Source organism: Oncorhynchus gorbuscha, linkage group LG03, assembly GCF_021184085.1.
Source record: "Oncorhynchus gorbuscha isolate QuinsamMale2020 ecotype Even-year linkage group LG03, OgorEven_v1.0, whole genome shotgun sequence".
Classification (NCBI taxonomy): Eukaryota; Metazoa; Chordata; class Actinopteri; order Salmoniformes; family Salmonidae; genus Oncorhynchus; species Oncorhynchus gorbuscha.
In genome coordinates, this window is record NC_060175.1 from 96935147 (window position 1) to 97006750 (window position 71604).

The window sequence follows — 71604 nt, forward strand, 5'->3', positions numbered from 1 at the left end:
CTGCACCCGCATGCCCGACTAGCATCACCACCCTGGATGGTTCCGACCTTGAATATGTGGACATCTATAAGTACCGAGGTGTCTGGCTAGACTGCAAACTCTCCTTCCAGACTCACATCAAACATCTCCAATCGAAAATCAAATCAAGAGTCGGCTTTCTATTCCGCAACAAAGCCTCCTTCACTCACGCCGCCAAGCTTACCCTAGTAAAACTGACTATCCTACCGATCCTCGACTTCGGCGATGTCATCTACAAAATGGCTTCCAACACTCTACTCAGCAAACTGGATGCAGTCTATCACAGTGCCATCCGTTTTGTCACTAAAGCACCTTATACCACCCACCACTGCGACTTGTATGCTCTAGTCGGCTGGCCCTCACTACATATTCGTCGCCAGACCCACTGGCTCCAGGTCATCTACAAGTCCATGCTAGGTAAAGCTCTGCCTTATCTCAGTTCACTGGTCACGATGGCAACACCCATCCGTAGCACGCGCTCCAGCAGGTGTATCTCACTGATCATCCCTAAAGCTAACACCTCATTTGGCCGCCTTTCGTTCCAGTACTCTGCTGCCTGTGACTGGAACGAACTGCAAAAATCGCTGAAGTTGGAGACTTTTATCTCCCTCACCAACTTCAAACATCAGCTATCTGAGCAGCTAACCGATCGCTGCAGCTGTACATAGTCTATTGGTAAATAGCCCACCCATTTTCACCTACCTCATTCCCATACTGTTTTTATACTGTTTTTTATTTATTTACTTTTCTGCTATTTTGCACACCAATATCTCTACCTGTACACGACTATCTGATCATTTATCACTCCAGTGTTAATCTGCAAAATTGTATTATTCGCCTACCTCCTCATGCCTTTTGCACACATTGTATATAGACTGCCCATTTTTTTCTACTGTGTTATTGACTTGTTAATTGTTTACTCCATGTGTAACTCTGTGTTGTCTGTTCACACTGCTATGCTTTATTTTGGCCAGGTCGCAGTTGCAAATGAGAACTTGTTCTCAACTAGCCTACCTGGTTAAATAAAGGTTAAAAAAAAAAATATATATATATATATATATATATTCACTGTAGTCATGTTCACCTCCATGCATGTTTTGTGTCATGTTTGTGTCCTGCTGCATTGTCTTCGGTCTCTGTATTGTCGTGGTGTCTTATTGTGATGCGTGTCTTTGTTTTGTTCCATCCCCACAGGAGGCTTTTTACCTCTTGGTAGGCCTTAATTGTAAATAAGAATTTGTTCTTAATGAACTTTCCTAGTTAAAGGTCATAGAAAATAAAATGGGGGGGGGGGGGGGATGAACACTACCTGGGTTTTGTTTTGAGATGGGCCTATATGGGGTTGTTGTTGAATAATTACCCGGTTCGTCACATGAATAGAAAGGCCTTGTCTGCACCATCATGACCGACGGGGAAGAGGCGCTTTAGCAGCCTGACCAGAAGGCAAGGTAACATGGATGGGTTCCAGCAGCTACCCTCCCTGAGCACCTAGAACAGGTAAATTGGGAGACTGGGGCGAACAGCACATTGCCCCTGTGTGGCCCAAACTCTCCACAGACCCTGGACACAGCAGCTGATATCATATGGACTGCACAGGAGGAAGAGGCAGTGGCCTCTGACTTTGGAGACCTGCTGGGGGTTGGGCGACCTCGACCTCTCCGCCCCACTGCCCTCCCCATCTCGAGGGTATCATGGAATGGGTCTGGCAGCCAACAGAATGAAAGAGGGGAAGAGGAGAGACTGGAGAAGGTGAAGACCAGCCACAGCAGACAAGACAGTCCAGCTGCTGCTACCAACTATACAGGTAAGAGTCAATTAAATATCTGTCATTGGTTATATTCAAAATAAGATGTTAAGCGGGAGGTGATATGCTTCACTGTAATATTTTGGATTTATATAGTGAATACAGTGTATTCTGAAAGTATTCAGACCCATTTACGTTTTCCACATTTTGTTAGGTTAGCTTTATTATAAACTGGATTAAATTTGTTTGTTTTTTGTCAGCAATCTACACACAGTGTGACGGTGTGAAATTTGTGCAAAGTTATAAAAAAATACATGGAAATTTTACATAAGTATTAAGACCCTTTACTCAGTACTTTGTTGAAGCACCTTTGGCAGCAATTACAGCATTGAGTCTTCTTGGGTATGACGCTACAAGCTTGGCACACCTGTATTTGGGGAGTTTCTCCCATTCTTCTCTGCAGATCATCTCAAGGTCTGTCAGGTTCAGTGGTGATTTGAGTAAATCTTGGTGGGGGATTTTTTTTTAATGCGGTATACATGCCTGCAAAGCCACTACACAATACACCATTAAACAATACATTAATTGCACTATAATGGTGACAAACGGTGCCCACAAACTGTTAGGGCCTTCATAAAGCTGTCCTAACAGCAGTCCCAACATCTTACCACTGCTATACCTGGCTATCAGCGGAGCCTTGTCTGTCAGCATAACAGTTCATTCAGCCTCATTTACTGCCTTAAAAAAACACATAGCTGATATGGCTGACTTCCTTAATTAAACAAATGTGGTTTCTACTGACAATTGAGATGTACAAACTATGGCATAAGGGGACGACAAGCGGATAAGGAAATCTGTAATTCTGATTAAGACATTGAGCGAGCTAGGACTGACTTAGTCAATATAATTACATGTTTAGCACTTTTGAAATGTACAGCGACAAAATTCAGAACATGGGCCGTTCTTATAGTGTACACCAAGTCAGAATCTTAGGATAAATAAAGGGGGCATGTAAGCAGACAGTGAGAGCTCTTACAATATTTGATGATTACATTTCTCTAAAACAGGCTATAGGCTACATGTGCACCACCAAAATAGAACAGTAGTTTAATTAAGGTGAAAATAGACTAATTTATTCGGGTGAGGCACATTAAATGCAGTTTGGGTCTTTGCGTGTCAAAGAGATGTCATAACACTTCGATGTGTTAAATAAGCTTTTAATTAGACATGTCAAATAACACTAATAGAATGTTGTGTGCACTGAATTTGCACTTCCAAGCCAAGCCCCACCACTACTATCAGTCGCACTGTCAAAGCTGTGCAAAAAGTCTGCAAACACTCACACGAACAATGTGTTTAAAATACCGCATTAGTGGAAATAGACCAAACTATTACTACACAACATACACTTAGTATTACTTTCCTAGCTATAGTATAGACATCTTTCTTGCATATGCTGTGGAAATTCTTACACAGGGACACTCAAAGTCAATCTTAAATGAATCATTGTTTATTGTCAGCGTGCTGGAGATGTTCCAACCAACTCAATGGATCATAGTACACATGTCAATCAGGAGCTCTCCCTGGGCAGACCCAGCAGTTGTCTTATATACAGTTAAGTTATACTTGCATGATTTAGCATAATGAATCATTACCGTTTTGTTTCATTCATGTGATTGACAAATACCTCAAGGCTTCTTTCTCTCTAAGCTGAGACCTTGAAACTGAGATTGTTTGTTTGTTCGTTCATTCTCAAAACAAGGTCTGGGCGTACTGCCAAACTGCATCTACTGAACACAGAAATGAGTTATAAGAAAAGCACAAACATAAAAATTCCCATTACCCATATGACATCATTTATGCAGCAGCATTGTTACAAGACATTTTTTTTTTACCTTTATTTAACTAGGCAAGTCAGTTAAGAACAAATTCTTATTTTCAATGACGGCCTGGCAGTGGGTTAACTGCCTGTTCAGGGGCAGAACGACAGCTTGGGGGTTTGAACTTGCAACCTTCCGGTTACTAGTCCAACGCTCTAACCACTAGGCTACCCTGCCGCCCCACTTAAAAAGGAAGGTGGAGTGGTGTTCCTGTGTGGGTTTCTAACACAGCCCATATATATATAAATATTTTTTTTAAATGTTGTTTTCAGTCTTTGATCTGCTGCAATGTTCAACATTTCATCCGGTTGTAGAGCACAAGTTGTTTTGATCAACTTGTGCGACTAAAACAACTGATTTCTGTTATTGATTAAACTTGTAGTTGAAACTTGGTATCACTTAACTTCATTCAAACTTTGAATTTGAAATGCCATTGCTATGGAATTTACTGCCTCCAAAATAACCGATTCCTCGACTCCCATTCTCCTATGATTCAGTATTTTTGCAACGAAGGAGACTGGGTGGTTGCCATGGTCACTTTAATTATGCCTATACTGTTCAGCAGCTGGAATCAGCAGGATAGGGAGCGGGGGCGTATTTATTAAGAGAGGTTTATCATGGATTTAAATATTACAGGGGCACCTATACATTTGGCAGCCAAGCATGAGTTATCAGTGTAGCCTTGTCTAGACATGACTTTGAAAACTATCTTGACGTCTTAAAAAATAAAATAAACTCCACTCCAGACTTCCGTTAATTGAATGAAAAATAATTACAGGGCAGTTTGTCAAAACTAAACCTTTGTGAATCGTCCACTGGAATAACAGACATGCTTATATAATAATTACATAAACATTTCAAGTAATACTATCCCCATCCAGAAAGGGCTGTGTAACACCGCAAAGAATGTGTTTATCAGCATAGTGCACCACACAACCCCATGTGATCTGTCAAGGCTGTGCACAGCGGAATTATGACTGAATAATTCTAGTTCCTACACACCACCTTCTATATTTATAAAAAATAGGCCTTGTTATAAGTTGATAAGCATCATGCTAATGCCAGTTCTCTCTAGAATGCAAAATGTCTTCTTAGTAGGACTCCGCATATTTTGAGTTGTTGTGTAAGCTATGCGCAGAGGTTTCAGCTTGTTTTGGGAGTCGAAGAAGATTCGACTCCAACCACAGGAGTCTGAGTCTACTCCAAAAATCATAGTCTTTCACCCCTAGCTTTAACTAGCTAAAGTGTTAAGTTCAATGATCGGTTAAAAAAAAGGTTTGAACCTCGGTCACACCACACCCAGACCCATATATTTAGTTACGCCAACTTTTAGAATTCTAGACATTCCCTGTTTACACGACATACATTATTTGTAAACTCAGGATCCCTTTATCTAATATTAGGTTTTGGTTGAAGATCTGATAACATTCAGTACCAAAAATAGGGAAATTAGGGAGGGGGCTATGTAAATGCATCATAATGCAGAAACTTCATTGGCCCAACTCTTTAAATATATGTCTCTGACCAAGAAGGAGACGCGTTCTGTCTCCTAGAGATGAAGGAACTTTGGAAGAACTTTGGTGTGGAAAGTGCAAATCAATCTCAGAACAACAGCAAAGGACCTTGTGAAGATGCTGGAGGAAACAGATACAAAAGTATCTATATTCACAGTAAAACGAGTCCTATATCATCATAACCTGAAAGGCCGCTCAGCAAGGAAGAAGCCACTGCTCCAAAACTGCCATAAAAAAGCCAGACTACGGTTTGCAACTGTAGTCTGGGTGCTGTGTACAAAGATTGTACTTTTTGGAGAAATGTCCTCTGGTCTGATGAAACAAAAAGAGAACTGTTTGGCCATCCCTATGTTTGGAGGAAAAAGGGGGAAGCTTGCAAGCCAAAGAACACCATCCCAAACGTGAAGCACGGGGGTGGCAGCATCATGTTGTGGGGGTGCTTTGCTGCAGGAGGGACTGGTGCATTTCACAAAATAGATGGCATCATGAGGCAGGACAATTATGTGGATACATTGAAGAAACATCTCAAGACATCAGTCAGGAAGTTAAAGCTTGGTTGCAAATGGGTCTTCCAAATGGACAATGACCCCAAGCATACTTCCAAAGTTGTGGCAAAATGGCTTAAGAACAATGTCAAGGTATTGGAGTGGCCATCACAAAGCCCTGATCTCAATCTTATAGAAAAATTGTGGGCAGAACTGAAAAAGTGCATGCGAGCAAGGAGGCCTACAAACCTGACTCTGTTACACCAGCTCTGTCAGGAGGAATGGGCCAAAATTCACCCAACTTATTGTGGGAAGCTTGTGGAACGCTACCCAAAATGTTTGACCCAAGTTAAACAATTTAAAGGCAATGCTACCGAATACTAATTGAGTGTATGTAAACTTCTGACCCACTGGAAATGTGATGAAATAAATCAATCATTCTCTCTACAATTATTCTGACATTTCACATTCTTAAAAATAAAGTGGTGATCCTAACTGACCTAAAACAGGGAATTTTTATTTGGATTAAATGTCAGGAATTGTGAAAAACTGAGTTTAAAAGTATTTGGCTAAGGTGTATGTAAACTTCTGACTTCAACTGTACATAAAGTGCATTCGGGAAAGCATTCAGACCACTTTACATTTCCACATTTTGTTACGACAGACTTATTCTAAAATGTATTAAATAGTATTTTTTCCTCATCAATCTACACACAATACCCCTTAATGACAAAGCAAAAACAGGTTTTGAGAAATGTTTACAAATGTGTTAAGAAACTAAAATATCATCAATAGTATTCTCTAATGGTACACGAACATATTTATTGAGCCTTTTTGGCTTTTGTTATGTTCTTTGTGTAACAGAGTCAAAGATTGTCCTGTAAGCTTTCCCAAAAGCTTGACATTTCTCTACTAGCGCAGCCGAATTGGATCCTTTTTGAAGGCGCAACTGCTTAGTATGTTGTCAAACAGGGTGGTCGCGTGTCGGCGAAGCGGAGGTCGCAATATCAACTACCATTTAGGATGTTGAGTGCGGAAGCAATACTGCTAAGCAGCACTTGAAACCTGTTACATTTGTTCCCAGCAGGAGCCTTCCTCCCAGGAGGCAGCGATGGGGCGACAGCAGAGTGTGGTGCCTCCTCTTTCTCCCCTTGCCCTCCAGACAGACCAGGACAAACTTCAACCTGAGTAAAGATGTGACCTGTGGCATCTGCATGAAGACGGTGTACGAGAAGACCAGCGCTGGGGATAGGCGCTTCGGCATCCTGCCAGAGCTACAGTGTCACCTGGAGAAAAAAAACAAACTTCCAGGAAGAAGTTACAAAGTAAGAGAATGGGGAGAAATGTTAGTTTGTTGTGGCTTGTTTTAGTTTTTGATCATCTACTGTCGGCAGTGTCCTATCTTTTTTAGAACATTTCTTTGACTTGTCGAAGTAACCAACAACTTTATCTCTCTTCCCAAGGGGTTGCCAAAAGTGCAGAGTCAAGTCAGCGTTTTACATCCCCAACAAGTACTGGGTGGAAGGGAAACCAAAGGAAACCCTTATCCGTAACTTTAAAGATGCAGGTCAGCTTTTACCATTCTCTCAACTAGATGTCACTATGGATTTCCGGGGTTCTGGCATCCTCGTTTGATTGTGGTAAACATATGCTCTGTTTCAACTCCAGAAAATAAGATGTAGTTTCTTCATGTGTCATGGATGCTGTCCCTTCAAGATGGAGTGTCACTGTTGGTATGACCTGCCTCAAGGCTACAGACCCCATCGCCGCCACGATCATCTTGTGGTATTTCAATGATCGTATTAATGCCACACACACACACAGTTCAACATAGATAAATGTAAACTGAAACAGATATTTGTGATATTGTTGTGACCACTGAATGCATTTCTAAATGGTAAAAATCTTTTTTTCTCACCCAACAGCACCATGCCATGAGTCTGGATGACTCAAACAGCTTCTTGACTGTATCATTGTTCTGCCTCTTCTGGATGACTTGCTGGATGATGACAATGGTGTTCCCGCTGTACCTGGGTGAATATGACAAGTATGACCTATTCTAAGCACCGCCACCGTGCCCCATGGGTTTGGACTGCAATGGGTTGACTAGGGCCTTTACTTTTGATTGGATCCCAGGGCTGTGTGGATTGTTGCTTGGAGTCATCCTCTGAGACCAGTGATTGGCTGTTCTCTTGCTGTTGATGGGTTTTGGTTCCATGCAAGTTGATGGGTTAATGAATTAGTTGGCTAATTGATGTGATGGGCTCCGACCCATTGGTTTGCCATCTGTTGTTCCATTGGGTGGTCCTGTTGTGCCAATATTGTCATTTGCACCATTTAGTAAGTTAGTGAGATTTGAATAATGCTGTGATGTGTAGTGTATATATTTTATGTAAGTCTAGATTGAAAGTATACTTTGCCTTGCCCTGAGATATGGCTAGACTCCTATAGTGCCATTATAATCTAGCCATGCCTCCTGGCAATACCTTTCCCTGATATTTTTCACTTGTCTGACATATTTGAGATGCTTATTTAAAAAAAATATATATATATATATATATATATTTTTTTTACCGATATTGAACTAGGCAAGTCTGTGCCTCCAGGCAAGTCTCAGCCTCTAGTATTTATGCTGCAGTAGTTTATGTGTCGGGGGCTAGGGTCATTTTGTTATATCTGGAGTACTTCTCCTGTCCTATTCGGTGTCCTGTGTGAATTTAAGTGTGATCTCTCTAATTCTCTCTTTCTCTCTCTCTCTCAGAGGACCTGAGCCCTAGGACCATGCCTCAGGACTACCTGACATGATGACTCCTTGCTGTCCCCAGTCCACCTGGACGTGCTGCTGCTCCAGTTTCAACTGTTCTGTCTTATTATTATTGGACCATGCGGCACAGCCAGAAGAAGACTGGCCACCCCACATAGCCTGGTTCCTCTCTAGGTTTCTTCCTAGGTTTTGGCCTTTCTAGGGAGTTTTGGGGTTTTAGGCTGGGTTTCTGTCCAGCACTTTGAGATATCAGCTGACGTATATAAATATATACGCTATATAAATAAATTTGGTTAAGAACAAATTCTTACTTTACAATGATGGCCTACCCCGGCCAAACCCGCCCCTAACCCGGACGATGCTGGGCCAATGGTTCGCACCGCCCTATGCGACTCCCAATCACTGCCGGTTGTGATGCAGCACCTTAGACTGCTGCGCCACTCGGGAGCCCAGTTTAGGCTTCATGCTTACCTTTACTGTTGACAGGGAAACTCTTGTTGCGGTGTTGACATGATGATTGAAGACCTAATGTTAGATTTGATTTATTCTATTATGTTTTCAATGTACACACAGAAAAGGGAATCAAATGTTGTTTCACAGTTTGCTGCTTATTTTTTGTCCTGCTGCAGGCATTGGCGATGTCTAATGTTAGTGAATTCCCACATATGCACAAGTGGTACTGTGCATTCGTAAATTCAGACCCCTTCCCCTTTTCACATTTTGTTACTTTAGTCTTTTTCTAAAATGTATTACATTTGTTTTCCCTCATCAATCTACGCACAATACCCCATAATGACAAAGCGAAAACAGGTTTTTAGAAATGTTAGCAAATTTATAAATAAAAAAATAACAGAAACACCTTATTTGCCTAAATATTGCGACCCCTGTATGTCTTAGTTGGCTTCAAGTAAAATTTGAGGACTGACTTGTCTTTGTTGAACCTTTTTATACTGAAGCCAAAACTGCACACAGTGGTTGTGATAAAGACTGCTTGGTATGGATGACTCAAACACACATTTTCAGTATAGCCTCAAAAAAAGTGAAAAACCATTCTGTTAGCCACGTCACCAGGGACCAGCAGTTATCGATCTTACCACTCCAGCTCAGTAGGCGGCGCCAGACCCTCATGTTACAAGTTCACGTCAGGAAGAGGGTGGTGAAAACGTAAACAAAGCATGACATTTTGTATCACTGGTTAGTTGGAGGCAAAAAACAACATATTACGCTTATTTTAGGCCGTTTCTTGTTATCCATAAGACGACCATGGACACAAATACTTTGTTGCTCCGGTTTGATGGACGCTCCCGGTTGCTGCTCCGTTCTTTACTCTCGGGAGCTACTGGTGCCCGTCGAGGTCTGTGGGTGTTCCAGCGGCAGCGACGGTCAGACCCGGACCGCTGCCTACACACCTGTCTCGAGACTCTTTGCCAGCAGGAAATATGCCTGAACAGTGATGCTCAGACCCTGACAACGTGAGAAAATAGTCCAAACTCGTTTATTCCACAGCTAGGCTTTTTGACCTCGTTGTTTGACTTCTCTCGACTGACCAGACTAGTGATGTGCATTTTAAATGTTAAAAAAATACATAATATACGTTTCTCTTCGATAACCCACTGCTCTTTTCCTTAGCAAACCACTCGTGTGCCTATTTCCAGTTGCCTTCCAACGGAGCCTCGTGTCCTTCCTCCATCTCACCCACCCTTTGCATCCCCGGACCAGTGTCCTTCACCTGCTAGACTGCCTCAGCCAGGGGGAGCATGCCCCAAACCCCTGGGTGTCTGCCCTAGTCGTACAGCTCCGGAGAGACCTGGGAGCCCCTGGGGGGAAGGAGCCTCTAATCACCCCCCAGTGCAGAGAAAGACTAAGAGGACTATGGGAGCGTCTGAGGGATAGTGGTGGTGGTGATGATAAAGCAACAGGATGGGCCTTGTGTTTAGGTGGACCAATAGAGCCACAACTGTCCTCATCCTCACAGGGTGGGCTAGATGTGGTTCCGAAGAGGAAGAGCAGCTGTGTGGATCTGGACTCAGAACCTGAGGACGACGTCGGACAGCAGCGTAAGAGGATGAGGATAAGTGTCTCTCCTGTGGACACTGAGAGGAGTTGTAGTAGTATGGAGTATGTGGTGGGAACGGAGGGTTTGAAGGATGAGATGGAGACGGACCGGGTGGTTGGTGTCATCCCAGAACCAGCTGTGGAACCGCAGCCAGCAGCAGGGAGTCCAAGTGATGCCCTGCCTGAGAATGTAAAGGTGAGATGAATAAAGGACATGACTTAACTATTCAGTCACATCAGTATTCTGTTGAAACCACCGAAGAACTGAAAGTAACTTGTGTGTTCTTGGTTCAGGCTTCTATCCCTCAAATCAAGGAAATGTTGGAAAGTGAGATGGAGGTAAGATATGTATTTTAATGAAGTGATCATGTCTGAGATCATGTCTGAGATGCACTGACTCACATGAAAGTGCCTCAATCCCCTGTGTCCTCTTTGTTTAGTGGGACCAGAACTCAGTGGATATCTTCAAGGTGCTGAACGACTGTGACCCCTCCCAGGTTGGACTTTTTTAAATTGACACTAAAACGTTAGCAAAATCAGGTCGTTCATGAGCACTACTTCCAATAACAACCATTCTCTCTGTAGGTAGAGATCTTATGTAGGATGCTGAGTTTGTCTGAGATGCCAGAACAGACCCTACCTCAGCTCTGTAGCTGCCTGCTAGAACTCTCTCCTGATCTCAGTCACAGCACAGCAGCCACACTCATCAAGAGTCTCCTGCTGGGAAAGGTACCTCACATTTCATTCATATGTACCCTTTTCACACCACTGACCAACACTTAGCCAAAACAAGCTGCACTGGGCTGGCCTGGTTACCAAGCTGCACTGGGCTGGCCTGGTTACCAAGCTGTACTGGGCTGGCCTGGTTACCAAGCTGCACTGGGCTGGCCTGGTTAACAAGCTGCACTGGGCTGGCCTGGTTACCAAGCTGCACTGGGCTGGCCTGGTTACCAAGCTGCACTGGGCTGGCCTGGTTACCAAGCTGCACTGGGCTGGCCTGGTTACCAAGCTGCACTGGGCTGGCCTGGTTACCAAGCTGTACTGGGCTGGCCTGGTTACCAAGCTGCACTGGGCTGGCCTGGTTACCAAGCTGCACTGGGCTGGCCTGGTTACCAAGCTGCACTGGGCTGGCCTGGTTACCAAGCTGCACTGGGCTGGCCTGGTTACCAAGCTGCACTGGGCTGGCCTGGTTACCAAGCTGTACTGGGCTGGCCTGGTTACCAAGCTGCACTGGGCTGGCCTGGTTACCAAGCTGCACTGGGCTGGCCTGGTTACCAAGCTGCACTGGGCTGGCCTGGTTACCAAGCTGCACTGGGCTGGCCTGGTTACCAAGCTGCACTGGGCTGGCCTGGTTACCAAGCTGCACTGGGCTGGCCTGGTTACCAAGCTGCACTGGGCTGGCCTGGTTACCAAGCTGCACTGGGCTGGCCTGGTTACCAAGCTTGCACTGGGCTGGCCTGGTTACCAAGCTGCACTGGGCTGGCCTGGTTACCAAGCTGCACTGGGCTGGCCTGGTTACCAAGCTGCACTGGGCTGGCCTGGTTACCAAGCTGCACTGGGCTGGCCTGGTTACCAAGCTGCACTGGGCTGGCCTGGTTACCAAGCTGCACTGGGCTGGCCTGGTTACCAAGCTGCACTGGGCTGGCCTGGTTACCAAGCTGCACTGGGCTGGCCTGGTTACCAAGCTGCACTGGGCTGGCCTGGTTACCAAGCTGCACTGGGCTGGCCTGGTTACCAAGCTGCACTGGGCTTGGCCTGGTTACCAAGCTGCACTGGGCTGGCCTGGTTACCAAGCTGCACTGGGCTGGCCTGGTTACCAAGCTGCACTGGGCAGGCCTGGTTACCAAGCTGCACTGGGCTGGCCTGGTTACCAAGCTGCACTGGGCTGGCCTGGTTACCAAGCTGCACTGGTTACCAATCCATCATAGTTTCTTTGCTGGAAAGGACAATGTGAAAATAAAAATCTGAGCCAGTACTGTTCAAGTCGGCCTTATAATGTGAATAAGACAATAGCTTGTCAGGCTACCTATATCTCTGACTTCTTCTCCCGTACTGTTGACCTCTGGCAGGTCCTGTCCCTTTCCGAACCTGCCTCACGCTGTCTAGTCACGGCTGTGACATCACTATGCAGTCGCTACCCCAGGCCAACCTGCCACGCTCTGATTGGACCAGTCCTGGAGGAAGGGCAGACAGGTGAGTGGGAAATACACATTGATCAATAGTGGACTCCAAAATAGAAGAGTATTAACTGTCAGTCAATATAGTATTCACCACCTGTGATGTTATATTTAGCCACTAATCATCAATTAATCTTACTATTTATATATAATCTCTTCATTTTCCATGTACGGTTCCTTTGGAAAATATTCAGAGCCCTTGACTTTCCACATTTTGTAACGTTACAGCCTTATTCTAAAATGTATTGCATTGTCCCCCCCCCTCAATCTACACACAATACCCCATAATGACAAAGCAGAAACAGGTTTTTATAAATGCTTGCTAATTTTGCAAAATGTTAAAAAATTGATCACATTTATTAAGTGTTTCGACCCTTTACTCAGTATTTTGTTGAAGCACCTTTGGCAGCAATGGCAGCGATTACAGCTTTGAGTCTTCTTGGGTATGATGCTACAAGCTTCACACACACCTGTATTTGGGGAGTTTCTTCATTCATCTCTGCAGATCCTCTCAAGCTCTGTCAGGTTGGATGGGGAGCGTTGCTGCACAGCTATTTTCAGGTCTCTCCAGAGATGTTCAATCGGGTTCAAGTCTGGGCTCTGGCTGGGCCACTCAAGAACATTCAGAGACTTGTCCCAAAGCCACTCCTGCGTTATCTTGGCTGTGTGCTTAAGGTCGTTGTCCTGTTGGAATGTGAACCCTCGCCCCAGTCTGAGGTCCTGAGCACTCTGGAGCAGGTTTTCATCAAGGATCTTTCTGTTATTCTTTCCCTTGAATCTGACTTGAAAAACATCACAGCATGATGCTGCCATAACCATGCTTCACCGTAGAGATGGTGCCAGGTTTCCTCCAGACGTGACTCTTGGCATTCAGGCCAAATAGTTCAATCTTGGTTTCATCAGACCAGACAATCTTGTTTCTCATGATTTGAAAGTCCTTTAGGTGCCTTTTGGTAAAATTTAAGTGGGCTGTCATGTGCCTTTTTACTGATGAGTGTCTTTTGTCTGGCCACTCTACCATAAATTCCTAATTGGTGGAGTGCTGCAGAGATGTTTGTCCTTCTGGAAGGTTCTCCCATCTCCACGGAGGAACTCTGGAGCGCTGTCAGAGTAACCATTGGGATCTTGGTCACCTCCCTGACCAAGGCCCTTTCCCCCAATTGCTCAGTTTGGCCGGGCGGCCAGCTCTAGGAAGAGTCTTGGTGGTTCCAAACGTCTTCCCTTTAAGAATGATGGAGGCCACTGTGTTCTTGGGGATCTTCAATGCTGCAGACATTTTTTGGTACCCTTCCCCAGATCTGTGCCTCAACACAATCCTGTCTCAGATCTCTACGGACCATTCCTTCGACCTCATGACTTGGTTGTTGCTCTGACATGCGCTGTCAACTGTGGGACCTTATATAGACAGGTATATGCCTTTCCAAATCATGTCCAATCAATTGAATTTACCACAGGTGGACTTCAATCAAGTTTTAGAAACATCTCAAGGATAATCAATGGAAATGGTCTCATAGCAAATGGTCTGAATACTTATGTAAATAAGCTATTCGGTTATTTTTAGTACATTTGCAAACATTTCTAAAAACCTTTGTCATTATGGGGTGTTGTGTGTAGATTGCAGAGGAAATGTTTTATTTAATCCATTTTAGAATAAGGCTGTAACGTAACAAAATGTGGAAAAGTCACGGGGTCTGAATACTTTCCAAAGGCACTGTAAATCTAAATCTGGAATGTATCATCAGGTAGTGCACAGGCTGAGCTGCTCAACAGATTGATAGAAGACTGCCTGGATCCCCACTTCAGACTGCTGGTGTTTCAGTAAGACAAACCAACCTATTGGGTGTAATGGATCTAACAACTAGTGAAGTGTTCTGGCTGTATTGATTACATGCATTTTAATACGTCATCTTATAAAGTCTCATAAGATCTTATTTTGTCCAGAATGACAATCAAAGGGATTTGGTGTGAAGGACTGCTGTCTGTCATTCATGCCCTGCTGGACAAGAAGGTGAACCATAAATCTACTCCACTCAAATACAAACTAGTCCTCTAATGTACCATACCTACCAAACCAGACCAAACTATACTGAACAAAAATATAAACAAAACATGCAGCAATGTCAACAATTTTACTGACTTAATGTTCATGTAGGAAATCAGTCAATTAAAAAAAAAAAAAAAATCCCCACAAAAGGGCTTCATTATAGACAGAAATTCTCCTCAGTTTCATCAGCTGCCCGGGTGGCTTGTCTCAGACGATCCCGCAGTTTAAGAAGCCGGATGTGGAGGTCCTGGGCTGGTGTGGTTAAACGTGTTGCGGTTGTGAGGCTGATTGGACGTGTTGCCAGACAACAGCTCTGGTGGACAATCCTGCAGTCAGCATGCCAATTGCATGTTGTGTGATATTTTAGAAGCTTTTTATTGTCTCAAGCACAAGGTGCACCTGTGGTAATGATCATGCTGATTAATCAGCTTCTTGATATGACACCTGTCAGGTGGATGGATTATCTTGGCAAAGGAGAAATGCTGACTAACAGGGATGTAAACAAATTTGTGCATAAAATTGGAGAGAAATAAGCTTTTTGTGTGTATGGAACATTTCTGGGATGTTTTATTTCAGCTCATGAAACATGGGACCAATATAAATGTGGCATTTATATTTTTGTTCAGTATAGTTCTCTAATCTACCATAGCTATCCAAACCAATTGATTTGATCGCATGGTATGTGAAAACAGAGTATTCATAAAATCCCTAGTCTCTCATTGATTTGAATCTGTTTGTATCACTTTTCAGCTGGAGCTGAGTGAAGAGCTGTTCACACTCTTCACTGACCAGCTAAGCTCCCAGGCACCTCACTTCACCAAGTCCATGAAGTATGCCAAGATGATGCTCACTGTGCTGACCAAGTATAACACGCATGTAGGTTATTTCAATCAATCAAACATATTTATAAAGCCCTTTTTAAATCAGCAGTTGTCCTAAAGAGCTGTACAGTAACCTGACCTAGATCCTAAAGAGGAAATGGAGGCACGTTGGCTATGAAAACACCTTAAGTCCAGTCTAAAGGTATAACTGTCACTTAACGTCTGTTTACTGATACACTGCTATTGTCTGGTTGTATTTGTCCAGGTAACTGTGGCTCACAAACACACACTGTCCTGCTGCTTGTCCTCCAATGAGACATTCTTGAAGAAGTCTCTTCAAGCTGCCCTGAAGAGAATCAAACATTCATGAAATACTGTCTGAATCACAATACTGTTAAACTATTAAATTCATTATAATGACTGAGTACAGTAAATGGTAGGGAATTTTAAAGTCATTTTTACTAAAATGTTGTCAGCTGTGTTTAAAACAAATTACAAGTCAGACGTTTGTTGTTTCATATTGATCTAATGTAAAAATTCTGGAATTCTGCAAGAACTTGCATAGCATACCTGTAAGCCTGTATGTATAAACAATGTTGCAAATGTCTGGAATGCAGTTTTAACCAATCAGTATTTAACCAATCAGCATTTAGACTCACAAGTTGAAATAAAAGCCAACATGCACAAAAATATTGGTTACCTTTTGGAAAGTGTCTTTGAACCAGTATTTTGCTGTAAGAGAGGCATACATGTGGTACCACAGCATTCACTTTAAGTCCCGATCACATTTTCTTTAGTGGCATGATGGAAAAAATATCGCAATATTTGCACCCACCAATATGGCTGAACTCCGTGTCCAGTTTCTTTTTGGCGCAATTTTCGGGTGGACTTCCTTTCCAGCGCAGCGTGAAGGAGGAGAAACCGACAATATGAGGTCAGTAAAAAAAAATGTTTATAAATCATTTCTAATTTATTTTTTGGACAATTATTACGGAATTATATTTCTGTAAATCAGAACTTCAACACTTGCCCATTGGATGTATTTACATAGAGAACCTTTGTATCTAACATCCTGGACATGTGATTTTTGAAGGTCAAATTTACCCAAGGACTTGTGGAGACACTTCTAACTATAGAATTATATATTCTTCTTTAACTCCTTGATTTACTTCAATTCTATCTTATCTAATTGAACACATGAAGCAGTTCAGGATTTACTTCTGATTTATTACTGTTACAGCAACAATTGTTCAAGAGTCAAGTGTCAACATACTGTATGTTCAACAATCTAATTGGAGCTTGCTCTAAATAAACTTAACTTCATAATAAGTGGGGTTTTAAATGATTTATTTTTACAAAAAGGGTGGTAAATAAATCCCTTCCTGCCCTGTACTACAGCTGTATGTCGTAATTTGTTTTTTGTCCTTTTTAAAAATTCACAGTAAGGTCTCCAGGGACACGGTTATATGAGGCTGTTAGGGAGGTCCAGCAGGGCTCTCTGGCTAAGCCCAGGAAGTACATTAAATAGTCCCCCCCCCCCCCCCCCCAATCTACACAATTCCACATAATGACAAAGCAAAAATAGGTTTAGATTTTCTTGCATGTTTATTAAAAATGAAAAACAGAAATATCACATTTAGATAAGTATTCAGACCCCTTTACTCAGTACTTTGTTGAAGCACCGTTTGCAGTGATTACAGCCTCAAGTCTTCTTGGGTATGATGCTACAAGCTTGGCACACCTGTATTTGGGGAGTTTCTCCCATTCTTCTCTGCAGATCCTCTCAAGCTCTGTCAGGTTGGATGGTTGGATGGGGAGTGTCGCTGCACAGCTATTTCAGGTCTCTTCAGAGATGTTAGATCAGATTCAAGTTCCTGCTCTGGCTGGGCCACTCAAGAACATTCAGAGACTTGTCCAAAAGCCACTCCTGCGTTGTCTGTAATATGTGCTTAGGGTCGTTGTCCTGTTGGAGGTCCTGAGCACTCTGGAGGAGGTTTTCATAAAGGATCTCTCTGTACTTTGCTCCGTTCATCTTTCTCTCGATCCTGACTAGTCGTCCAGTCCCTGCTGCTGAAAAACATCCCCACAGCATGATACTGCCACCACCATGCTTCACCGTAGGGATGGTGCGAGGTTTTCTCCAAATGTGACGCTTGGCATTCAGACCGAAGAGTTCAATCTTGGTTTCACCAGACCAGACCAGAAAATCTCATTCCTCATGGTCTGGCAGTCTTTAGGTGCCTTTTGGCAAACTCTAAGCGTGCTGTTGTGTGCCTTTTACTGAGGAGTGGCTTCCATCTGGCCACTCTACCATAAAGGCCTGATTGGTGGAGTGCTGCAGAGATGGTTGTCCTTCTGGAAGGTTCTCACATCTCCACAGAGGAACTTTAGAGCTCTGTCAGAGTGATCATCGAGTTGTTGGTCACCTCCCTGAACATGGCCCTATTCCCCTATTGCTCAGTTTGGCTGGGCGGCCAGCCCTAGGAAGTCTTAGTGGTTCCAAACGGGTTCCATTTAAGAATGATGGCAGCCACTGTTTTTTTGGGGATCTTCAATGCTTCAATTCCTTCGACCTCATGGCTTGCTTTTTGCTCTGACCTGCACTGTCAACTGGGGGACCTTATATAGATAGGTGTGTGCCTTTCCAAATCATGTCCAATCAATTGAATTTACCACAGGTGAACTCCAATCAAGTTGTAGAAACATCTCAAAGATGATAAATAGAAACAGGATGCAGCGGATCTCAATTTCTAGCTTCATAGCAAAGGGTCTGAATACTAATGTAAATAAGGATTTTTGTTGTTGTTGTATTTTTATACATTTGCAAACTTATCTAAAAACCTGTTTTTGCTTTGTCATTATGGGATATTGTGTGTAGATTGATGAGGATAAAAAAGAAATAAAAAAATTAGAATAAGGCTGTTATGTAACAAAATGTAGAAATAGTCATGGGGTCTGAATACTTTCTGAAGGCACACTCTCTAAATCACAGAAATACAATAATGGGCAATATTTGCCATTGCAGTACTACCACACTTGATATTTTTTATTGTAATGACACAAAATCATGTGAATATGAACTAGCCTAGGCCTACACTGTATGAGGTGTGTATTGTTTATGAGGGGGTTTGTAGCAGAGTTTTGACCTGTCTCTCTGTTGTCAGGCTCTGAAGGCTCTGTGTCTGGACAGTGAGCACAGCAAGATCCTCCTGATGGAGGTGTGTCTGGACAGTGAGCGCAGTAAGATCCTCCTGATGGAGGTGTGTCTGGACAGTGAGCGCAGCAAGATCCTCCTGATGGAGGTGTGTCTGGACAGTGAGCGCAGTAAGATCCTCCTGGACAGTGCTCTGATGTCTGGCAGTGAGCGCAGTAAGATCCTCCTGATGGAGGTGTGTCTGGAGGGAGAAGATCAGAGGAAACAGAGATCATCTCCAAAACAGCAGAGGTGCTGGGAGCTGAACTTCAGGTAGTCTCTCTCAGACAGTACTATACAGTTAGTCTACCTCAAGACTTTGATTATGGCTCTGTGTGGCGGGAGGCTCTGTGTGGCAGGAGGCTCTGTGTGGTAGAAGGCTCATGTGAGTCGAGCGATGGAGCTGATGGTGAGCCACGTTGACAACCTGAAGAGGTGTCATGAGAGAGACGACACTGAGCTGGATGAGACCAAGAATCTCACTGGGAAAGGTTTCTGCAGGAACTACAGCGAACCTGGATCTCCCGCACGCTACAAGACTGTTAGCACGCTGAGCTAAAGCCTAGACCCTCTGTAGATCTCAGGTCGAGGTCTTAGGTGAGGTTACTTATCAGGTCTACCTCAGTAGGCCGTCATTGTAAATAGGAATTTGTTCTTAATTAACATGGCTCAGTATGTGATAGGCACAGTGGTTGTTTGATTGATGTAACTCTCGTAGCCAGATACAGAGACAGAAGGCCAATAAAACCTCAGCAATGTAAGATCCCTTATGTCTCACTGTGTTTAATGAGGCCTCACCTCCTGGTTACACTAGTGACCCCCCCCCCCTCTCCGCAAAGGCGGAGGTGTTGCTAACATTTACGATAGCAAATTTACAATTGACAAAACTTTTTTCAGCTTCAAGTCATGAAATCTATGCAGCCTACTCAATCACTTTTTATAGCTACTGTTTACAGGCCTACTGGGCCATATACAGTGTTCCTCACTGAGTTCCCTGAATTCCCATCGGACTTTGTAGTCATGGCAGATAATATTTTCATTTTTGGTGACTTTAATATTCACATGGAAAAGTCCACAGACCATCTCCAAAAACAAATGTTTCAGTGGGAATATACAGTACATATACAGTATCCTTCTACAGGTTGTATTCGGTGCAATTGACTAAAACAATTTCATTTAATTTGATATACAGCATCCTAGACAGTATCAAATACAAGACTTGATACTGTATATGTACAGTACCCCCCCTCAGACCACCTGAATCTCCAGATGATAGCAAACCAGAGATCCCTGCTGCTGTCCTCCAGTCTCCAGAGCCAGACCCTCTCCAGTCACCCCCAGAGCCAGACCCTCTCCAGTCACCCCCAGAGCCAGACCCTCTCCAGTCACCCCCAGAGCCAGACCAACTCCAGTCACCCCCAGTGCCAGACCCTCTCCAGTCACCCCAGGGCCAGACCCCTCTCCAGTCACCCCCAGAGCCAGATCCTCTCCAGTCACCCCCAGAGCCAGACCCTCTCCAGTCACTCCCAGAGCCAGACCCTCTCCAGTCACCCCCAGAGCCAGACCCCTCTCTAGTCACCCCCAGAGCCAGACCCCTCTCTAGTCACCCCCAGAGCCAGACCCCTCTCTAGTGACCCCCAGAGCCAGACCCTCTCCAGTGACCCCCAGAGCCAGACCCTCTCCAGTCACCCCCAAAGCCAGACCCTCTCCAGTCACCCCCAGAGCCAGACCCTCTCCAGTCACTCCCAGAGCCAGACCCTCTCCAGTCACCCCCAGAGCCAGACCCTCTCTAGTCACCCCCAGAGCCAGACCCCTCTCTAGTCACCCCCAGAGCCAGACCCCCCTCTCTAGTGACCCCCAGAGCCAGACCCTCTCCAGTGACCCCCAGAGCCAGACCCTCTCCAGTCACCCCCAGAGCCAGACCCTCTCCAGTCACCCCCAGAGCCAGACCCTCTCCAGTCACCCCAGAGCCAGACCCTCTCCAGTCACCCCCAGAGCCAGACCCTCTCTAGTCACCCCCAGACCCAGACCCTCTCCAGTCACCCCCAGAGCCAGACCCTCTCCAGTCACCCCAGAGCCAGACCCTCTCCAGTGACCCCCAGAGCCAGACCCTCTCCAGTCACCCCCAGAGCCAGACCCTCTCCAGTCACCCCAGAGCCAGACCCTCTCCAGTCACCCCCAGAGCCAGACCCTCTCCAGTCACCCCCAGAGCCAGACCCTCTCCAGTCACCCCCAGAGCCAGACCCTCTCCAGTCACCCCAGAGCCAGACCCTCTCCAGTCACCCCCAGAGCCAGACCCTCTCCAGTCACCCCCAGAGCCAGACCCTCTCCAGTCACCCCCAGAGCCAGACCCTCTCCAGTCACCCCCAGAGCCAGACCCTCTCCAGTCACCCCCAGAGCCAGACCCTCTCCAGTCACCCCCAGAGCCAGACCCTCTCCAGTCACCCCCAGAGCCAGACCCTCTCCAGTCACCCCCAGAGCCAGACCCTCTCCAGTCACCCCCAGAGCCAGACCCTCTCCAGTCACCCCCAGAGCCAGACCCTCTCCAGTCACCCCCAGAGCCAGACCCTCTCCAGTCACCCCCAGAGCCAGACCCTCTCCAGTCACCCCCAGAGCCAGACCCTCTCCAGTCACCCCCAGAGCCAGACCCTCTCCAGTCACCCCCAGAGCCAGACCCTCTCCAGTCACCCCCAGAGCCAGACCCTCTCCAGTCACCCCCAGTGCCAGACCCTCTCCAGTCACCCCAGGGCCAGACCCCTCTCCAGTCACCCCCAGAGCCAGATCCTCTCCAGTCACCCCCAGAGCCAGACCCTCTCCAGTCACCCCCAGAGCCAGACCCCTCTCCAGTCACCCCCAGAGCCAGACCCTCTCCAGTCACCCCAGAGCCAGACCCTCTCCAGTCACCCCAGAGCCAGACCCTCTCCAGTCACCCCCAGAGCCAGACCCTCTCCAGTCACCCCCAGAGCCAGACCCTCTCCAGTCACCCCCAGAGCCAGACCCTCTCCAGTCACCCCCAGAGCCAGACCCTCTCCAGTTTGTACAGCACCCACTTCCACTCACAAGCCAAACGAAGTAGTCACCAAGAAAAACAGCATCATGTACCATATAAAATCTTTATCAACCATGATCAGTGGTACAATAATAACATGACAGTGACACAACAAGGGCCTTGTTGTTGTATTCTAACATGACGTGTGTCTGTAGAAGATCACCTTTGGATTCTCTAATAAGGCACAGACATAAAGGCAAGGACAAAGGTGACGCGCACACCAATCAATACACGACTGGAACGTAATGTGATAGCTGTACCAAAGATCTTATAATTAACCCAAGATAGACCAGAGCCTGTCATTTCCAATGGTAGCAAATTAATTATAGTGGGCAGAATGAGCAAGGAGGTGGGCAGAGCCAAGCACGAGCTAGTGAGATCCTATTTACGTGTTCTAGCATTTCATTGTATTTGTCACATGCGCCGAATACAACATTACAGTGAAATGCAAGCCCTTAACCAACGATGCAGTTTTAAGAAAAAACTAGTTTTAAGAAATTATTTAGCAAAAATTAACTGAAGGAAAAGACTTCAAAGAAGAAAATAGAAAATAACTTATAATTAAAGAGTAACAATAAAAGAACAGTAAGTCAATTCGCCATTGACTTCTTCTAAACACTGCAATTTTTAGAAACTTTGGCAAAGTGTAAAGTCTACAAAATGCAGTCCACTCTGTTTGTTACAGATTATAGTTTTGGAAACAGAAAACTGTATGGAGATCAAATGTTTTATTGTTGACAAAATTAGCATAATGTTGGCCAAAATCCACCTCGCTCCACTGCCGGCTACTGGGCTTTTATCATCACCATATTTGGTAGTGAGTGGCAATGCAAACCAGACGCTTCACTTTTATACATCTGGTGAAATATCTGGCTCATTGTTCTATCTGCGGCTATACTAGGACTCTCCTCTGATGTCACTACTATGGAAGCATGTTGCTATCAAAATGTATGTGCAGACATATGCTTCCATAGTTACTGCCATGACATAGACAACCAGCTTCTCTCTTTAGTTGTGGCCCTGCGTGCAAAGAGCGCCCCCTGGCCCACTGGCTATGGCACTGCCACTGGGTTGTCCTCAGCGTGTTTCTGTTGGTGCTCTGCTGTGGTCCTACTGATCACCTTGTTTCAGGTTCAGTCCTGAACAAAGATCCTTTCTGGGTTTTAAGCTTCAACACAAACACTCCCTGAAGGAGACAGACCGGCACAGCACTTCCTGGTTCTGGTCCCTTGCATGTAGTGGCAGAAGTAACATGCTGTCGTTATCTCCTATTGCAAACTGTCACATGGTGCATGCCTGACCTTTTAAAATATGTTAATAATATTCTTATGAAGTTAATTTTATATTGACTAGAAACACAAACCTGCAAATGAATCTCTCAAAAAAGAAACGCCACTTAACGATCAGTCATAACAAGCCTTTTAATTATAAATATAGAAACGATATCAAAACGTAGACAAACTGGTTAGTACCACAACTAAACCGCAACGCAGTGAAAACCTTCAACACAATTATGCCTCAAACAAACCAATTAGAATCAAATGCATCTTAGGTTAATATAAATTAAAAGTTTAACAGGTTCATGTGCAGCTTATTTCATGTTATTGTACTACAGTTTACAGAGAAACAGACACTTTCTAGCATTTTCTAGTTCTATTTTCTAAATGATGTTAAAAATAATATAATACAATTATATTAAGGATTTGTTGACCGTTGTGCCTATACTGCTGAAGGATAATAGAGAAAACAAAGATAATGTAGACATTCAATTAAATAAATACATAATTATATTAGGAATGTTACAGCCTTATTACTCCCAATGTAATAGATAAAGAATGAAAACAAATATAAATAAAGAAATAATTATATTAAAAATGATGTAACTTCATTTGGAAACTACGTGAACCTTGTTGTGCAAATATGTGTGCCAGACACGTAACTTCTACAGTAAGACACGTAACTTCTACAGTAAGGCACGTAACTTCTACAGTAAGACACGTAACTTCTACAGTAAGACACGTAACTTCTACAGTAAGGCACGTAACTTCTACAGTAAGGCACGTAACTTCTACAGTAAGGCACGTAACTTCTATAGTAAGGCACGTAACTTCTACAGTAAGGCACGTAACTTCTACAGTAAGACACATAACTTCTATAGTAAGGCACGTAACTTCTACAGTAAGGCACGTAACTTCTACAGTAAGACACGTAACTTCTACAGTAAGGCACGTAACTTCTATAGTAAGGCACGTAACTTCTACAGTAAGGCACGTAACTTCTACAGTAAGGCACGTAACTTCTACAGTAAGGCACGTAACTTCTACAGTAAGACACGTAACTTCTACAGTAAGACACGTAACTTCTACAGTAAGGCACGTAACTTCTACAGTAAGGCACGTAACTTCTATAGTATGGCACGTAACTTCTACAGTAAGGCACGTAACTTCTACAGTAAGACACGTAACTTCTACAGTAAGGCACGTAACTTCTATAGTATGGCACGTAACTTCTACAGTAAGGCACGTAACTTCTACAGTAAGGCACGTAACTTCTACAGTAAGGCACGTAACTTCTACAGTAAGACACGTAACTTATACAGTAAGACACGTAACTTATACAGTAAGGCACGTAACTTCTACAGTAAGGCACGTAACTTATACAGTAAGACACGTAACTTATACAGTAAGACACGTAACTTATACAGTAAGACACGTAACTTCTACAGTAAGGCACGTTACTTCTACAGTAAGATACGTAACTTCTACAGTAAGGCACGTAAATACTACAGTAAGGCACGTAACTTCTACAGTAAGACACGTAACTTCTACAGTAAGCTATCTTGATATGTTATAGTCATTAACAAATGTATGAAACTTGCTACAAAAACATATCATATTTAACCTGAAGAAAATAATCTAATTGATTCACCTTATAATAATAATAATAACTTAATTTTAAATTAAATAAATTAACTGGCAAAGTGCCTTTATATAGAAATGTCAAACTTGCTTTGCATAAAGCATTAGATAAAATAGTGGTTGAGCTAGATACATATCACGGTACCCTACTACCCATGGAGTCAAGATCTTCTTCATTTTGTCGAGGACAGTTGTCCCTCACCAGGGACATATAATCTCACAGAGAGTCCATTGACTCAAAAAATACAGACATACTCAATAGTCTCGAGAAAGTCCTTCCCTCCTTGTGTGTAGCATAGCATACTGCAGTAGGGCAATTCCCCCTGGTTACAACCAGAGACATATACTACAGTAGGACAACTCCCCCTGGTTACAACCAGAGACATATACTACAGTAGGACAACTCCCCCTGGTTACAACCAGAGACATATACTACAGTAGGACAACTCCCCCTGGTTACAACCAGAGACATATACTACAGTAGGACAACTCCCCCTGGTTACAACCAGAGACATATACTACAGTAGGGCAACTCCCCCTGGTTACAACCAGAGACATATACTACAGTAGGGCAACTCCCCCTGGTTACAACCAGAGACATATACTGCATAGATATAGATATATATTGTGTACCATATACTGTATATGGCTGTGGTTACACCTGGCTGACGATCTCCGAGTCCTCTTCAACAAACCACTGTATAGGAGTTCCATCTGCAGCCCTCTGAAGGATCCGCTTCTGGTGGGGACCCTGAAACACAACAACACATTTCATTCCTGTTCATTATATTTAAATGTATACTTTCAATTGTAGTCATTTAGTAGACACTCTTATCCAGAGTGACTTACAGGAGCAATTAGGGTTAAGTGCCTTGCTTAAGGGCACATCAACAGATTTTTCACCTAGTCAGCTCGGAGATTCAAACCAGCGACCTTTCGGTTACTGTGCCAACGTTCTTAACTGCTAGGCTACCTGCCGCCCTACATTACATTACACTCTTAACTGCTAGGCTACCTGCCACCCTACATTACACTCTTAACCGCAAGGCTACCTGACACCCAACATTACATTACACTCTTAACCGCTAGGCTACCTGCCGCCCTACATTACACTCTTAACCGCTAGGCTACCTGCCACCCTACATTACATTACACTCTTAACTGCTAGGCTACCTGCCACCCTACATTACATTACACTCTTAACCGCTAGGCTACCTGCCACCCTACATTACATTACACTCTTAACCGCTAGGCTACCTGCCACCCTACATTACACTCTTAACCGCTAGGCTACCTGCCACCCTACATTACATTACACTCTTAACCGCTAGGCTACCTGCCACCCTACATTACATTACACTCTTAACCGCTAGGCTACCTGCCACCCTACATTACACTCTTAACCGCTAGGCTACCTGCCGCCCTACATTACATTGCACTCTTAACCGCAAGGCTCCCTGCCACCCTACATTACACTCTTAACCGCTAGGCTCCCTGCCACCCTACATTACATTACACTCTTAACCGCTAGGCTCCCTGCCACCCTACATTACATTACACTCTTAACCGCTAGGCTCCCTGCCACCCTACATTACATTACACTCTTAACCGCTAGGCTACCTGCCACCCTACATTACACTCTTAACCGCTAGGCTCCCTGCCACCCTACATTACATTACACTCTTAACCGCTAGGCTCCCTGCCACCCTACATTACATTACACTCTTAAGCGCTAGGCTCCCTGCCACCCTACATTACACTCTTAACCGCTAGGCTACCTGCCACCCTACATTACACTCTTAACCGCTAGGCTACCTGCCACCCTACATTACACTCTTAACCGCTAGGCTCCCTGCCACCCTACATTACATTACACTCTTAACCGCTAGGCTCCCTGCCACCCTACATTACATTACACTCTTAACCGCTAGGCTCCCTGCCACCCTACATTACATTACACTCTTAACCGCTAGGCTCCCTGCCACCCTACATTACATTACACTCTTAACCGCTAGGCTACCTGCCACCCTACATTACATTACACTCTTAACCGCTAGGCTCCCTGCCACCCTACATTACACTCTTAAGCGCTAGGCTACCTGCCACCCTACATTACATTACACTCTTAAGCGCTAGGCTCCCTGCCACCCTACATTACATTACACTCTTAACCGCTAGGCTCCCTGCCACCCTACATTACACTCTTAAGCGCTAGGCTACCTGCCACCCTACATTACATTACACTCTTAAGCGTTAGGCTACCTGCCACCCTACATTACATTACACTCTTAACCGCTAGGCTCCCTGCCACCCTACATTACACTCTTAAGCGCTAGGCTACCTGCCACCCTACATTACATTACACTCTTAAGCGCTAGGCTCCCTGCCACCCTACATTACATTACACTCTTAAGCGCTAGGCTCCCTGCCACCCTACATTACATTACACTCTTAACCGCTAGGCTCCCTGACACCCTACATTACATTACACTCTTAAGCGCTAGGCTACCTGCCACCCTACATTACATTACACTCTTAACCGCTAGGCTACCTGCCACCCTACATTACACTCTTAACCGCTAGGCTACCTGCCACCCTACATTACATTACACTCTTAAGCGCTAGGCTACCTGCCACCCTACATTACATTCCCGTTCCTTTAATATCAATATGAGATTTAAGTAATGCTATGGTGGTGAGTGTTAGGGGGCATCCTCACCTGCAGGTAGGGCGGGAGGTGAGGGGACGTGGGGCTCTTCACTCTGAACGACCCCTGGCCTTCCAGGGAACTCGGACGTGACTTCTGGAACTGGTTCCAGGACTTGAGCTCGTCTGACGACATCTCCCTGGGCAACACCCGGACAGGTTGGTTGGGGTACTCCCTCAGTGACGGGGTATGTACCAGGCGAGTGTAGGGGGGTGGAGGCTTCAGAACTCTCCTAGGGGATGACGGTGGGGGCCCCTGCTGCCAGTGTCTGTGCTGCTGCTGTGGCTGGGGGGGCCGGGAGGGGGACAGGTAAAGACCCTTCCCCAGGGGACTGCCCTGGTCCTGTGGGGAAAGAGGGGAACAGGTGCCTTCCTCTGCCATTCTTCTTCTCAAGCTGGGAGAGGACCGGTGCTGGTTGTTTTTCTTGTGAAAGCTGGAGCCATTCAACGCAGGGCTGGTGGGACTTTGGGCTCTGTAGTGGAAGCCATAGGGAGGAGGGCAGAACTTGGGGATCACGGGAGATGCGGGGCCCTCCCTGTCTTTGTGATTATCTCTGTCCGTGTCCCGGCTGGGGGGGCTGGTGTAGGAGGGGACAGCGTGTTCAGAGCTGCTGTCCTCAGAGCTGGACTGGTACAGTCGCTGGGGGCTGGTGTAGGATGGGACAGAGTGTTCAGAGCTGGACTGGTACAGACGCTGGGGGGTGTACTGTGGAGACCGAACCAGGAACTCTGGCCGTCGGCGTGGCAACCTGGCTCTCCCACGTCCCTCACCCAGGTCATGAGTGGGCTTACTTCTGGGAAGCCTGAGAAGAGGGAAAAAAGACAGGGGAGAGAAAAGTGAGCTACTGTGATGCACTTTGTGTCTGTCTGTCTCCCTATACTGTACAATTAATACAGCAACTTCATTATTAAATGCGATCTAATCAAGTCAATGTATTTTATCAATAATAGACATACAAGAAGACACAATAAAGATAATCAACACCTTTATCTGTGTTATGGTGTTGATGTTCTGTGTTATGGTGTTGACGTTCTGTGTTATGGTGTCGACAGTCTGTGTTATGGTGTCGACAGTCTGTGTTATGGCGTCGACAGTCTGTGTTATGGCGTCGACAGTCTGTGTTATGGCGTCGACAGTCTGTGTTATGGTGTCGACAGTCTGTGTTATGGCGTCGACAGTCTGTGTTAGGGTGTCGACAGTCTGTGTTAGGGTGTCGACAGTCTGTGTTATCGCGTCGACAGTCTGTGTTATGGCGTCGACAGTCTGTGTTATGGCGTCGACAGTCTGTGTTATGGTGTCGACAGTCTGTGTTATGGTGTCGACAGTCTGTGTTGTGGCGTCGACAGTCTGTGTTATGGTGTCGACAGTCTGTGTTATGGTGTCGACAGTCTGTGTTATGGTGTCGACAGTCTGTGTTATGGTGTCGACAGTCTGTCGACAGTCTGTGTTATTGCGTCGACAGTCTGTTATTGCGTCGACAGTCTGTTATTGTGTCGACAGTCTGTGTTATGGTGGTGACAGTCTGTGTTATGGTGGTGACAGTCTGTGTTATGGTGGTGACAGTCTGTGTTATGGTGTCGACAGTCTGTGTTATGGTGGTGACAGTCTGTGTTATGGCATCGACAGTCTGTGTTATGGTGTCGACAGTCTGTGTTATGGTGGTGACAGTCTGTGTTATGGTGTCGACAGTCTGTGTTATGGTGGTGACAGTCTGTGTTATGGTGGTGACAGTCTGTGTTATGGTGTCGACAGTCTGTGTTATGGTGGTGACAGTCTGTGTTATGGCATCGACAGTCTGTGTTATGGTGTCGACAGTCTGTGTTATGGTGGTGACAGTCTGTGTTATGGTGTCGACAGTCTGTGTTATGGTGTCGACAGTCTGTGTTATGGTGTCGACAGTCTGTGTTATGGCGTCGACAGTCTGTGTTATGGTGGTGACGTTGTTAAGCGTTAGTTGGTTACCTGAAGGACAGGGAGTACTGTCTGCGTACGTGCAGCTCTGGAGTAGAGGGGGCGCTGGAGGAGTTGATCTGTCCATGTCTCAGAGCAAGGTTCTTAATGGAGGGGAAGTGGGAGGGCAGGACTCTGCTGTCTGCAGGGAACACTGGGGTCCCTACTGGGGTCCCTACTGGACTTCTGCTCAGAAAAAGAGGGAGAGAGAAAGAGTGGGCAGGGCAGGATTTAGACAACTGCTGGTTTAAAAGTTAGAGGATGTAGTTTATGTAGTCAAAAGCAAAACCCTTTTTATGGGGTTCTGGGCAGAATAAATATTTGAGTAGCGAAGTAGGACCAGTTGCTCCACCTTTATTGGTTAACAGCGTTCTGATCCAAAAAGGATATGGACTCTTACCTGGGCCTGCTGCTGCAGACAGAGAGAGGTGTGTTAGGTTTCAGATAGGGCTGGTCCAGATTAGACTCTCTCCAGGGGGAGTTCTGGATGGGGGAGCGCTCAGGAAACTCCACACTGCAGCTGGAGCCCATACTGGAGGTCTGGGTCTGCTTCACACTGCAGCTGGAGCCGAGGCTCTGGCTCTGGGCTGAGGTGTGATGGAGACTGCCCTGGGAGGAGGAGGACTGGAGGGACAGGGAGCCCACAGAGGACTGTATGAGTGGGTCTACAGATGATGAGGAAGAGAGAGAGTCTATGGATAAACAGAGGAGACACAATAGAAAGGGTCAGACATGACACTTTAGAATGAATTGTATTGGCATTTCTACTGTGTCAGTTGATAACTCACCATCGTCCAGGGCCACTGCATCAGACAGGGAGCTGTCGTCAGACATGCACAGATCTGGGGATAGAAATAAAGGCTTTATTTAAGACTTCATTCAATTAGGGGAAGGGGTTGTGAAAGTGATCAACATTGTAGTGTAATTCTTCTGACATGTACTGCTTATGTGATTCAATAACTAAACAATTGTGAATTAAAAAAAACTCCAACCTCCATCGGAATGAGTGAGAATATAACCAAAGACAGTACCGTATGAAAACAGGCATAGCCTTAATGGCCATGCACTCTTAGAATCTCTTAGAATCTTCCGAGGTTCCAGCCTTTCTAGGGAGTTTTTCCTAGTCACCGTTCGAATGCATCTGCATTGCTTTTAGACTGGGTTTCTGAATACGAACTTTGTGACATCTGCTTACATAAAAAGGGCTTTATAAATACATTTCATTGATCGGCAGAAACTAGCTAAGCTCATGCGTAGAAACATGTCATCGGGTCTTAACTGTCCAATAAAAATAGTATCTGAAATACTTCTTCAGTATATCCTGTCCACAGGGGGCTGCTCAGGGGAGGACGGCTCATAATAATATGGCTGGAATGGAGTGAATGGAATGGTATTAAACACCTGGAAACTGGGTGTTTGATGTGTCTGATACCATTCCATTTATTCCGTTCCAGCTATTACTATGAGCCGTCCTCCCCAATTAAGGTGCCACCGGCCTCCTGTGATCCTGTTGCTATCATCCGTAAAATATCTGTATAAATTAATTGGTCCCAATTAAGTATGAACAACAGTACAACTATAAAAGTCAAAGGCACTCCTTCGATGTAAATTTGTTTTTGACAAAAATGAAAACTTGTCAGGTCGTCACTTTCACTAGGTTGGAGTTATAACATGTTCAACTACTTAAGAAATGGGATACAATCTAGGTTGTGCCTTTTAGATTTAGAGAAAATGAACAACTAAGGAATCATTTTTAATTTCTCTCATCGACTTCTCAAGCTCCAGCCTGGTCTGCTTGGTTTGCTTCGCAAGTGTTCCCGGAAGTGTCACAATGTTTAGAAACTGATTCTGTATAACCTAAGCTCCCTGCAGACTGCAGAGACCAATGTGGCCAGATGGGGGCAGCAGTAGCACAGGCACAGCATTCACCTCTGTGTTTGGTTGTGTTGTTGTTCCTGTTGGTCGGTGGAGAGGAGCACTCGTTTCTGATCCTGTGCTGAAACACGGCTTCCTGGAGATCCTTAACTTTCCTATCTTCCCTCTTACACTGCTGCAGCCTGCTCTTCTTCTGTGGTTTGGACAGATGCTCCTCCACTGAGAGTCTACGGGTCGCTTCAACGATCTGGAGCTGCAAGGCCAGGTCTGCCTCTAAGGAATGAAGCTCTGAATCCTGAGTGAGAGAAAGTTTTTATTTTTATTTTGCTTAGATGAATAACAATGAACTATCAATTTAATAGACTTCTTGATTGGGCTGGTTTTAAGGAAATAAATACTGTATTCAGTGTTCAAATCTCTCTATCTGATATGCACTTTGCCTTTGCTTATAAGCTTTACGACATATTGTTAGGAAAAACCCCTGACCTTACCTATTACCAATACTGTGTAATATAGGAAGTGTAAAGGATGACCGTGGGAAGGGTTCATATTGGTCTGTACCTCTCCATCCTGGTGGATGAGACTGTCATCCAGTTTGAAGGTAGCTCCTATCCTCCTTTGGACACGAGGGTGCTTCTCATCAAGAAGTAGGGGGTAGTCTGAAGACAACTTACCTGTCAGCTCCTGTAAAATAAATACAATCCAAAGTCAACTGAAGTCATTTCTAAACATACCCCTAAGAGACTAGATCTGAAAGAGCAGTCTGTAACTCTTCTATGAACCATTGGTATGTAAATATGAGACTCAGTTTTGTGACGTGACTTATGTTAGCCCACTGAACTACAACCTTGGCATTACCTAGGGCGCTAACATAGGTCTTCAGGTCTCAGGCTAGGTTAGACACTCACAGCCTCCCTGACGCAAAAAATATATATATATATTTATTATTATTATTAATTTTTAATATATTTTTTATTAGGGGGTAGATCAGCTTTAATATTGCAGATAGATTGTAGCTTCCATCACTGTAATTGTCTGCATCACCCATATTGTCACGTGAGCTCCCTCGCTGGCCTCTAGGTCACCAGGCTGCTCATTAGGGAGCACACCTGTCATCAGCGTTACGCGCATAATGACACTCACCTGGACTCCATCACCTCCTTGATCACCTGCCCGTTATATGTCACTCCCTTTGGTTTCCTCCCCAGTCGTCATTTGTTCCTGTTTCATGTCGGTGACTGTTTGTGTTTCTTGTTTTGTTCATTAATTAAACGTATTCACTCCCTGAACTTGCTTCCCGACTCTCAGTGTACATCGTTACACATGTATTTTTGTTGCAAATATATTTACAGTACCAGTCAAATGTTTGGATACACCTACTCATTCAAGGGTTTTTCTTTATTTTTTAACATGAAATAACATCATATATAACACCATATATTTTATATTTGAGATTCTTCAAAGTAGCCACCTTTTGCCTTGATGACAGCTTTGCACACTCCTAGCATTCTCTCAACTAGCTTCATGAGGTAGTCACCTGGAATGCATTTCAATTAACAGGTGTGCCTTGTTAAAAGTTGTGGAATTTCTTTCCTTAATGCATTTGAGCCAATCAGTTGTGTTCAAACAAGGTATGGGTGGTATACAGAAGATGGCTCTATTTGGTAAAAGACCAAGTCCATATTATGGCAAGAACAGCTTAAATAAACAAAGAGAAATGACAGTCCATCATTACTTTAAGATATGAAGGTCAGTCAATGCGGAAAATTTCAAGAACTTTGAAACTTTCTTCAAGTGCAGTTGCAAAACAATCAAGAGATACGATGAAACTGGTTCTCATGAGGACTGCCACAGGAAAGGAAGACCCAGAGGTACCTCTGCTGCAGAGGATAAGTTCATTAGAGTTACCAGCCTCAGAAATTGCAGCCCAACTAAATGCGTCACAGAGTTCAAGTAACAGACGCATCTCGACATCAATTCTTCAGAGGAGAATGCGTGAATTTCATTTTTTTAATGTTACCTTTATTTAACTAGGCAAGTCAGTTCAGAACAAATTCTTATTTACAACGACGGCCTAGGAACAGTGGGTTAACTGACTTGTTAACCCACTGTTAATAACAGTGGCAGAATGACAGATTTGTACCTTGTCAGCTAAGGAATTCGAAATTGCAACCTTTCGGTTACAAGCCCAACGCTCTAACCACTAGGCTACCTGCCGCACCAATCAGGCCTTTGTGGTCGAATTGCTGCAAAGAAACCACTACTAAAGGACATCAATAAGAAGAGACTTGCTTGGGCCAAGAAACAGGAACAATGGACATTAGACCAGTAGAAATCTGTCCTTTGGTCTGATGAGTCCAAACGTGAGATTTTTGGTTCCAACCACCGTGTTTTTGTGAGACGAAGAGTAGGTGACCGGATGATCTCTGCATATGTGGTTCCCACTGTGAAGCATGGAGGAGGAGGTGTGATGGTGTGGGGGTGCTTTGCTGATGACACTGTCAGTGATTTATTTAGAATTCAAGCCACACTTAACCAGCATGGCTCCCACAGCATTCTGCAGAGTTACGCCATCCCATCTGGTTTGCGCATAGTTGGACTATCAATTGTTTTCCTACAGGACAATGACCCAAAACACATCTCCAGGCTGTGTAAGGGCTATTTGACCAAGAAGGAGAGTGATGGAGTGCTGCATCAGATGACCTGGCTTTCACAATCACCCGACCTCAACCCAATTGAGATGGTTTGGGATGAGTTGGACAGCAGAGTGAAGGAAAAGCAGCCAACAAGTGCTCAACATATGTGGGAACTCCTTCAAGACTGTTGGAAAAGCATTCCTCATGAAGCTGGTTGAGAGAATTCCAAGAGTGTGCAAAGCTGTCATCAAGGCAAAGGGTGGCTACTTTGAAGAATCTCAAATATAAAATATATTTTGATTTGTTTATCACTTTTTTGGTTACTACATTACTCCATATGTGTTATTTCATAGTTTAATGTCTTCACTATTAATCTACAATGTAGAAAACCCCTGGAATGAGTAGGTGTGTCCAAACTTTTGACTGGTACTGTATATATATATATCTCAACACCGGTATAGATATGCATAAATACAATAGTGTGAATACTCACAGCCTCTCTAATGCAGAGCTTCTTGAGGTCCAGTAGACACAGTTCGAGCCTGTTCTCTAGAGCCTGGTGCTTCAGCCTCATGGCCCGGGTGTGGGTGGTCAGGTCCTTGACTGGCAACGTGGGGCTGTCGGGACCTGAGAGGATGTTAATGGAGATTTTTCCACAGAGCACAGGCCTCATGCAGGCATCACATGGTGCCACATTTGGTGCTTTTATCACAGAATTAACTATTGCTATAGATTATAGACATTTCAGCAAGCTTGCCAACTATCAATACACTTTATCTCCTGAATTTATATCCTGAATTTATCTCTGAAGTTCAATATTTGATACGATAGATTTCGGTCTCAGCATTAATAATGCGTTCAGTGCTTTCCGTAAAGATTTATATCTGAACCTAGAATGGATCTCTTTCACATTTAGGGTTGTTGATGTGTTAAGCTCTTACCAGAGTTGAGAATGATCCCACTGTCAGTGTCACTGGTCTCGTCTTTATCCACCATGGCTGTTGGAAGGTATTTTCACACTGTTAAAACCTGTTGGAAAATGGATAAATATTTCAATCAGATTCTTGGGCCAAGAAGGATATTCACCAAAAACATATCCAGCTTTATGATCACTCAGGACAGGAGAAAACTGATTCACCTAAAAAATATACCTTTCCATTCCTGATGCCGAAAGTATTTTTATTCTGATCCTCTAGCTTCCTCTTCTCTCTCTTTCTTCTTCTCCCTCCTCCCTCTTCTCCCTCCCTCCCTCCTGCCCTGTTCTCCCTCCTGCTCTGTTCTCCCTCCCTCCTGCTCTGTTCTCCCTCCCTCCTGCTCTGTTCTCCCTCCCTCCTGCCCTGTTCTCCCTCCCTCCTGCCCTGTTCTCCCTCCCTCCTGCCCTTTCCTCCCTCCCTCCTGCCCTGTCCTCCCTCCCTCCTACCCTGTTCTCCCTCCCTCCTGCTCTGTTGTCCCTCCCTCCTGTTCTCCCTCCCTCCTGCCCTGTTCTCCCTCACTCCCTTCTGCCCTGTCCTCCCTCCCTACTACCCTGTTCTCCCTCCCTCCTGCCCTGTTCTCCCTCCCTCCTGCTCTGTTCTCCCTCCCTCCTGCTCTGTTCTCCCTCCTGTTCTCCCTTCCTCCTGCCCTGTCCTCCCTCCCTCCTACCCTGTCCTCCCTCCCTCCTGCCCTGTTCTCCCTCCCTCCTGCCCTGTTCACCCTCCCTCCTGCTCTGTTCTCCCTCCCTCCTGCTCTGTTCTCCCTCCCTCCTGCCCTTTCCTCCCTCCCTCCTGCCCTGTCCTCCCTCCCTCCTACCCTGTTCTCCCTCCCTCCTGCTCTGTTGTCCCTCCCTCCTGTTCTCCCTCCCTCCTGCCCTGTTCTCCCTCCCCCTCTGCCCTGCCTCTCCCTACTACCCTTTCTCCCTCCCTCCTGCCCTGTTCTCCCTCCCTCCTGCTGTTCTCCCTCCCTCCTGCTCTGTTCTCCCTCCTGTTCCCCTCCTCCTCCCTGTCCTCCTCCCTCCTACCCTGTCCTCCCTCCCTCCTGCCCTGTTCTCCCTCCCTCCTGCCCTGTTCACCCTCCCTCCTGCTCTGTTCTCCCTCCCTCCTGCTCTGTTCTCCCTCCCTCCTGCCCTGTTCTCCCTCCCTCCTGCCCTTTCCTCCCTCCCTCCCTCCTGCCCTGTCCTCCCTCCCTCCCTCCTGCCCTGTCCTCCCTCCCTCCCTCCTACCCTGTTCTCCCTCCCTCCTGCTCTGTTCTCCCTCCCTCCTGCTCTGTTGTCCCTCCCTCCTGTTCTCCCTCCCTCCTGCCCTGTTCTCCCTCCCTCCTGCCCTGTTCACCCTCCCTCCTGCTCTGTTCTCCCTCCCTCCTGCCATGTTCTCCCTCCCTCCTGCCCTGTTCTCCCTCCCTCCTGTTCACCCTCCCTCCTGCTCTGCTCCCTCCCTCATGCCCTGTTCTCCCTCCCTCCTGCTCTGTTCTCCCTCCCTCCTGCCCTGTTCACCCTCCCTCCTGCCCTGTTCACCCTCCCTCCTGCTCTGTTCTCCCTCCCTTCTGCCCTGTTCACCCTCCCTCCTGCTCTGTTCTCCCTCCCTCCTGCCCTGTTCACCCTCCCTCCTGCCCTGTTCACCCTCCCTCCTGCTCTGTTCTCCCTCCCTCCTGCCATGTTCTCCCTTCACAATAGGCAGCAGGCCCCATGCTTGACTCGGCACATGTGCAAGGGGACCAGGGGTTAATCCGAAACCGGACGCTATGGCAACGGTCACAGGGCGCACCGCTGTTCTCCGAGGGAAGTGTGTGTGTGTTGCCATACGGAATGTCAGAGGGCGTTTAAAAGGGACGCACCGTCGCACCCCAAAAAAGAGAACAGGAAAGCAGATGGCTGCAGAGCAGGGGAATTATCCCTCTCCTGGACTGCACCTGTTCCCCCTCCCAGAGTCACACACACACCAACAGCGCTCCTTTCAACCAGTGTCCAGAGAAACAACCCTCGAGGGGCTTTTGAAGTGGAACAATGTTTCAATGCTGAGCCTGTCTCTGTAGCATCAGCCAGCTCACATAAAGACACTGAAGGTTCATGATATAGCACATCTAGGATGGTCTCCATACGGCCTCTATATGGCCTCCATACGGCCTATGGAGGTTCATGATATAGCACATCTAGGATGGTCTCCATACGGTCTCCATACGGCCTCTATATGGTCTCCATACGGCCTATGAAGGTTCATGATATAGCACATCTAGGATGGTCTCCATACAGCCTCTATATGGCCTCCATACGGCCTCTATATGGCCTCCATACGGCCTATGGAGGTTCATGATATAGCACATCTAGGATGGTCTCCATACGGCCTCTATATGGCCTCCATACGGCCTATGGAGGTTCATGATATAGCACATCTAGGATTTCACTTATACATTCTCACACTGTTGAACACATAAACAATGTTTATGATCCATACTATTGTGTGTATGTGTGTGCGTGTGTGTGTATACGTACTAGGGTTGAATGGCGGGAACCCGGTTACTGAGATTTACCGCCCAAAACCACTCCCTTTCCCCGGTATAAATAACTGCAGAGAAAACGGTAACTTATAATAAATCATTTATATGAACAGCATGGTGTGAAATGGAACTTTTTAATTTTATGCCATGTCTAAATACGGCCTCTATACGGCCTCCATACGGCCTCCATACGGCCTCTATATGGTCTCCATACGGCCTCTATACAGCCTCTATACGGCCTCCATAGGGTCTCCATACGGCCTCTATACGGCCTCCATAGGGTCTCCATACGGCCTCTATACGGCCTCTATACCGTCTCCATACGGCCTCTATACGGCCTCCATAGGGTCTCCATACGGCCTCTATACGGCCTCTATACACGCTCTATACGGCCTCTATACCACCTCCATAGGGTCTCCATACGGCCTCTATACGGCCTCCATAGGGTCTCCATATGGTCTCCATACGGCCTCTATACGGCCTCCATATGGTCTCCATACGGCCTCCATACGGCCTCCATAGGGTCTCCATACGGCCTCCATACGGCCTCCATAGGGTCTCCATACGGCCTCTATACGGCCTCCATACGGCCTCTATATGGTCTCCATACGGCCTCTATACGGCCTCCATAGGGTCTCCATACGGCCTCTATATGGCCTCCATACGGTCCATACGGCCTCTACGGCCTCTATACAGCCTCTATACGGCCTCTATACAGCCTCTATACAGCCTCCATACGGACTCTATACGGCCTCTATACAGCCTCCATACGGCCTCTATACGGCCTCTATACGGGTCTCGGCATGATGAATCAACGCTCAGGGTGGGTACAGACCATCTCAGGATGGAGAGTAGTTCACAATGAATGTACTGAAGATCTATGTGTCATCTCACCATGGTAACGTTTTGTGACAGGTAGGAAGCAGCACAGCCTATGCTACAGTAATATAAAGCCTGAACATCTCCATCTGGCTTTCAGGGGTCACCTTGTTATTGTTTTAATTCCAGATGCAGAGATTTAAAACAGCCTGTCACTCAAATATCGTTGCTTTAAGTCAGTGTACATGCAAGCACTCTCTCCATCAACATCCAAAATAGATCATCCTGTTCTAGATTTTCTAGATAGATTAAACAGGTCAGCGTAGACCAAGTGTGTGTCTGAAATGGCACCCTACTCCCTATATCGTGCCCATTGCTCTGGTCAAAGGTTGTGCACTATATAGGGAATATGATGCAATTTTGGGCACATCCCAAGACCACTACACTACTGAAAATAACTTCCTTTAGACTGGGCAGCTATTTGAGCTGTTGACATGAATCTTCTGTGTCTATGTCTAAAAACACAACTTCAGTATGTCAACAGACGGAAGGAACTCATGTAGCTCACGTCTCTACAGGTCATGTTGCCTGAGCCGCTGTGGGATACCAAGTCCAAATAATCCACTGGTCCTAGCTAGAGCAGTGATGTTTAGAGATGGGTATCAGGCCTGTTCCTGTAGAGATGCAGAGGACTCATCACCCTGGGAGAGTTCCAAATGGAACCCTATTCCCTTTCAAGTGCACTATTTTTGACCAGGGCCCATGTCTTCTATATAGAGAATAGGCTCAATGGCACAGACAGATTTTTCACCTGGTCGGTTTCACCAGCGACCTCTTGGTTACCGGCCCAACGCCTTAACCACTAGGCTACCTGTATCCACCAGTCTGGACAATCTGCTGTGGGTTGAATATTTGCTGATCCAGTCGAGGAGGAGCTCTGGTTGGTTGGGCCAACACTGAGACAACAGAGCAGGAGGAGGAGAGTGGAAAGGAACAGGACTGAGTGGCTGAGGTAGGGGCCTACAGTGAGACAGTGGAAGGAAGAGGACTGAGGTAGGGGCCTACAGTGAGACAGTGGAAGGAAGAGGACTGAGGTAGGGGCCTACAGTGAGACAGTGGAAGGAAGAGGACTGAGGTAGGGGCCTACAGTGAGACAGTGGAAGGAAGAGGACTGAGGTAGGGGCCTACAGTGAGACAGTGGAAGGAAGAGGACTGAGGTAGGGGCCTACAGTGAGACAGTGGAAGGAAGAGGACTGAGGTAGGGGCCTACAGTGAGACAGTGGAAGGAAGAGGACTGAGGTAGGGGCCTACAGTGAGACAGTGGAAGGAAGAGGGCTGAGGTAGGGGCCTACAGTGAGACAGTGGAAGGAAGAGGACTGAGGTAGGGGCCTACAGTGAGACAGTGGAAGGAAGGGGACTGAGGTAGGGGCCTACAGTGAGACAGTGGAAGGAAGAGGACTGAGGTAGGGGCCTACAGTGAGACAGTGGAAGGAAGAGGACTGAGGTAGGGGCCTACAGTGAGACAGTGGAAGGAAGAGGGCTGAGGTAGGGGCCTACAGTGAGACAGTGGAAGGAAGAGGGCTGAGGTAGGGGCCTACAGTGAGACAGTGGAAGGAAGAGGACTGAGGTAGGGGCCTACAGTGAGACAGTGGAAGGAACAGGACTGAGTGGCTGAGGTAGGGGCCTACAGTGAGACAGTGGAAGGAAGAGGACTGAGGTAGGGGCCTACAGTGAGACAGTGGAAGGAAGAGGACTGAGTGGCTGAGGTAGGGGCCTACAGTGAGACAGTGGAAGGAAGAGGACTGAGGTAGGGGCCTACAGTGAGACAGTGGAAGGAACAGGACTGAGTGGCTGAGGTAGGGGCCTACAGTGAGACAGTGGAAGGAAGAGGACTGAGGTAGGGGCCTACAGTGAGACAGTGGAAGGAACAGGAAGAGGGCTGAGGTAGGGGCCTACAGTGAGACAGTGGAAGGAAGAGGACTGAGGTAGGGGCCTACAGTGAGACAGTGGAAGGAACAGGACTGAGTGGCTGAGGTAGGGGCCTACAGTGAGACAGTGGAAGGAAGAGGACTGAGGTAGGGGCCTACAGTGAGACAGTGGAAGGAAGAGGACTGAGGTAGGGGCCTACAGTGAGACAGTGGAAGGAAGAGGACTGAGGTAGGGGCCTACAGTGAGACAGTGGAAGGAAGAGGACTGAGGTAGGGGCCTACAGTGAGACAGTGGAAGGAAGAGGACTGAGGTAGGGGCCTACAGTGAGACAGTGGAAGGAAGAGGACTGAGGTAGGGGCCTACAGTGAGACAGTGGAAGGAAGGGGACTGAGGTAGGGGCCTACAGTGAGACAGTGGAAGGAAGAGGACTGAGGTAGGGGCCTACAGTGAGACAGTGGAAGGAAGAGGACTGAGGTAGGGGCCTACAGTGAGACAGTGGAAGGAAGAGGACTGAGGTAGGGGCCTACAGTGAGACAGTGGAAGGAAGAGGACTGAGGTAGGGGCCTACAGTGAGACAGTGGAAGGAAGAGGGACTGAGGTAGGGGCCTACAGTGAGACAGTGGAAGGAAGAGGACTGAGGTAGGGGCCTACAGTGAGACAGTGGAAGGAAGAGGACTGAGGTAGGGGCCTACAGTGAGACAGTGGAAGGAAGAGGGCTGAGGTAGGGGCCTACAGTGAGACAGTGGAAGGAAGAGGACTGAGGTAGGGGCCTACAGTGAGACAGTGGAAGGAAGAGGACTGAGGTAGGGGCCTACAGTGAGACAGTGGAAGGAAGAGGACTGAGGTAGGGGCCTACAGTGAGACAGTGGAAGGAAGGGGACTGAGGTAGGGGCCTACAGTGAGACAGTGGAAGGAAGAGGACTGAGGTAGGGGCCTACAGTGAGACAGTGGAAGGAAGGGGACTGAGGTAGGGGCCTACAGTGAGACAGTGGAAGGAAGAGGACTGAGGTAGGGGCCTACAGTGAGAAGGAAGAGGACTGAGGTAGGGGCAGTGGAAGGAAGGAAGGGGACTGAGGTAGGGGCCTAAGTGAGACAGTGGAAGGAAGAGGACTGATTACAGTGAGACAGTGGAAGGAAGAGGACTGAGGTAGGGGCCTACAGTGAGACAGTGGAAGGAAGAGGACTGAGGTAGGGGCCTACAGTGAGACAGTGGAAGGAAGAGGACTGAGGTAGGGGCCTACAGTGAGACAGTGGAAGGAAGGGGACTGAGGTAGGGGCCTACAGTGAGACAGTGGAAGGAAGAGGACTGAGGTAGGGGCCTACAGTGAGACAGTGGAAGGAAGAGGACTGAGGTAGGGGCCTACAGTGAGACAGTGGAAGGAAGAGGACTGAGGTAGGGGCCTACAGTGAGACAGTGGAAGGAAGAGGACTGAGGTAGGGGCCTACAGTGAGACAGTGGAAGGAAGAGGACTGAGGTAGGGGCCTACAGTGAGACAGTGGAAGGAAGAGGACTGAGGTAGGGGCCTACAGTGAGACAGTGGAAGGAAGGGGACTGAGGTAGGGGCCTACAGTGAGACAGTGGAAGGAAGAGGACTGAGGTAGGGGCCTACAGTGAGACAGTGGAAGGAAGAGGACTGAGGTAGGGGCCTACAGTGAGACAGTGGAAGGAAGAGGACTGAGGTAGGGGCCTACAGTGAGACAGTGGAAGGAAGAGGACTGAGGTAGGGGCCTACAGTGAGACAGTGGAAGGAAGAGGACTGAGGTAGGGGCCTACAGTGAGACAGTGGAAGGAAGAGGGCTGAGGTAGGGGCCTACAGTGAGACAGTGGAAGGAAGAGGACTGAGGTAGGGGCCTACAGTGAGACAGTGGAAGGAAGAGGACTGAGGTAGGGGCCTACAGTGAGACAGTGGAAGGAAGAGGACTGAGGTAGGGGCCTACAGTGAGACAGTGGAAGGAAGAGGGCTGAGGTAGGGGCCTACAGTGAGACAGTGGAAGGAAGAGGGCTGAGGTAGGGGCCTACAGTGAGACAGTGGAAGGAAGAGGACTGAGGTAGGGGCCTACAGTGAGACAGTGGAAGGAAGAGGACTGAGGTAGGGGCCTACAGTGAGACAGTGGAAGGAAGAGGACTGAGGTAGGGGCCTACAGTGAGACAGTGGAAGGAAGAGGACTGAGGTAGGGGCCTACAGTGAGACAGTGGAAGGAAGAGGGCTGAGGTAGGGGCCTACAGTGAGACAGTGGAAGGAAGAGGACTGAGGTAGGGGCCTACAGTGAGACAGTGGAAGGAAGGGGACTGAGGTAGGGGCCTACAGTGAGACAGTGGAAAGGAAGAGGACTGAGGTAGGGGCCTACAGTGAGACAGTGGAAAAGAAGAGGACTGAGGTAGGGGCCTACAGTGAGACAGTGGAAGGAAGAGGACTGAGGTAGGGGCCTACAGTGAGACAGTGGAAGGAAGAGGACTGAGGTAGGGGCCTACAGTGAGACAGTGGAAAGGAAGAGGAACTCTAACCTTGAATACAAACTTATATGAGCAGAAACAGCATATTCAGACAGAGAGAGGGGGAAAACAGGGCTAGGTCTGAGTGGGTGAAGTGGAGTGAGGTGGAGACCTACATAGGGGGAACTCTCTGACTCAGACACTGACTGTAATAAAAAACAGACAGCAACAGGAACTCAAGAACTGGGTAATCAGACAGAGGCAGTCAGAGTTAGGGTAATATGGTGTTTCGCCCACATACACCCCATAACTCTCCTAAGACTTTCACAATGTCTGTGGTTGCCTGAGGCCTAGGTCTACTGAGTGGGTGGATTGGGTTTGGTTTGGGGTACAGCATTATTCAGGACCTTTCTATAAGTTGTAAACCTATGCCAAGATAAAACATAATTTGCCATAAAGTCTCCCTCTGTAGTGCCTTGCGGTTGGAGGCCGAGCAGTTGCCATTCCAGGCAGTGATGAAACCAGTCAGGATGCTCTCGATGGTGCAGCTGTTAAACCTTTTGAGGATCTGAGGACCCATGCCAAATCTTTTCAGTCTCCTGAAGGGGAATAGGTTTTGTTGTGCCCTCTTCACGGCTGTCTTGGTGTGCTTGGACCATGTTAGTTTGTTGGTGATGTGAACACCAAGGAACTTGAAGCTCTCAAGCTGCTCCACTACAGCCCCGTTGATGAGAATGGTGGCGTGCTCGGTCCTCTCTTTCCTGTAGTCCACAATCATCTCCTTTGTCTTGATCACGTTGAGGGAGAGGTTGTTGTCCTGGCACCACACGGCCAGTTCTCTGACCTCCTCCCTATAGGCTGTCTCGTTGTTGTCGGTGATCAGGCTGTTGTCATCTGCAAACTTAATGATGGTGTTGGAGTTGTGCCTGGCTGTGCAGTCATGAGTGAACAGGGAGTACAGGAGGGTGCTGAGCACGCACCCCTGAGGGGCCCCTGTGTTGAAGATCAGCGTGGCGGATGTGGTGAGTGCGACCCTTCAGGAAGTCCAGGATCCAGTTGCAGAGGGAGGTGTTAAGTCCCAAGGTCCTTAGCTTATTGATGAGCTTTGAGGGCACTATGGTATTGAACGCTGAGCTGTAGTCAATTAATAGCATTCTCACATAGGTGTTCCTTTTGTCCAGGTGGGAAAGGGCAGTGTGGAGTGCAATAGAAACGGCATCATCTGTGGATCTGTCGGGGTGGTATGCCAATTGGAGTGGGTCTAGGGTTTCTTGGATGATGGTGTTTATGTGAGCTATGACCAGCCTTTCAAAGCACTTCATGGCTACAGACATACTGCCTGTAATCCATGGCTTCTGTTTGGGGTATGTACGTACAGTCACTGTGGGGACGATGTCATCGATGCACTTATTGATGAAGCACTCGGCGGTTCCGTACTCTTAGCTTGTGTTGGGAAGGTGGCATACTATGACGATGCCACGTTGAAAGTCACTGAGCACATCAGTAAGGCCAATGTTTGTCTATGGAGATTGCATGGCTGTGTGCTCGATTTTCTTGGTCGACCATCAGCTTATCGACCAAACAATCGACCAGTCGACCAATTCGGGCAAGCTCCACTCCACTGGGTCAAGAGTAGCCAAAAATCTCAGCATTTCCTGTAGTATTACTGTTACCTTATGCTCTACCTTACAGTAGACCATAGCTTCATGACGGCCTGTTCCCAGGCCGTCATTGAAAATAAGAATATGTTCTTAACTGACTTGCCTGGTTAAATAAAGGTAAAATAAATTTTAAAAATTCATTGCTGTTGTCATAACAAGCTAACTTCCCCAAAGTCCTGTGATGATCAGTGATCACAGCAATCTTAGGATGGCTTGTCAGGATCACTGCTTCTTTACTCCCATCCTCATTCCCCTCTGTTCGCTGGACTGTGAAAGCTAAACATCTAACGGGAAACGGTTTGTTACAGTTGATGAGTGATGAGTGAGTGAGTGAGTGAGTGAGTGAGTGAGTGAGTGAGTGAGTGAGTGAGTGAGTGAGTGAGTGAGTGAGTGAGTGAGTGAGTGAGTGAGTGATTTCAGAGGAGTTTTATACACACACACTATTTTCTTTGATCATCTTATCTAGACCAACAGTACTGTAAAGTCAAAATATGTATCCATCAACATAGTGGTAAAACAATGGGCAGAGATGGGAGAGAAGAACATCTGAAATTCCAGAACCGTAGAATTAGAATGAATAGAATGGTTATTCTAAAGTCATTCATTCTAATTTTATCACCACACCAGCATGGAGAGAATGAACCTCCCTCCCACATACACACACACACACACACACACAGTTGCCTGAACCCAAGCAGTGGAGGCCATATGCTAGGCAGACACAGCAGCTCTGCTACAGACCAAGAACAGCATTAATACAGAGACCATAGAGGACAACATTAATACAGAGACCATAGAGGACAGCATTAATACAGAGACCATAATACAGAGACCATAGAGGACAACATTAATACAGAGACCATAATACAGAGACCATTGAGGACAGCATTAATACAGAGACCATAGAGGACAGCATTAATACAGACACCATAGAGGACAACATTAATACAGAGACCATAATACAGAGACCATAGAGGACAGCATTAATACAGAGAACATAATACAGAGACCATAAAGGACAACATTAATACAGAGAACATAATACAGAGACCATAGAGGACAGCATTAATACAGAGACCATAGAGGACAGCATTAATACAGAGACCATAGAGGACAGCATTAATACAGAGACCATAGAGGACGACATTATTACAGAGACCATAGAGGACAACATTAATACAGAGACCATAATACAGAGACCATAGAGGACAACATTAATACAGAGACCATAGAGGACAGCATTAATACAGAGACCATAATACAGAGACCATAGAGGACAACATTAATACAGAGACCATAATACAGAGACCATTGAGGACAGCATTAATACAGAGACCATAATACAGAGACCATAAAGGACAACATTAATACAGAGACCATAGAGGACAATATTAAAGATCAAGACACATGGCTCTCTTAGACCCTCCGGACCTCAACATGACTTAATAGTGGTCAACCCCCTGTACATTATGGTAACAGGATGTGTGACTCTGACAGATTTAGCTTATTCTCCTATTTATAGCCTCTCTGTTAGCCTTTATTTAATCCACCCATGTGCTTGACAATAGTAACCCATTCATCTTGACAATAGTAACACATTCATCTTGACAATAGTAACACATTCATCTCGACAATAGTAACACATACATCTCGACAATAGTAACACATTCATCTCGACAATAGTAACACATTCATCTTGACAATAGTAACACATTCATCTTGACAATAGTAACACATTCATCTTGACAATAGTAACACATTCATCTTGACAATAGTAACACATTCATCTTGACAATAGTAACACATTCATCTTGACAATAGTAACACATTCATCTCGACAATAGTAACACATTCATCTCGACAATAGTAACACATTCATCTCGACAATAGTAACAGTGTTACATATACTGTTTGAAGTACATTTACATTACATTTAAGTCATTTAGCAGACGCTCTTATCCAGAGCGACTTACAAATTGGTGCATTCACCTTATGACATCCAGTGGAACAGCCACTTTACAATAGTGCATCTAAATCAAGTAGAAGTAACACTGAGGTGTTTGACTGTAGGTCAGTGGGAGTTGTTTGTCAACCATTTCAAAAACGTAAATTGTTTAGTGTCAATGGATGCAAACAACGTTTTTTTTAAATACAAAGACAGAAAAGGCTTGTTATGTGCAATATGGTAGTCCATTATGTCCTTTTGACTTGTCTTCCTTTGTTAAAGTGCCTTCAACATGTCTATTTTACCTCTTGGCGATGTCATTCAGAAACATAATGTTAACTTTACATTTACATTACATTTAAGTCATTTAGCAGACGCTCTTATCCAGAGCGACTTACAAATTGGACTTTCACTGCTAGGCAGATGACACACAGCTGTACATTTCGATGAAACATGGTGAAGCCCCAAAATTGCCCTCCCTAGAAGCCTGTGTTTCAGACATAAGGAAGTCTCCCTGGAAGCCTGTGTTTCAGACATAAGGAAGTGGATGGCGGCAAATGTTCTACTTTTAAACTCGGACAAAACAGAGATGCTTTTTCTCGGTCCCAAGAAACAAAGGGATCTTCTGTTGGATCTGACAATTCATCTTGATGGTTGTTCAGTCGTCTCAAATAAAACTATGAAGGACCTCGTCGTTACTCTGGACCCTGATCTCTCTTTTGACGAACATATCAAGACTGTTTCAAGGTCAACTTTTTTCCATCTACATAGCATTGCAAAAATGATTACCTTTCTGTCCAGAAATGATGCAGAAAAATGTATCCATGCTTTTGACACTTCTAGATTAGACTACTGCAATGCTCTACTTTCTGGCTACCCGGATAAAGTACTAAATAACCTTACGTTAGTTTTAAACACGGCTGCTAGAATCTTGACTAGAACCAAAAAATGTGATCATATTACTCCAGTGCTAGCCTCCTTACACTGGCTTCCTGTTAAGGCAAGGGCTGATTTCAAGGTTTTACTGCTAACCTACAAAGCATTACATGGGCTTGCTCCTACATATCTTTCCGATTTGTTCCTGCTCTACATTTGACCTTTATTTAACGAGGCAAGGCCTCCTTACTGTCCCTAGAATTTCTAAGCAAACAGCTGGAGGCAGGGTTTCCTCCTATATAGCTTATTTTTATGGAATGATCTTCCTGTCCATGTGAGAGACACAGACTCAGTCTCCACCTTTGTCTTTATTGAAGCCTCATCTCTTCAGGAGGTCCTATGATTGAGTGTAGTCTGGCCCAGGGGTGTGAAGGTGAATGGAAAGCCACTGGAACGACGAACCGCTCTTGCTGTCTCTGCCTGGCCGGTTCCCCTCTCTCCCTATTAGCCTTATTACAGGGGCTGAGTCACTGGCTTAATGGTGCTCTTCCATGCCGTCCCTAGGAAGGGTGAGTCACTTGAGTGGGTTGAGTCACTGACGTGATTTTCCTGTCCGGGTTGGCGCCCCCCTCAGGTTCGTACCGTGGGGGAGATCTTCGTGGGCTATACTGGGCCTTGTCTCAGGGTAGTAAGTTGGTGGTTGAAGATATCCCTCTAGTGGTGTGGGGGCTGTGTTTTGGCAAAGTGGGTGGGGTTATATCCTGCCTGGTTGGCCCTGTCCGGGGGCAACGTCGGACGGGGCAAGCAGTGTCTCCCGACCCCTCCTGTCTCAGCCTCCAGTATTTATGCTGCAATAGTTTATGTGTCGGGGGGCTAGGGTCAGTCTGTTATATCTGGAGTATTTCTCATGTCTTATCTGGTATCCTGTGTGAATTTAAGTATGCTCCATCTACTTCTCTCTTTCTCCCTCTCTTTCTCTCAGAGGACCTGAGCCCTAGGACTATGCCTGGCATGATGACTCCTTGCTGTCCCCAGTCCACCTGGTCATGCTGCTGCTCCAGTTTCAACTGTTCTGCCTGCAGCTATGGAACCCTGACCTGTTCACCAGACGTGCTATCTTGTCCCAGACCTGCTGTTTTCGTCTCTCTCTCTACCGCACCTGCTGTCTCTAACTCTGAATGATCGACTATGAAAAGCCAAATGACATTTACTCCTGAGGTGCTGACCTGTTGCCACCTCTACAACCACTGTGATTATTATTATTTGACCCTGCTGGTCATCTATGAACATTTGAACAACTTGGCCATGTTCTGTTATAATCCCCTCAGAGCCTGGTTCCTCTCTAGGTTTCTTCCTAAATTCCTACCTTTCTAGGGAGTTTTTCCTAGCCACTGTGCTTCTACACCTGCATTGCTTGCTGTTTGGGGTTTTAGGCTGGGTTTCTGTACAGCACTTTGTGACATCGGCTGATGTAAGAAGGGCTTTATAAATATGTTTGATTGATTGATTGACATGATCTACTGGTGATTGTATCATTAAGATAACTAGTGTGGTGTATAAACAACACACTCTCAATTAGTAATATGTTTGTACTAATGCAGCTTTAATTCTGGGTCTAAGAGCTCAACTTAAAATAATGCTCATATGACACACCGTTTATTAGACAAATAATAACCATGTAAATAACAGGAAGGCTGAGAGTTGCTCATCTAATGTCTGTCAAATATTTGATGTCTGAATCGAAGAGTACTTTTCAGATAAATCTGAGTTGAAAAAGTCATCCTCATAGTCAGTCATCCTCATAGTCAGTCACACTCACACAGATAAAATGCATTCTGAAGAATCACCGCCAAACTCATCGATTGAAACTTTGTATCAGTTGTCCTGTTGGAACGTCTATACATTCATCTGATAATGATACAGTAACTTTGCATAGTTTTAAACTGTCTACATTGTCACTGTACACCCAGTTACTGTATTCTCACTGTGCCATGTAACAATACTTTTGTAAAATGTGATAATTATTTTTACCTTTTAGAAGCGTTGGTCCAATAATCCTGAGGACTTCACCACAGCACCTCGTTGAAGAAATGTGCAGAGTCTATCTCGGGTCACATGTGTGATGGCTATTGGGGCGTTTCGTTCTATGGTGGGACGTCTGTCCTCGGATCAATCCGTTCTCTAGAAAGAGAGAGGAGCGTGCTGGGAAGTTTTAGAATTTTAACAGATTTCTTTTCTTTAACTGGGTATATTTTCTAGATGAGTTTTTGAAAGAATAACAAAGTAAAATCTAACTTCATTTGGGATAATTCCTCCTTATGTGTTCACTTTTTGTTTGTTTGTCCAGACACGCTCTGCCCCATTGACACAGACAGGACTCTCGGAGGAGGGGAAGGGGCATTATACGACTGAAAGGGGATCTCGAGAAGAATAGCCGGAGGAAAGAAAAGTTTATGGGAGGGGCAGAGACCGGTGGACAGCTGGCTGGTAGGACTGTGTGATGGAGCCTCTTGAATAATACAATGACACACAACTCAAATGCGTGACATGCATCCACAATTACATGAAACTTTTTTCATGCTATTTTGACTAATTCTAAGATATATATAAATAAATAAATATAAATATATTTAAATTCAATGAAGGAGAATGATGGATTGTAGAATACATTAAAATCAATTAAAAATCCCAACCCCCAGAGTCACAAATACCCCACGGAGCATCTTGACCAGATCAGACCCGCGAGCATCCCTTTACTTGCCTGGTCGGGGCGGAGAGGGGAGAGGGAGAACAAGCCTGTCGCTATAGCTACCATTCCCTCCCCCCGCCGCATCCCTCCAGATGGCCAGCTTTCTTCTCTCATCCCGTGATGGAATGAAAAGATCGGCTAATTAAACAAAGTCCCATATCCATGTGAAAGACCGAAGAGCCCTTGGGGAACGGTTGAGCGCAGGAGAGCTGGCCTGGCCAAGTATGGATTCTCACAGTTGTTGTCCCCTAGATTCTACAGCACTCGGGTTATTTAAACGGGCATGTTTGTAATCGTTGAAATCTTTATTGCTAAAAAAAGAAAAGGAACGACCACAACAACAACAGACAAACAAGCAATGTAATTAAACAAATAGGACTAATACACATAACATCTGCGATTATGGGGGTTTAGCTATATGAGTGACAACTGAAAAGAGAACATAACTGCATTACATAAAGAGAGTTCAGAGTTTCCGTCACTGCCCTGTGTCCAATAGTGGAGTAAGGTATACTTAGTATATGGCCTTTGAAAGAAATGAACAAATGAAAATGAACACACACACCACATTATGATGCCATGCTGCTGTAAACCAATTGCTTGTGTTGAATACAGACTTCAAAACTAAAAGTGAATCATTTTTCAAGTAATATTATTTTTTTAAATGTAGAAAAAGAACAACATCTATTCATAAATAAAATAAGATATTTGTCCTTAACATACACATTGTTTACAGTAGACATAAACTCAGCAAAAAAAGAAACGTCCCTTTTTCAGGTCCCTGTCTTTCAAAGATAATTCGAAAAATAATTCAAAGATAATTTGAAAATGTTTCCCATGCTGGTTCAATGAACCATAAACAATTAATGAACATACACCTGTGGAACGGTCGTTAAAGACACTAACAGTTTACAGACGGTAGGCAATTAAGGTCACAGTTATGAAAACTTAGGACGCTAAAGAGACCTTTCTACTGACTCTGAAAAACACCAAAAGCAAGATGCCCAGGTCCCTGCTCATCTGCGTGAACGTGCCTTAGGCATGCTGCAAGGAGGCATGAGGACTGCAGATGTGGCCAGGGCAATAAATTGCAATGTCCGTACTTTGAGATGCCTAAGACAGCGCTACAGGGAGACAGGACAGACAGCTGATCGTCTTCACAGTGGCAGACCACGTGTAACAACACCTGCAAAGGATCGGTCGCTGGACCAGATAGGACTGGCAAAAAGTGATCTTCACTGACGAGTCACGGTTTTGTCTCACCAGGGGTGATGGTCGGATTCACGTTTATCGTCGAAAGAATGAGAGTTACACTGAGGCCTGTACTCTGGAGAGGGATTGATTTGGAGGTGGAGGGTCCGTCATGGTCTGGGGCGGTGTGTCACCGCATCATTGGACTGAGCTTGTTGTCATTGCAGGCAATCTCAACGCTGTGCGTTACAGGGAAGACATCCTCCTCCCTCAAGTGGTACCCTTCCTGTATGCTCATCCTCACATGACCCTCCAGCATGACAATGCCACCAGCCATACTGCTCATTCTGTGCGTGATTTCCTGCAAGACAGGAATGTCAGTTCTGCCATGGCCAGCAAAGAGCCCAGATCTCAATCCCATTGAGCACGTCTGGGACCTGTTGGATCGGAAGGTGAGGGATAGAGCCATTCCCCCCAGAAATCTATGGGAACTTGCAGGTGCCTTGGTGCAAGAGTGGGATAACGTCTCACAGCAATAATGGGCAGATCTGGTGCAGTCCATGAGGAGGAGATGCACTGCAGTACTTAATGCAGCTGGTGGCCACACCAGATACTGACTGTTACTTTTGATTTTGACCCCCCCATCTTTTTCAGGGACACATCATTCCATTTCTGTTAGTCACATGTATGTGGAACTTGTTCAGTTTATGTCTGTTGTTGAATCTTGTTATGTTCATACAAATATTTAGACATGTTAAGTTTGCTGAAAATAAATGCAGTTGAAAGTGAGAGGATGTTTCTTTTGTTGCTGAGTTTATGTATTTTCACTCACATTCTTTATATAAAACCTACTGACTGGTTTTCCTACATTGCTTATTGGGGCGACAGGGTAGCCTAGTGGCTAGTAACCGGAAGGTTGCAAGTTCAAACCCACGAGCTGACAAGGTACAAATCTGCCGTTGTGCCCCTGAACAGGCAGTTAACCCACTGTTCCTAGGCCGTCATTGAAAATAAGAATTTGTTCTTAACTGACTTAAGGTTAAATAAAAATGGACTTTTTCCACACAGTATAACAGTCCAGCAAGAGATGCATATCAGTCCTAGGAGAGGTCTTTTCAGTAACTTGCTGCAGTGAAGTTGGTCCTCATCATATAGCTGTAGGATATGGATCGCAGTGGAGGCTGGTGGAGGGAGAAACAGGAGGATGGATTCATTGCGATGGCAGAACCATTGTGGTGGGGGAGGTGAACAAGTGCACTCTTTGGACTCTTGGATGAAGAAACGGACCTCAGCCAGGACCTCCGTGGTGAGAGGCTGCGGACGGGACGGGACGGAGCGTCAATTGGTCGTCACTGCCCAGACACCTGTGTGCGCCTCAGATTGTCCTTTACACGTACAAACTCAGGGACTTCTCTCTCCTGCTCCTCCCTGCGCCTGATCTCCTCCTGCTCATACTGAAACATGACAGTAGATTAATTTCAAACATGGTCATAGCCTTCTGCTGTTTTTGTAAATAGTAAATACACAATTAGTTTTTCTCCCACTTATTGGTGTTTTATTATATAGTGTGTGGATGTGTGTGTGTCTGGTGTGTGTGTTTGGAGTGTGTGTTTGTGTGTGTGTGTGTGTGTTTGGAGTGTGTGTCTGGTGTGTGTGGCATGTGTGTGTGTGTCTGGTGTGTGTCTCGTGTGTGTGTGTGTGTGTGTGTGTGTGTGTGTGTGTGTGTGTGTGTGTGTGTGTGTGTGTGTGTGTGTGTGTGTGTGTGTGTGTGTGTGTGTGTGTGTGTGTGTGTGTGTGTGTGTGTGTGTGTGTGTGTGTGTGTGTGTGTGTGTGGGTCTGGTGTGTGTGTTTGGAGTGTGTGTTTGTGTGTGTGTGTGTGTTTGGAGTGTGTGTCTGGTGTGTGTGTGTGTGTGTGTGTGTGTGTGTGTGTGTGTGTGTGTGTGTGTGTGTGTGTGTGTGTGTGTGTGTGTGTGTGTGTGTGTGTGTGTGTGTGTGTGTGTGTGTGTGTGTGTGTGTGTGTGTGTGTGTGTGTGTGTGGTGTGTGTTACCTCCAGCAGTATCTGCTGTCTCTTGCGTAGCTCCATCTCCAGTTCCAGAGGAGGCTGTAGAGCCAGTTCCTGCTCTCTGTGCTGCTCCAGCCTCCTCTGTTCCAGGACTCGCTTCAGCTCAGGCTTCTCTCCTGGCAACAGACCTCTAAGTGGGCAGAACAGTCAACATATTCAGACATATTTACACTACTGCGCCAAGCAGAGCTGAGCTGAGCTGGCCTGGCTTGCATCCATCATTGTTGCTGGAAAGGACAATGTGAAACAAAATATCTAAGCCAGAAGATCGGTTCAGGTTGGCATGATTTGGGGGGAAAGGGTATTACATGCAGGGGTCTCAGTCTCACTCACTCACTCACTCACTCACTCACTCACACGCGCACGCACGCACACACACACACACACAATATGTCTATAATGGCATGCCAGGATTTATACTGAGTCCTGTGGATGACGCTATAGACATATTGTGTGTGTGTGTGTGTGTGTGTGTGTGTGTGTGTGTGTGTGTGTGTGTGTGTGTGTGTGTGTGTGTGTGTGTGTGTGTGTGTGTGTGTGTGTGTGTGTGTGTGTGTGTGTGTGTGTGTGTGTGTGTGTGTGTGTGTGTGTGTGGGTGTGTACACTATGTACTGCATGTGTACAGAGGCACAAATAAAAGTTAAAATAAACACACACACACACACACACACACACACACACACACACACACACACACACACACACACACACACACACACACACACACACACACACACACACACACACACACACACACACACACACACACACACACACACACACACACTACCACTCGGTCTGTCCTTGTGGTGCTGGGAATAAAGGCAGCATAGTTTAATAATACTAGACCTACACTCAGACACTATTATCTCTTACACCTTTCATTTTGTCTATGCTTCAGCAGATGAGATCTTTCTTCAAAATTTGGAGACATATAATAGAGCCTTTTGTTGATTTCTATGTATATTGTAAGTATATACGTAGAATGTATGCACACATGACTGTAAGTCGCTTTGGATAAAAGCGTCTGCTAAATGGCATACATTATATGGAAGTGTTTTATTTCAACCCCACCGTTTGGTGCTGACCAACAGTTCGCGGTGCAGGTCGTGGTGACTGGGTGTCTCCACAGTGGAGCCGTTCAGCTTCACCCTGGGCTGCTGCAGCTGGGACTGGCTCACCTCCTGGACCTCACTACACTCTGTAGACTGCCGGGACAGGGCGTCGCGGCACACATAGTTCTCTACAGAAGAAAAAATATATATATATATGTCTGAGAATTTGGCATGTCGAGCGTTTTTCCAGATCTGTTTTTTTTGCGTTTGCCAACTCCAATGTTGTCATTGTCAGATCATTCCATAAGTTGTCAAGAGAGTAAAAACAGACAAATCAAATCTAATTGTATTTGTCACATGCATCGAATACAACAGGTGTAGACCTGACAGTGAAATGCTTACTTACATCTCAGGCTACCACAAGTCAACGTGTACCATCAAATCTGAGATCACATCATTTATGAATTGAATCAGTCTTAGCTGTTACTATAGATGTACCTTTTCTATGGTGCCGAAATCCTGGCCGCTGAGGAAGCACCTGAAAGGTGAGAGAGAAAAGAAAGGAAATCGCCCATCAATTAACTCCAGCAGAGTAGACAAACATTGTACTGCATGGAGTCTAGTGATATGATACAGTAGGGAACAACACATCCACACCACACGGTACCAAGGGCATGGTGTAAAACATCAGAGAGCTAACGGAGAAATAAGGCTTGAACCACTGTCAATGAACCACATCGGTGCATTATGTGGAGTGGAGTCTGAACATCCTATCTGATCACCATCTCAAGCATCACAAACACTGGATGTGTGGGTAATACCTTCCTATAGTGTAAAACATCTTCCGTCACAGCACATTTGACTCTAACAATGTGGTATGTAATCAAGTCTTCCCTGTGTTAATCAAGCTGCTTGTTGATACACCCCGTGGGATCTATGTTGTGTAATAAGGGATAGAAGAAGAAGAGCCAAACACCGGATAGGCTGCCTGCTGTGTTACTAAACGAGTGAAGAAGAAGAAGAGCCACCCCCGGATAGGCTGCCTGCTGTGTTACTAAACGCGTGAAGAAGAAGAGCCACCCCCGGATAGGCTGCCTGCTGTGTTACTAAACGCGTGAAGAAGAGCCAGCACCGGATAGGCTGCCTGCTGTGTTACTAAACGCGTGAAGAAGAGCCACCACCGGATAGGTTGCCTGCTGTGTTACTAAACGCGTGAAGAAGAGCCACCACCGGATAGGCTGCCTGCTGTGTTACTAAACGCGTGAAGAAGAAGAGCCACCCCCGGATAGGCTGCCTGCTGTGTTACTAAACGCGTGAAGAAGAGCCACCACCGGATAGGCTGCCTGCTGTGTTACTAAACGCGTGAAGAAGAAGAAGAGCCATCCCGGATAGGCTGCCTGCTGTGTTACTAAACGCGTGAAGAAGAAGAAGAGCCACCACCGGATAGGCTGCCGGCTGTGTTACAAACGCGTGAAGAAGAAGAGCCACCCCCAGATAGGCTGCCTGCTGTGTTACTAAACGCGTGAAGAAGAAGAAGAGCCACCCCCGGATAGGCTGCCTGCTGTGTTACAAACGCGTGAAGAAGAAGAAGAGCCACCCCCGGATAGGCTGCCTGCTGTGTTACTAACGCGTGAAGAAGAAGAAGAGCCACGACCGGATAGGCTGCCGGCTGTGTTACAAACGCGTGAAGAAGAAGAAGAGCCATCCCGGATAGGCTGCCTGCTGTGTTACTAAACGCGTGAAGAAGAAGAAGAGCCATCCCGGATTACTGTGTTACTAACGCGTGAAGAAGAAGAAGAGCCATCCCCGGATAGGCTGACTACTGTGTTACTAACGCATGAAGAAGAAGAGCCATCCCGGATTACTGTGTTACTAACGCGTGAAGAAGAAGAAGAGCCATCCCGGATTACTGTGTTACTAACGCGTGAAGAAGAAGAAGAGCCATCCCCGGATAGGCTGACTACTGTGTTACTAACGCATGAAGAAGAAGAGCCATCCCGGATTACTGTGTTACTAACGCGTGAAGAAGAAGAAGAGCCATCCCCGGATAGGCTGCCTGCTGTGTTACTAACGCGTGAAGAAGAAGAAGAGCCACCACCGGATAGGCTGCCGGCTGTGTTACAAACGCGTGAAGAAGAAGAAGAGGCATCCCGGATAGGCTGCCTGCTGTGTTACTAAACGCGTGAAGAAGAAGAAGAGCCATCCCGGATTACTGTGTTACTAACGCGTGAAGAAGAAGAAGAGCCATCCCTGGATAGGCTGACTACTGTGTTACTAACGCATGAAGAAGAAGAGGAGCCATCCCCAGATAGGCTGCCTGCTGTGTTACTAAACGCGTGAAGAAGAAGAAGAGCCATCCCCGGATAGGCTGATTACTGTGTTACTAACGCATGAAGAAGAAGAGGAGCCATCCCCGGATAGGCTGACTACTGTGTTACTAACGCATGAAGAAGAAGAGGAGCCATCCCCAGATAGGCTGCCTGCTGTGTTACTAAACGCGTGAAGAAGAAGAAGAGCCACCACCGGATAGGCTGCCTGCTGTGTTACTAACGCGTGAAGAAGAAGAGGAGCCAACCCCGGATAGGCTGCCTGCTGTGTTACTAACGCGTGAAGAAGAAGAGGAGCCACCCCCGGATAGGCTGCCTGCTGTGTTACTAACGCGTGAAGAAGAAGAGGAGCCATCCCCGGATAGGCTGACTACTGTGTTACTAACGCGTGAAGAAGAAGAGCCACCCCCAGATAGGCTGACTACTGTGTTACAAACGCATGAAGAAGAAGAGGAGCCATCCCCGGATAGGCTGACTACTGTGTTACTAACGCGTGAAGAAGAAGAGGAGCCACCCCCGGATAGGCTGCCTGCTGTGTTACTAACGCGTGAAGAAGAAGAGCCACCCCCAGATAGGCTGACTACTGTGTTACTAACGCATGAAAAAGAAGAGGAGCCATCCCCAGATAGGCTGCCTGCTGTGTTACTAACGCATGAAGAAGAAGAGGAGCCACCCCCGGATAGGCTGCCTGCTGTGTTACTAAACGCGTGAAGAAGAAGAAGAGCCACCCCCGGATAGGCTGCCTGCTGTGTTACAAACGCGTGAAGAAGAAGAAGAGCCACCCCCGGATAGGCTGCCTGCTGTGTTACTAACGCGTGAAGAAGAAGAAGAGCCACGACCGGATAGGCTGCCGGCTGTGTTACAAACGCGTGAAGAAGAAGAAGAGCCATCCCGGATAGGCTGCCTGCTGTGTTACTAAACGCGTGAAGAAGAAGAAGAGCCATCCCGGATTACTGTGTTACTAACGCGTGAAGAAGAAGAAGAGCCATCCCCGGATAGGCTGACTACTGTGTTACTAACGCATGAAGAAGAAGAGCCATCCCGGATTACTGTGTTACTAACGCGTGAAGAAGAAGAAGAGCCATCCCGGATTACTGTGTTACTAACGCGTGAAGAAGAAGAAGAGCCATCCCCGGATAGGCTGACTACTGTGTTACTAACGCATGAAGAAGAAGAGCCATCCCGGATTACTGTGTTACTAACGCGTGAAGAAGAAGAAGAGCCATCCCCGGATAGGCTGCCTGCTGTGTTACTAACGCGTGAAGAAGAAGAAGAGCCACCACCGGATAGGCTGCCGGCTGTGTTACAAACGCGTGAAGAAGAAGAAGAGGCATCCCGGATAGGCTGCCTGCTGTGTTACTAAACGCGTGAAGAAGAAGAAGAGCCATCCCGGATTACTGTGTTACTAACGCGTGAAGAAGAAGAAGAGCCATCCCTGGATAGGCTGACTACTGTGTTACTAACGCATGAAGAAGAAGAGGAGCCATCCCCAGATAGGCTGCCTGCTGTGTTACTAAACGCGTGAAGAAGAAGAAGAGCCATCCCCGGATAGGCTGATTACTGTGTTACTAACGCATGAAGAAGAAGAGGAGCCATCCCCGGATAGGCTGACTACTGTGTTACTAACGCATGAAGAAGAAGAGGAGCCATCCCCAGATAGGCTGCCTGCTGTGTTACTAAACGCGTGAAGAAGAAGAAGAGCCACCACCGGATAGGCTGCCTGCTGTGTTACTAACGCGTGAAGAAGAAGAGGAGCCAACCCCGGATAGGCTGCCTGCTGTGTTACTAACGCGTGAAGAAGAAGAGGAGCCACCCCCGGATAGGCTGCCTGCTGTGTTACTAACGCGTGAAGAAGAAGAGGAGCCATCCCCGGATAGGCTGACTACTGTGTTACTAACGCGTGAAGAAGAAGAGCCACCCCCAGATAGGCTGACTACTGTGTTACAAACGCATGAAGAAGAAGAGGAGCCATCCCCGGATAGGCTGACTACTGTGTTACTAACGCGTGAAGAAGAAGAGGAGCCACCCCCGGATAGGCTGCCTGCTGTGTTACTAACGCGTGAAGAAGAAGAGCCACCCCCAGATAGGCTGACTACTGTGTTACTAACGCATGAAAAAGAAGAGGAGCCATCCCCAGATAGGCTGCCTGCTGTGTTACTAACGCATGAAGAAGAAGAGGAGCCACCCCCGGATAGGCTGCCTGCTGTGTTACTAACGCATGAAGAAGAAGAGCCATCCCCAGATAGGCTGCCTGCTGTGTTACTAACGCGTGCCGTCTCTATTTAGTCAAAGTGCTGTCACACGGAGGGAGCTCCTGTCAGATCGCCAGGTCTTATTAACGGTTTGGCTCTACACTCAAGGTTACCAAGCTTTCCCAGTCCAGTCCATTCTCAAGCTCATCATCATCATCATCCTCACAGGGGCTTTAACTAAGTAACTTCAATATCATCATGATAATAATGCCATGGCAACCATCTGATGACAAACTCAACAAATATAAGGAGACACCGTAGTATGCATGTGAAAACAAGCACCAAACTATTCGAACTGAACAACGTAACAGCCATGTAACAGCCTAATTATAGCCTTTATAAGAGATGACTCTACTTCTACACCTGCATTGCTTGTTGTTTGGGGTTTTAGGCTGGGTTTCTGTACAGAACTTTGAGATATCAGCTGATGTACGAAGGGCTATATAAATACATTTGATTTGATTTTGATTTGACTTTATTGTAAAGTGTAACTATTAGAAGTATAGAAATAGCTACCACAGCTGGTAGAGAGAATCAATTCATCATAAGACTAGTCTCGACACACAGATTCCTCTGTCAGTAGTTGAAATCAGATAACCCTACTCTCAGATATATAATCACACTCTCCTTTGGAAGCAGGCCTCATGAACAGTATCATATTAACCAGAAGACAGATGGCAGACTGCAGTTGTCGTGACCGTTCTGTGACTGGCCTTTGACTCACAGACAGGCAAAGTCAAAGACAAAAACTAGCATCTTGCTCCAGGCCACAAACACTATCAACTACTACTACAGGTCTCTAGATAGTTTTTTCATGCTGGATTGATTGTAATGCACCCATAATGTGTCGGAGGCACTGAGGCTTTGGGAAAAGACCGCTGTTGGTCCTACAGGCTATCAACTACCCAGCATGCTCTGTGCTGTGCCACGTTGTGCATGCATGTCTGTTTAGAACACGTCACTCTAAAGACTCAGGGACTATCTGCTATCTCTGGAACCAGTGTTATAAGCTGTACTGTCCTATTGCCCCCTCCCTCCCTCCCTGCCTCCTTCTTCCTGGTGCAGCCGGGTGTTATTGCAGCCCCTCCCAGCATGGTGTTGATCTGGAAATGGAGGATAAAGAGAGACAGGGAACATGGTGACTCACTTTTAACCAGAGTTACAGAGCCAGGAAATAGATGAATGCCACCCGCCAGCCAGACAGACCAGCCAGCCAACCAACAGCTAGCTAGACCAGACCAGACCAGATCAGCCAGCCAACCAACAGCTAGCTAGACCAGACCAGATCAGCCAGCCAACCAACAGCTAGCCAAACCAGACTAGCCAGACAACAGCTAGCCAGACAACAGTCAACCAGACCAGTCCAATATGATCTTCTGGTGTCCCTCTCTAACCCTTCAGACACTGACATTGTTGGACCAATCCATATCTATAGAAATTCATGTCATTTTGATCAATCTCAACAACTAGGGCATTTTATTGCATTCTTGGGGGAAAACATATTGGATTGAATTTGTATCATGATACCATATGTTTATGGTCATATCAGTTCAATAGGAAGCTATTCCCTTCTTGTAAGATTCAGATGACCCATTTTAAAACCCACTTGGCCACCTTGTGGCCACCAGTGGTAACATCCGCAGTCGGACCTGAAGTGTTTTTGATCATGGTCTGTAGACTATAATTAACTCAAAGCCCAATGCTTGGTTATGACAGAAGGATAGACAACACACAAGTGATATAACATAGATACATCCAAAGTCAAATTGGATTAAACAATGTAAAATTCTCCTATCTCAAAATGAAACATGTTATATAAACTTGAGTGATTATCTTGAGTGATTATCCCTCATAGCCTGGTTCCTCTCTAGGTTTCTTCCTAGGTTTTGACCTTTCTATGGGGTTTTTCCTAGCCACCGTGCTTCTACACCTGCATTGCTTGCTGTTTGGAGTTTTAGGCTGGGTTTCTGTACAGCACTTTGTGACATCAGCTGACGCAAGAATGGCTTTATAAATACATTTGATTGATTGATTGATCTCTCATCCTTTGCCAAAAAACACCAACATACACCTCCAGTCTACTGCAAAGAAATCCACATGTGTCTGATGAAATTTTTGTCGATTGTTCGAATCTTTTGACTGTTTGGATCAATCCACACACGGTCTGTAATGCTGTACTACTGATTAAGTATAGGCACAGTAGAGTTGTTGCTCTACAATATAACCCCATGACATTTTGACTATGCAGAAAGAAGCAACAGCATCCATAGCATCAATGCATAGTCAGCTTAGGTATCCATTCCTAGAAGGTCACAGATCAGTATCTCTAATATGTTGATCAGAATCACCTGCCACTGTCAGTCAACACCATAGAATTGAATATAACACTAATTGAATGTATCTCTATGACCAGCACCCACGACCTATGACAGGTGTCCAACAGAAAACCAGGTGTGATAGTTGAGCCACCAATTCAGAAAGCAGTTCAGACAATAATAAACAGACTCACTTTCTTTGAGTTGTATGACCCTTCCATGGCACGGTCGCTACGGTCCCCCGTTTCTATCAAGCTACAAGGTCTCTCCCCTCTCTCTCTCTCTCTCTCTCTCTCTCTCTCTTATTCAATAGTCCATTGTCAAATGCCACACACTTCTACACAGACAGGCGCCTGCTTCTTTGCATCTCCCAAATCCAACATACTAGTGCTGTCGCTGAGGAGAAGACCGTCTGTAAGGTTACACTTGAATGACTTAAACTACACACAGTGGCAGTAGACAACCCCGATAATCCCATTACGCCATTCAAGATTAAGGGTACATCCCATATGGAACCCTATTTATTATACAGAACACTACGTTTAACCAGAACACTGGTCAAACGTAATCTACTACATAGAGACTAGGGTGCCATTTGGGATTCACCCCCCCCAGATAAGGACGTGGGATTAGCTAATTACCTTGGACATGAATGCGGCTTTTCACCACTCCAAATTACAAAGGTAACGTAATGCAAAGAAATCGAGCCAAGACCTCAGAAAAAAAATTGTAGACCTCCACAAGTCTGGTTCATCCTCAGGAAGGAGATGCGTTCTGTCTCCTAGAGATGAACGTATTTTGTTGTGAAGAGTGCAAATCAATCCCAGAACAATAGCAAAGGACCTTGTGAATATGCTGGAGGAAACAGGTACAAAAGTATCTATATTCACAGTAAAATGACTCCTATATCGACGTAACCTGAAAGGCCGCTCAGCAAGGAAGAAGCCACTGTTCCAAAACCGCCATAAAAAAGACAGACTACAGTTTGCAACTGCACATGAGGACAAAGATCGTACTTTTTGGGGAAATGTCCTCTGGTCTGATGAAATAAAAATATGACTATTTGGCCATAATGACCATCCTCATGTTTGGAGGAAAAAGGGGGAGGCTTGCAAGCCAAAAACACCATCTCAACCGTGAAGCACAGGGGTGGCAGCATCATGTCATGGGGGTGTTTTGCTGCAGGAGGGTCTGGTGGAATCATGAGGAAGGACAATTATGTGGATATATTGACGCAACATCTCAAGACATCAGTCAGGAAGTTAAAGCTTGGTCGCAAATGGGTCTTCCAAATGGACAATGACCCCAAGCATACTTCCAAAGTTGTGGCAAAATGGCTTAAGTACAACGACGTCAAGGTATTGGTGTGGCCATCACAAAGCCCTGACCTCAATCCTATAGAAAATGTGTGGGCAGAACTGAAAAAGCGTGTGCGAGCAAGGAGGCTTACAGTTACACCAGCTCTGTCAGGAGTAATGGGCGTATGTTCACCCAACTTATTGTGGGAAGGTTGTGGAAGGCTCTCCGAAACGTTTGACCCAAGTTAAACAATTTAAAGGTAATGCTACCAAATACTAATTGAGTGTATGTAGACTTCTGACCCACTGGGAATGTGATGAAAGAAATCAAATCTGAAATAAAAAATTCTCTCTGCTATTATTCTGACATTTCACGTGTGTGTGTGTGTGTGTGTGTGTGTGTGTGTGTGTGTGTGTGTGTGTGTGTGTGTGTGTGTGTGTGTGTGTGTGTGTGGATATATATATATATATATATATGTATGTATATATATATATATATATATATATATATATATATATATATATATATATATATATATATATATATATATATATATATATATATATATATATATACAGTATATCACAAAAGTGAGTACACCCCTCACATTTCTGTAAATATTTGAGTATATCTTTTCATGTGACAACCTGAAGAAATGACACTTTGCTACAAGTAGTGAGTGTATAGCTTGTATAACAGTGTAAATTTGCTGTCCCCTCAAAATAACTCAACACACAGCCATTAATGTCTAAACCGCTGGCAACAAAAGTGAGTACACCCCTAAGTGAAAATGTTCAAATTGGGCCCAATTAGCCATTTTCCCTCCCCAGTGTCATGTGACTCGTTAGTGTTACAAGGTCTCAGGTGTGAATGGGGAGCAGGTGTGTTAAATTTGGTGTCATCGCGCACATACTTCATACTGACTGGTCACTGGAAGTTTAACATGGTACCTCATGGCAAAGAACTCTCTGAGGATCTGAAAAAAAATAATTGTTGCTCTACATAAAGATGGCCTGGACTATAAGAAGATTGCCAAGACCCTGAAACTGAGCTGCAGCATGGTGGCCAAGACCATACAGCGGTTTAACTGGACAGGTACCACTCAGAACAGGCCTCGCCATGGTCGACCAAAGAAGTTGAGTGCACGTGCTCAGCGTCATATCCAGAGGTTGTCTTTGGGACATAGACGTATGAGTGCTGCCAGCATTGCTGCAGAGGTTGACGGGGTGGGGGGTCAGCCTGTCAGTGCTCAGACCATACACCGTACACTGCATCAAATTGGTCTGCATGGCTGTCGTCCCAGAAGGAAGCCGCTTCTAAAGATGATGTCCATCTCTGATTTCTTCCTGTGACATCGGGTGCTGTAGATGTCTTGGAGGGCAGACAGGGTGCTCCTTGTGATGCGTTGTGCAGACCGTACCACCCTCTGGAGAGCTCTGCGGTTGCGGGCGGTGCCATACCAGGCGGTGATAGACCCCGACAGGATGCTCACAATTGTGCATCTGTAAAGGTTTCTGAGGGTCTTAGGGGCCAAGCTGAATTTATTCAGCCTCCTGAGGTTGAAGAGGGGCTGTTGCGCCATCCTCACCACACTGTCTGTGTGGGTGGACCATTTCAGATTGTCAGTGATGTGCATGCTGAGAAACTTGAAGCTTTCCACCTTCTCCACTGCGGCCCCGTTGATGTGGATAGGGGTGTGCTCAGTCTGCTTTTTCCTGAAGTTCCGATCAGCTCCTTCATTTTGTTGATGTTGATGGAGAAGTTATTTTCCTGACACCACTCCGCCAGGGCTCTCACCTCCTCCCTGTAGGCTGTCTTGTCATTGTTGGTAAATCAGGCCTACTACTGTTGTGTCCTCTGCAAACGTGATGATGGAGTCGGAGGTGTGCGTGGCCGCGCAATCATGGCTGAACAGGGAGTACAGAAGGGGGCTCAGCACGCACCTTTGTGAGGCGCCTGTGATGAGGATCAGCGAAGTGGAGGTGTTGTTTCCTACCTTAACCACCTGGGGTTACTTCCCTTCAGGAAGTCCAAGACCCAGTTGCAGGGTGGGGTTCAAACCCAGGGCCCCGAGCTTAATGATGAGCTTGGAGGGTACTATGGTGTTGAAGGCTGAGCTATAGTCAATGAACAGCATTCTGACGAAGGTATTCCTCTTGTTCAGTTGGGATAGGGCAGTGCGATGGCGATTGCATCATCTGTAGATCTATTGGCGCGGTAAGCAAATTGAAGTGGGTCTAGGGTGTCAGGTAAGGTAGAGGTGATATGATCCTTAACTAGCCTCTCAAAGCACTTCATGATGATAGAAGTGAGTGCTACGGGGCGATAGTCATTTAGTCCAGTTACCTTTGCTTTCTTGGGTACAGGAACAATGGTGGACATCTTGAAGCATGTGGAGACAGCAAACTGGGATAGGGAGAGATTGAATATGTCCATAAAGCCTTGTGAGGGTTAACACGCTTAAATGTCTTACTCGCGTTTGCCATGGAGAACGAGAGCCCAGAGTCCTTGGTGGCACTGTATTATCCTCAAAGCGGGCAAAGAAGGTGTTTAGCTTGTCTGGGAGCAAGAAGTCGGTGTCCGCGACATGGCTGATTTTCGCTTTGTAATCTGTGATTGTCTGGAGACACTGCCACATACATCTGGTGTCTGAGCCGTTGAATTGCGACTCCACTTTGTCTCTGTACTGATGTTTAGCCTGTTTTATTGCCGTAGGGAAGGAATAACAACACTGTTTCCATTCTACCATGTTCCAAGTCACCTTGCCATGGTGGTTTTCTAAAATTATTTATCTGTGTTTTTGTCTGGTTGATCATGCGTCTCCATCTTTTATCTTTTATTTATCTTTTTCTTTTCTTTTAATCACTCCTCTTTCACCCCAGCTGCCAAACTAACCCTAATTCAGATGACCATCCTACCCATGCTAGATTACGGAGATGTAATTTATAGATCGGCAGGTAAGGGTGCATCTCTGTATACCCGTTGCAAGACCCACTGGTTGATGTTTATTTATCAAACCCTCTTAGGCCTCACTCCCCCCAATCTGAGATACCTAATGCAGCCCTCATCCTCCACATACAACACCCGTTCTACCAGTCACATTCTGTTAAAGGTCCCCAAAGCACACACATCCCTGGGTCGCTCCTCTTTTCAGTTTGCTACTGTAACGAGCTGCAAAAATACACTTAAAACTGGACCTTTTTATCTCCATCTCTTCATTCAAAGACTCAATCATGGATACGCTTACTGACAGTTGTGGCTGCTTTGCGTGATGCATTTTTGTCTCTACCTTCTTGCCCTTTGTGCTGTTGTGTGTACCATGTTTTGTGTTGCTGCCATCTTGTGCTGCCGCCATGTTGTGTTGCTACCTTGTTGTTGTTATGTTATGTTGCTGCCATGCTGTGTTCTCATATGTTGCTGCCATGCTATGTTGTTGTCTTAGGTCTCTCTTTATGTACTGCTCTGGTGTCTCTCTTGTCATGTGTGTTTTGTACTATACTTTTGTTTTATTTTGAATCCCAGCCCCCGTCTCCACAGGAAGGCCTAAATAAAAATGTATTAAGAACTAACATAAACACAAACAATTGGTACTTTGTAAAGAGATTGAATTGCATGATAAAATTTCCCATCAACCATTGTCTTTAACATTTCAATAGTCAAAAATGGGTTTCTCTCATAGTCTCCTTTCAAAACAGATCTGTTATGATCAGCTTGGTCCAGTTTAGCTCAGTGCAGAATGCAAATGTAGGGATTAAGTAAGTTAAAAAGAAAAAGATTTCAGTAAGAGATGCACCCTCATTGATTTCAGTAAGAGATGCACCCTCATTGATTTCAGTAAGAGATGCGCCCTCATTGATTTCAGTAAGAGATGCACCCTCATTGATTTCAGTAAGAGATGCACCCTCATTGATTTCAGTAAGAGATGCACCCTCATTGATTTCAGTAAGAGATGCAGCCTCATTGATTTCAGTAAGAGATGCACCCTCATTGATTTCAGTAAGAGATGCACCCTCATTGATTTCAGTAAGAGATGCACCCTCATTGATTTCAGTAAGAGATGCACCCTCATTGATTTCAGTAAGAGATGCACCCTCATTGATTTCAGTAAGAGATGCACCCTCATTGATTTCAGTAAGAGATGCACCCTCATTGATCTCACTAAGAGATTGACCCTCATCGATCTCACTAAGAGATTGACCCTCATCGATCTCACTAAGAGATGCACCCTCATTGTACCAGATATGGACTAGAAGTGATCCTGCAACTGGTTTACATTGCCCTTCTACGGTGATACATTAACCATGTACATGTTTTTGCGGTCAAACAAATGTAAATATAGTAGCAGCATGACTTTGCTTAGAGAATGCGACGCTTATTTCTGTATTGTTATAAAAGTGTAAAGTGTACAGAGATCAACAACATGAGAGAGTGCCCCTCTGTGTGCAGTCAGTGGTGAAAACAGATTGGGTGATGTATCTCTTTCTGTGTATTCAAAAGGGCACTTTGGGAATTTTACTGTGAATCTAGTGCTTTTGGGATTCAGGAGTTTGGACCAAGGTACCTAGACAGAATAACACAGTCATTAATTTGACATTTATTTTTTTAAGTGTGATTTTCTATTATGTGGAAAATGTGAAGGTGGAATAGAGGGTGGAAATGGAAAATAAAGTTTATACAATATATTGCCGTAAATTAATAAAGTTGAACCATTTATAAGTTATTTATATGTTAAGAATGTTGTGTGATTTTATTTTATTTTTAAAGGCACATGTAAGCCTCCTGCTCAATACAAGGCAGCCACTGGTTACCATCTATGGCCACATGAAGGCACACTATTACTTTACGACAGCCTTCCCCACGAAATGTCCCATGATTCCTTGCGCTCTATAAATTCCATAACTCGGAAACGGAGCCATTCTTGTTTTGTTTGACTGGTGGCGTGTGTTTGTGCGAGCGAATGAATGCGAGAGAGAATGATTGTTTTATGTCTGTAATGTTTCATGTCTTAGTCTAGCGACCAAAAAAAACTACACAGTGATCTTATTTGATCTGATCGGGGTTTGGCCTTGCTCCGATTCGGAAATGATAGGACCCGACATGCGAGCCCCTGAGGCCATGAGCATGAAGCTTCCACTAACTTCAGGGCCTCCACAAGAAATTGTGGTCAGAAGTGATGACTCGATCAGATATACTAGGTCCGAGGAGATTTGTGGTTTTACCTCATGCTCCACACCGGCCAATGAGTATAACAGCGATTCTGATCTGCCATAAATTCGATAGTTGTGCCCAGGTGTAAGAAGCTGCCTGTATTTGGCTGGCTAGCTACTAAGCTAACGTTGGCTAACGAGGTAACTCTTTGTGGCCCATGCGAACAGCAAAGCTAACAAACAGCCAGGTAATGAGCCAATGGCAGTAAAGTCGTTTTGGAGAGAAGTGGGCAAATTTGTAGTGTCAAAGAAATTCGTTTGTGGTCCTGCTGCTGGTCGCTTCAAAAGAAGCCATGGTCGTTAATATACACTTTCTGCTCACTGTGCATCCAGTCATAACAACACGTCATTTGACATGATTCGTTTTTCTTGGGGGGTAGATAGATGGTAGATGGCATCAATGTAATTGTTTGCATTTTCAATCTCCCATGTATTTTTTTTTTTTAATGTGTGTGTATATGTAGCGTGGTTCGTTCTGCGTTGTGTACTTTTAATTAGGACCCTGATACAACTGTAGGTCTGCTGGTTGGATTATTTTTATTTGCCCTGCACACGAAGAGACGACACAATATTTTAGCCCTTGGCGCAGTCACGGCTCTCGGACACCTTGCTAGCCGAAGGTCAGGCAAAAGAGAACAGTAAGGGAGTACGGAAATACAGATAACCCGCGATGGGCCAAACTAAAATCTACTACACTTTTACAATCACGTGTATGTGCAATATTGATATGAAAAAGTGTTTGTACACCAAAAATAACATTAGCTATGCAGCTGTCTTTTTTTTGTTGAAGCACACGGAATTATTATCAAATAATTAACATCCCATCTTGACCTGGCCTATTTGAATTGGTCCCTGTGTGCAATTTGGTGCATAGTCTAGGGGAACAACATCAATCACACTGCGACATATATATATCCTTTATCATGTTCTGCTAACCCTACCTCCTCTAATTGGAGTAAACTAATGAACAACAATTAGGATTTTGCTTCCAGTTTAAACACACTATATACATTTTACAGACACACATCTATTTTACAATAGTATTTATTTTGTTTGTTTTTAGTCCTGTCCTTCCCCAACCTCCCATCGGAACCTTTGTAATCTCATAGTTTCTTTAGATTGTAAATAAATAAAAAATTTAAGCCAAAAGTATTATATTATTGATCGATTGACTGACTTTTCAGATCACCCCCGTATTGCTATCTGCAGCTTTAGCTCCAGGTAAATGTTGCAATTCTTCAGCCATTACATATGGACAGTACCAAAATAAATTGTCTAATGACTGTCACTTCGCAGAAAAATCTGCAGAGCTGGGAAAGTTGAATCCCCCATATATGCACTACAAAGTTTGGGGTCACTTAGACATTTCCTTGTTTTTTTTTGTCCGTTTAAAATAACATCAAATTGATCAGAAATACAGTGTAGACATTCTTTATGTTGTAAATGACTAGTGTAGCTGGAAACTGACGTTTTTTTTAAATGGAATATCTACATAGGCATACAGAGGCCCATTATCAACAACCTTCACTCCCGTGTTCCAATGGCACGTTGTGTTAGTTAATCCACATTTATCATTTTAAAAGGCTAATTGATCATTAGAAAACCTTTTTGCAATTATGTTAACACAGCTGAAAACTTTTCTGATTAAAGAAGCAATAAAACTGGCCTTCTTTCGACTAGTTGAGTATCTGGAGCATCAGCATTTGTGGGTTCGATTACAGGCTCAAAATGGCCAGCAACAAAGTATTTTCTTCTGAAACTCTTCAGTCTATTCTAAGAAATTAAGGCTATTCCATACAAGAAATTGCCAAGAAACAATATCTCATACAACGCTGTGTACTACTCACTTCACAGAACAGTGCAAACTGGCTGGCCCAGTGCACAACCGAGCAAGAGGACAAGTACATTAGTGTCTAGTTTGAGAAACAGACGCCTCACAAGTCCTCAACTGGCAGCTTCATGAAATAGTACCCGCAAAACACCAGTCTCAATGTCAACAGTGAAGAGGCGACTCCTGTATGCTGGCCTTCTAGGCAGAGTTCTTCTGTCTCGTGTCTGTTCTTTTGCCCATCTCAATCTTTTATTTTTATTGCACAGTCTGAGATATGTTTTTTTCTTTGTGGTCCTTCTGTAGCTCAGTTGGTAGAGCATGGCGCTTGTAACGGCAGGGTAGTGGGTTCGATCCCCGGGACCACCCATACGTAGAATGTATGCACACATGACTGTAAGTCGCTTTGGATAAAAGCGTCTGCTAAATGGCATATATTATTATATTGGCATATATATTTCTTTGCAAGTCTGCCTAGAAGGCCAGCATCCATTTTTTTAACGGACTGGATCTTTATGATTACCACCTGGGTCCTGTTTCAGTAATGAAATCAGACCACCTTGGTGAGTGTCTGATAATCTACCATTTATATAGGAGTGGTTCAAATATGCTAATAACGGTCCTCTGAGTATATCAACAAAAGGTTTGGTATACCTCCACTGGTATTATTAAATAGAGTAGAATCCCCAATAGTGCTTCCAGGAGTATCTCCTTTTGGTAGAGGGATTGTGAGGCATTTCTGTGGAGACAAAAGAAAGATGGGATCTTATCACACATTGTTTGGGAACATGTCCTGCCTAGGCCAGTAGGCCTATGGATTGAAATTACCCCCAACTGCCTTTTTCTTTGATAACTGGTCAGAACTGAGACCCTTGCCATTATGTCAGAACTGGGAGGTCAGAACTAGGGACCCTTACCATTATGTCAGAACTAGGGAACCTTACCATTAGGTCAGAACTAGGGAACCTTACGATTAGGTCAGAACTAGGACCCTTACCATTAGGTCAGAACCAGGACCCTTACCATTAGGTCAGAACTAGAACCCTTACCATTAGGTCAGACCTAGAACCCTTACCATTAGGTCAGACCTAGGACACTTACCATTAGGTCAGAACTAGGACCCTTACCATTAGGTCAGAACTATGACTGTTTGTTAGTAGTCCCAGTAGTTATGTACACAGTCAAAAAGATGTTGATATACCAGTCACAAAGTAGATAACCATGATATTCCTTTCAGACTTCTTCATTATGCACATCCTCCCCTTGTCTGCCCATCAGAGTATTTGCTAATTCACCCCATTAGTTATCATTTATTGAACAAGTCATCAGGACCGAGTTTGCGAAACCCTGATCTAGACAACAGCAGCACCACAGTTTGAGCGTTTCCCCCAGTTGTATGCCCATGTTTTGTGACTTTTGACCCCTAGCCTCCTGGTTTTGTCACCCATGCTTGTCAGTAGCAGTCTCCCTCTGGTATAAAGTTCTTACTACTGAGGAAATCTTGGTGGTGTTCATATGTTGATTTCAGATGGAAGTCTGGGTTGTCTTTAGGTGCCATGGATGGTATAGATGATCGTTAAGTTAATTTATATGCCATTTTATTATGTCAATTATGCATGTTTTCAGTTTCTGTAAAATGTGCGTGTGAATCAATCATGTCAAAGTTTATATTGTGCTAGCTGCATTTAGCTAGTAGGGCTACTTTTCCCCCCATGTTGCCCCGTGTGTCAAGTTGATAATAGGCCTTGTAGAGCTTGAATATTAGCCTACCTGCCGGTAATGATACAGGACATTCCTTCTGATAATGACCAGAGTAGCCATGTCAATCAGATGACACCACGGTTTGCCATTTTGAATTAGGCGAGTTGGTTTATCAAACGTCTCTTTCTGTTCAGTTGGGAAGAAAAATGCATAGGCTAAGTGATAAAAGAACAGAAATCATTTAACGTCAGATTTACTGCCGGGGCGGCAGGGTAGCCTAGTGGTTAGAGTGTTGGACTAGTAACCGGAACGTTGCAAGCTCAAATTCCCGACAAATGTGTCGTTCTGCCCCTGAACAGGCAGTTAACCCACTGTTCCTAGGCCGTCATTGAAAATATGAATTTGGTCTTAACTGACTTGCCTAGTTAAATAAAGGTAAAATAAAAAATACGGTTTTTAAATATTTGAGCCAAAATATGGCTCAAATATCATCAGCGCTATTGCTGTCGTTCTCATGTTTAGGGAAAGGGATCTGTCGTTCGTGGCATTATAACAGCTAGAAGTGTTACAATGTGGATGAAGATAAATAAATGTTTTTGCCAACAAATTGTGTCCCCTTGTGTTTGTCGTACTCTACAATGTTTACTTATTAAAC

General features: G+C 45.5%; 3 protein-coding genes and 1 non-coding gene across 5 annotated transcripts; 2 read left to right on the top strand and 2 right to left on the bottom strand.

Annotated features, from left to right (window-relative positions):
* Positions 1-9433: 9433 nt before the first annotated feature.
* Positions 9434-16205, top strand: fance (FA complementation group E). Its single transcript, XM_046337720.1, has 10 exons — positions 9434-9877; positions 10035-10656; positions 10755-10799; positions 10901-10957; positions 11046-11189; positions 12530-12653; positions 14380-14455; positions 14579-14645; positions 15432-15557; positions 15768-16205. Exons 1-10 carry the CDS (start codon positions 9669-9671, stop codon positions 15870-15872), a joined length of 1575 nt encoding a protein of 524 aa, XP_046193676.1. The 5' UTR covers positions 9434-9668; the 3' UTR covers positions 15873-16205.
* An 8133-nt stretch (positions 16206-24338) lies between these two features.
* LOC124017963 (innate immunity activator protein-like) lies at positions 24339-34860 on the bottom strand. The gene is made up of 9 exons (XM_046333209.1): positions 34772-34860; positions 34324-34457; positions 31756-31878; positions 31249-31489; positions 30108-30161; positions 29720-30011; positions 29332-29505; positions 27382-28171; positions 24339-25413 (listed from the first exon to the last, which is right to left on the bottom strand). The coding sequence occupies exons 1-9, from the start codon at positions 34824-34826 to the stop codon at positions 25318-25320; spliced, it is 1959 nt and encodes a 652-aa protein (XP_046189165.1). The 5' UTR covers positions 34827-34860; the 3' UTR covers positions 24339-25317.
* A 16738-nt stretch (positions 34861-51598) lies between these two features.
* On the bottom strand, positions 51599-70055 carry LOC124023197 (protein FAM107B-like). 2 transcript variants are annotated; one of them, XM_046337733.1, is made up of 5 exons: positions 69903-70055; positions 54519-54558; positions 54040-54208; positions 52951-53095; positions 51599-52356 (listed from the first exon to the last, which is right to left on the bottom strand). In XM_046337733.1, exons 1-5 carry the CDS (start codon positions 70023-70025, stop codon positions 52252-52254), a joined length of 582 nt encoding a protein of 193 aa, XP_046193689.1. In that variant the 5' UTR covers positions 70026-70055; the 3' UTR covers positions 51599-52251. The 2 variants fall into 2 exon arrangements, with proteins under 2 accessions (XP_046193689.1, XP_046193697.1); XM_046337741.1 differs by lacking the exon at positions 69903-70055 and adding an exon at positions 61109-61339.
* LOC124032492 lies at positions 67171-67479 on the top strand. The gene has a single exon (XR_006838304.1). It is a non-coding gene; the product is annotated as a small Cajal body-specific RNA 2 (non-coding RNA).
* Positions 70056-71604: the final 1549 nt, after the last annotated feature.

Excerpts from the sequence above, each read along its gene's own strand:
- fance (XM_046337720.1), top strand. The coding sequence starts at position 9,669 with ATGGACACAAATACTTTGTTGCTCCGGTTTGATGGACGCTCCCGGTTG. Across the intron at positions 10,657-10,754 it reads CCCTGCCTGAGAATGTAAAG|GCTTCTATCCCTCAAATCAA; the intron begins GTGAGATGAATA and ends TTCTTGGTTCAG. Across the intron at positions 12,654-14,379 it reads CCTGGAGGAAGGGCAGACAG|GTAGTGCACAGGCTGAGCTG; the intron begins GTGAGTGGGAAA and ends ATGTATCATCAG.
- LOC124017963 (XM_046333209.1), bottom strand. The coding sequence starts at position 34,826 with ATGGTGGATAAAGACGAGACCAGTGACACTGACAGTGGGATCATTCTC. Across the intron at positions 28,172-29,331 it reads CAGTACTCCCTGTCCTTCAG|GCTTCCCAGAAGTAAGCCCA; the intron begins GTAACCAACTAA and ends CCCTCTTCTCAG. Across the intron at positions 25,414-27,381 it reads ACCTCCCGCCCTACCTGCAG|GGTCCCCACCAGAAGCGGAT; the intron begins GTGAGGATGCCC and ends GTTGTGTTTCAG.
- LOC124023197 (XM_046337733.1), bottom strand. The coding sequence starts at position 70,025 with ATGTGTGATAAGATCCCATCTTTCTTTTGTCTCCACAGAAATGCCTCA. Across the intron at positions 54,559-69,902 it reads ATTTAATAATACCAGTGGAG|GTGCTTCCTCAGCGGCCAGG; the intron begins GTATACCAAACC and ends CTCACCTTTCAG. Across the intron at positions 52,357-52,950 it reads GACAGCAGATACTGCTGGAG|TATGAGCAGGAGGAGATCAG; the intron begins GTAACACACACC and ends GTCATGTTTCAG.